The sequence below is a fragment of the Salvelinus namaycush genome, unplaced genomic scaffold, assembly GCF_016432855.1.
Source record: "Salvelinus namaycush isolate Seneca unplaced genomic scaffold, SaNama_1.0 Scaffold110, whole genome shotgun sequence".
Classification (NCBI taxonomy): domain Eukaryota; kingdom Metazoa; phylum Chordata; class Actinopteri; order Salmoniformes; family Salmonidae; genus Salvelinus; species Salvelinus namaycush.
In genome coordinates, this window is record NW_024057787.1 from 46,560 (window position 1) to 118,648 (window position 72,089).

Genomic DNA, 72,089 nt, shown 5'->3' on the forward strand with positions numbered 1-72,089 from the left:
ATGATACAATATTCATAACAAACACAACATGCTACATCATACATAACAGAACATGCTACATCATTCATAAAACAACATGCTACATCATTCATAAAACAACATGCTATATCATTCATAACACAACACGGTACATCATTCATAACAAACAGAACATGGTACATCTATCAGAACAAACAAAACATGCTACATCATTCATAACACAACATGCTACATCATTCATAACAATCACAACATGATACAATATTCATAACAAACACAACATGCTACATCATACATAACACAACATGCTACATCATTTATAAAAAAACATGCTATGTCATTCATAACACAACACGCTATAACATTCATAACAAACACAACATGCTACATCATTCATTGACAAACACAACATGCTACATCATTCATTGACAAACACAACATGCTACATCATTCATAACAAACACAACATGCTACATCATTCATAACAAACACAACATGATACAATATTCATAACAAACACAACATGCTACAGCATACATAACACAACACGCTACATCATTCCTAACACATGCTACATCATTCATAACAAACACAACATGCTACATCATTCATAAAAAACACAACATGCTACATAATTCATAACAAACACAACATGCTACATCATTCATAACAAACAGAGCATACTACATCTATCAGAACAAACAAAAGATGCTTCATCATTCATAACACAACACGGTACATCATTCATAACAAACACAACATGCTACATCATTCATAACAAACACAACATGCTACATCATTCATAACAAACACAGCATGCTACATCATTCATAACATAACATGCTACATCATTCATAACACAAAATGCTACATCATTCATAACAGAACACGCTATAACACTCATAACAAACACAACATGCTATATTATTCATAACAAACACAACATGCTATATCATTCATAACACAACACGCTACATCATTCATAACACATGCTACATCATTCATAACAAACACAACATGCTACATTATTCATAACACAACACGCTACATCATTCATAACAAACACAACATGCTACATAATTCATAACAAACACAACATGCTACATCATTCATAACATGCTACATCACTCATAACAAACACAAAACGCTACATCATTCATAACAAACAGAACATACTACATCCATCAGAACAAACAAAAGATGCTACATCATTCATAACACAACATGCTACATCATTCATAACAAACACAACATGATACATAATTCATAACAAACACAACATGCAACATCATTCATAACATAACATGCTACATCATTCATAACAAACACAAAACGCTACATCATTCATAACAAACATGACATGCTACATCTATCAGAACAAACAAAACATGCTACATCATTCATAACACAACACAACATGCTACATCATTCATAACACAACACAACATGCTACATCATTCATAACACAACAAGCTACATCATTCATAACACAACATGCTACATCATTCATAACACAACAAGCTACATCATTCATAACACAACATGCTACATCATTCATAAAACAACATGCTACATCATTCATAAAACAACATGCTATATCATTCATAACACAACATGGTACATCATTCATAACAAACATAACATGCTACATCATTCATAACAAACACAACATGCTACATCATTCATAACACAACATGCTACATCATTCATAAAACAACATGCTACATCATTCATAAAACAACATGCTATATCATTCATAACACAACACGGTACATCATTCATAACAAACATAACATGCTACATCATTCATAACAAACACAACATGCTACATCATTCATAACACAACATGCTACATCATTCATAACAATCACAACATGATACAATATTCATAACAAACACAACATGCTACATCATACATAACACAACATGCTAAATCATTCATAAAACAACATGCTACATCATTCATAAAACAACATGCTATATCATTCATAACACAACACGGTACATCATTCATAACAAACACAACATGCTACATCATTCATTGACAAACACAACATGCTACATCATTCATTGACAAACACAACATGCTACATCATTCATAACAAACACAACATGCTACATCCTTCATAACAAACACGCTACATCATTCATAACATACACAACATGCTACATCATTCATAACAAACACGCTACATTATTCATAACAAACACAACATGCTACATTATTCATAACAAACACAACACACTATATCATTCATAACACAACACGCTACATCATTCATAACACATGCTACATCATTCATAACAAACACAACATGCTATATTATTCATAACACAACACGCTACATCATTCATAACAAACACAACATGCTACATCATTCATAACAAACACAACATGATACATAATTCATAACAAACACAACATGCAACATCATTCATAACATAACATGCTACATCATTCATAACAAACACAAAACGCTACATCATTCATAACAAACATGACATGCTACATCTATCAGAACAAACAAAACATGCTACATCATTCATAACACAACACAACATGCTACATCATTCATAACACAACACAACATGCTACATCATTCATAACACAACATGCTACATCATTCATAACACAACAAGCTACATCATTCATAACACAACATGCTACATAATTCATAACATAACATGCTACATCATTCATAACAAACACAAAACGCTACATCATTCATAACAAACATGACATGCTACATCTATCAGAACAAACAAAACATGCTACATCATTCATAACACAACACAACATGCTACATCATTCATAACAAACACAACATGCTACATCATTCATAACAAACACAACATGCTACATCATTCATAACACAACATACTACATCATTCACAACACAACACGGTACATCATTCATAACAAACACAACATGCTACATCATTCAGAACACAACACGCTACATCATTCATAATACAACATGCTCCATCATTCATAACAAACACAACATGATACAATATTCATTCATAACACAACGTGCTGCATCCTTCATAACAAACACAACATGCTACATCATTCATAACACAACATGCTCCATCATTCATAACAAACACAACATGATACAATATTCATTCATAACACAACATGCTACATCATTCATAACAAACACAACATGCTACATCATTCATAACAAACAAAACATGCTACATCATTCATAACACAAAATGCTACATCATTCATAACAGAACACGCTATAACACTCATAACAAACACAACATGCTACATCTATCAGAACAAACAAAACATGCTACATCATTCATAACACAACATGCTACATCATTCATAACAATCACAACATGATACAATATTCATAACAAACAAAACATGCTACATCATACATAACACAACATGCTACATCATTCATAAAACAACATGCTATATCATTCATAACACAACACGGTACATCATTCATAACAAACATAACATGCTACATCATTCATAACAAACACAACATGATACAATATTCATAACACAACATGCTACATCATTCATAACAAACACAACATGCTACATCATACATAACACGCTACATCATTTATAAAACAACATGCTATGTCATACATAACACAACACGCTAAATCATTCATAACAAACACAACATGCTACATCATTCATAACACAACATGCTACATCATTCATAACACAACAAGCTACATTATTCATAACACAACATGCTACATCATTTATAAAACAACATGCTATGTCATACATAACACAACACGCTATAACATTCATAACAAACACAACATGCTACATCATTCATAACACAACATGCTACATCATTCATAACAAACACAACATGCTACATCATACATAACACAACATGCTACATCATTCATAAAACAACATGCTACATCATTCATAAAACAACATGCTATATCATTCATAACACAACACGGTACATCATTCATAACAAACATAACATGCTACATCATTCATAACACAACATGCTACATCATTCATAACAAACACAACATGCTACATCATTCATAACACAACATGCTACATCATTCATAACACAACACGGTACATCATTCATAACAAACACAACATGCTACATCATTCATAACAAACACAACATGCTACATCATTCATAACACAACATGCTACATCATTCATAACAATCACAACATGATACAATATTCATAACAAACACAACATGCTACATCATACATAACACAACATGCTACATCATTCATAAAACAACATGCTACATCATTCATAAAACAACATGCTATATCATTCATAACACAACACGGTACATCATTCATAACAAACATAACATGCTACATCATTCATAACAAACACAACATGATACAATATTCATAACAAACACAACATGATACAATATTCATAACAAACACAACATGCTACATCATACATAACACAACATGCTACATCATTTATAAAACAACATGCTATGTCATTCATAACACAACACGCTATAACATTCATAACAAACACAACATGCTACATTATTCATAACACAACACGCTACATCATTCTTAACAAACACAACATGCTACATTATTCATAACACAACATGCTACATCATTCATAACACAACATGCTACATAATTCATAACAAACACAACATGCTACATCATTCATAACATAACATGCTACTTCACTCATAACAAACACAAAACGCTACATCATTCATAACAAACAGAACATACTACATCCATCAGAACAAACAAAAGATGCTACATCATTCATAACACAACATGCTACATCATTCATAACAAACACAACATGCTACATCATTCAGAACACAACACGCTACATCATTCATAATACAACATGCTCCATCATTCATAACAAACACAACATGATACAATATTCATTCATAACACAACATGCTACATCATTCATAACAAACACAACATGCTACATCATTCATAACAAACAAAACATGCTCCATCATTCATAACAAACACAACATGATACAATATTCATTCATAACACAACATGCTACATCATTCATAACAAACACAACATGCTACATCATTCATAACAAACAAAACATGCTACATCATTCATAACACAAAATGCTACATCATTCATAACAGAACACGCTATAACACTCATAACAAACACAACATGCTACATCTATCAGAACAAACAAAACATGCTACATCATTCATAACACAACATGCTACATCATTCATAACAATCACAACATGATACAATATTCATAACAAACAAAACATGCTACATCATACATAACACAACATGCTACATCATTCATAAAACAACATGCTATATCATTCATAACAAACATAACATGCTACATCATTCATAACAAACACAACATGATACAATATTCATAACACAACATGCTACATCATTCATAACAAACACAACATGCTACATCATACATAACACAACATGCTACATCATTTATAAAACAACATGCTATGTCATACATAACACAACACGCTAAATCATTCATAACAAACACAACATGCTACATCATTCATAACACAACATGCTACATCATTCATAACACAACAAGCTACATCATTCATAACACAACATGCTACATCATTTATAAAACAACATGCTATGTCATACATAACACAACACGCTATAACATTCATAACAAACACAACATGCTACATCATTCATAACACAACATGCTACATCATTCATAACACAACAAGCTACATCATTCATAACACAACATGCTACATCATTTATAAAACAACATGCTATGTCATACATAACACAACACGCTATAACATTCATAACAAACACAACATGCTACATCATTCATAACACAACATGCTACATCATTCATAACACAACAAGCTACATCACTCATAACAGAACATGCTACATCATTCATAACACAACATGCTACATCATTCATAACAAACACAACATGCTACATCATACATAACACAACATGCTACATCATTCATAAAACAACATGCTACATCATTCATAAAACAACATGCTATATCATTCATAACACAACACGGTACATCATTCATAACAAACATAACATGCTACATCATTCATAACACAACATGCTACATCATTCATAACAAACACAACATGCTACATCATTCATAACACAACATGCTACATCATTCATAACACAACACGGTACATCATTCATAACAAACACAACATGCTACATCATTCATAACAAACACAACATGCTACATCATTCATAACACAACATGCTACATCATTCATAACAATCACAACATGATACAATATTCATAACAAACACAACATGCTACATCATACATAACACAACATGCTACATCATTCATAAAACAACATGCTACATCATTCATAAAACAACATGCTATATCATTCATAACACAACACGGTACATCATTCATAACAAACATAACATGCTACATCATTCATAACAAACACAACATGATACAATATTCATAACAAACACAACATGATACAATATTCATAACAAACACAACATGCTACATCATACATAACACAACATGCTACATCATTTATAAAACAACATGCTATGTCATTCATAACACAACACGCTATAACATTCATAACAAACACAACATGCTACATTATTCATAACACAACACGCTACATCATTCTTAACAAACACAACATGCTACATTATTCATAACACAACATGCTACATCATTCATAACAAACACAACATGCTACATAATTCATAACAAACACAACATGCTACATCATTCATAACATAACATGCTACATCACTCATAACAAACACAAAACGCTACATCATTCATAACAATCAGAACATACTACATCCATCAGAACAAACAAAAGATGCTACATCATTCATAACACAACATGCTACATCATTCATAACAAACACAACATGATACATAATTCATAACAAACACAACATGCAACATCATTCATAACATAACATGCTACATCATTCATAACAAACACAAAACGCTACATCATTCATTTTTTTATATTTTTTATTTTATTTCACCTTTATTTAACCAGGTAGGCTAGTTGAGAACAAGTTCTCATTTGCAACTGCGACCTGGCCAAGATAAAGCATAGCAGTGTGAACAGACAACACAGAGTTACACATGGAGTAAACAATAAACAAGTCAATAACATGGTAGAAAAAAAAGAGAATCTATATACAATGTGTGCAAACGGCATGAGGTAGGCAATAAATCGAATAATTACAATTTAGCAGATTAACACTGGAGTGATAAATCATCAGATGATCATGTGCAAGAAGAGATACTGGTGTGCAAAAGAGCAGAAAAGTAAATAAATAAAAGCAGTATGGGGGGTGAGGTAGGTAAATTGGGTGGGTAGTTTACAGATGGACTATGTACAGCTGTAGCGATCGGTTAGCTGCTCGGATAGCAGATTTTTAAAGTTGTTGAGGGAGATAAAAGTCTCCAACTTCAGAGATTTTTGCAATTCGTTCCAGTCGCAGGCAGCAGAGAACTGGAAGGAAAGGCGTCCAAATGAGGTTTTGGCTTTAGGGATGATCAGTGAGATACACCTGCTGGAGCGCGTGCTGCGGGTGGGTGTAGCCATCGTGACCAGTGAACTGAGATAAGGCGGCACTTTACCTAGCATAGCCTTGTAGATGACCTGGAGCCAGTGGGTCTGACGACGAACATGTAGCGAGGGCCAGCCGACTAGGGCATACAGGTCGCAGTGGTGGGTCGTATAAGGTGCTTTAGTAACAAAACGAATGGCACTGTGATAAACTGCATCCAGTTTGCTGAGTAGAGTATTGGAAGCTATTTTGTAGATGACATCGCCGAAGTCGAGGATCGGTAGGATAGTCAGTTTTTCTAGGGTAAGTTTGGCGGCGTGAGTGAAGGAGGCTTTGTTGCGGAATAGAAAGCCGATTCTTGATTTGATTTTGGATTGGAGATGTTTGATATGAGTCTGGAAGGAGAGTTTGCAGTCTAGCCAGACACCTAGGTACTTATAGATGTCCACATATTCTAGGTCAGAACCGTCCAGGGTGGTGATGCTAGTCGGGCGTGCGGGTGCAGGCAGCGAACGGTTGAAAAGCATGCATTTGGTTTTACTAGCGTTTAAGAGCAGTTGGAGGCCACGGAAGGAGTGTTGTATGGCATTGAAGCTCGTTTGGAGGTTAGATAGCACAGTGTCCAAGGAAGGGCCGGAAGTATATAGAATGGTGTCGTCTGCGTAGAGGTGGATCAGGGAATCGCCCGCAGCAAGAGCAACATCATTGATGTATACAGAGAAAAGAGTCGGCCCGAGAATTGAACCCTGTGGTACCCCCATAGAGACTGCCAGAGGACCGGACAACATGCCCTCCGATTTGACACACTGAACTCTGTCTGCAAAGTAGTTGGTGAACCAGGCAAGGCAGTCATTAGAAAAACCGAGGCTACTGAGTCTGCCGATAAGAATATGGTGATTGACAGAGTCGAAAGCCTTGGCCAGGTCGATGAAGACGGCTGCACAGTAATGTCTTTTATCGATGGCGGTTATGATATCGTTTAGTACCTTGAGCGTGGCTGAGGTGCACCCGTGACCGGCTCGGAAACCGGATTGCACAGCGGAGAAGGTACGGTGGGATTCGAGATGGTCAGTGATCTGTTTGTCGACTTGGCTTTCGAAGACCTTGGATAGGCAGGGCAGGATGGATATAGGTCTGTAACAGTTTGGGTCCAGGGTGTCTCCCCCTTTGAAGAGGGGGATGACCGCGGCAGCTTTCCAATCCTTGGGGATCTCAGATGATACGAAGGAGAGGTTGAACAGGCTGGTAATAGGGGGTGCGACAATGGCGGCGGACAGTTTCAGAAATAGGGGGTCCAGATTGTCAAGCCCAGCTGATTTGTATGGGTCCAGGTTTTCCAGCTCTTTCAGAACATCTGCTATCTGGATATGGGTAAAGGAGAAGCTGGGGAGGCTTGGGCGAGTAGCAGCGGGGGGGGCGGGGCTGTTGGCCAAGGTTGGAGTCGCCAGGAGGAAGGCATGGCCAGCCATTGAGAAATGTTTGTTGAAGTTCTCGATTATCACGGACTTATCAGTGGTGACCGTGTTACCTAGCCTCAGTGCAGTGGACAGCTGGGAGGAGGTGCTCTTGTTTTCCATGGACTTTACAGTATCCCAGAACTTTTTGGAGTTAGAGCTACAGGATGCAAACAAACACAACATGATACAATATTCATTCATAACACAACATGCTACATCATTCATAACAAACATAGCATGCTACATCATTCATAACAAAAACAACATGCTACATCATCCTTAACAAACACAACATGATACAATATTCATAACAAACACAACATGCCACATCATACATAACACAACATGCTACATAATTTATAAAACAACATGCTATGTCATTCATAACACAACACGCTATATCTTTCATAACAAACACAACATGCTACATCATTCATAACAATCACAACATGCTACATCATTCATAACAAACACAACTTGCTACATCATTCATAACACAACATGCTACATCATTCATAACACAACGTGCTACATCATTCATAACACAACATGCTACATCATTCATAACAAACACAACATGATACAATATTCATAACAAACACAACAAACATCGAAGAAGAAAAATCCCCACCAAGATTTACAGCCACTGGACAACAAGTAGGCTGTAGTAAATATTTCATTTTACAACAACCTGGGATGTGCAGAACATTGATCATATAAAATAAATGTGACTTTCACTGGCAGTTGTTGACTAGATAGTTGTGAGCAGTATGGCAGAAATTACTGAGGGCTGTAGGGGAAACCTGGAATGGAGCATTTAGAAGATACTCAAGGACCTGGGGGCTGTAGGGGGAACATGGAATGGAGCATTTAGAAGATACTCAAGGCCCTGGGGGCTGTAAGGGAAACCTGGAATGGAGTATTTAGAAGATACTCAAGGCCCTGGGGGCTGTAGGGGGAACCTGGAATGGAGCATTTAGAAGATACTCAAGGCCCTGGGGGCTGTAAGGGAAACCTGGAATGGAGTATTTAGAAGATACTCAAGGCCCTGGGGGCTGTAGGGGGAACCTGGAATGGAGCATTTAGAAGATACTCAAGGCCCTGGGGGCTGTAGGGGAATCCTGGAATGGAGTATTTAGAAGATACTCAAGGACCTTGGGGCTGTAGGGGGAACCTGGAATGGAGTATTTAGAAGATACTCAAGGCTCTGGGAGCTGTAGGGGGAACCTGGAATGGAGCATTTAGAAGATACTCAAGGCCCTGGGGGCTGTAAGGGGATTAAAAACAAACTGGTTGTGATGTCATTCAGAACAGATAAAAAAACAGGCTACATGATTGAGGAAAATCATTTATTTAATTCTATATGCTACAAAGACAAAAGCAATATCTTAGCAAGATGATTAATAGAATAATTATCATTTTTCACAAAACAACCAAAATTAAACAATAGGCCTACATAAGTTTCATGTTTAAATAGAATAATGATGAACTACTATAGAGACCAAAATGGGAAAATATAGAAAATATTTAGAATAATTGAATTCTCCTCTACTGTATGTTTTCTAACTCTGTAACATGTAACGGTATAACATTATACTGAACCTGAACCTCAACACCTATCAGTTGATCTGTATTGACATAAAAAGTGAAGGCATTTACAATGTATCAACCATAATGCTCTACAGTATATGACCAGTATATGACTGATGTTAAAGCTGATGAATGAATATACAACACACATTATATTAAAACACATTCCAATCAGAATAATACATGTATCAGTTAATAGATCACATTTGATCAAATGCCACTATTGTTCCAGCAGGTGGAGCTACAATGTAACAACATACAGCATTGTGACTCACAGTTCTATATTAGAATTCCATGAGTTCCATTCTGATGGTTGTTATGGTGATCAGGTGATCTCAGCCTCACTCTTCTTCAACATGATCACCTGTTCAACACAGAAGTAGTTCATCAGTGTGGCCATGTATTTACTTATCCAATACAGAACCACTTAGAAATGTTAATCAGATCAGATGATTTACTAGTCAATACTGTGCTACTTAGAATCCTATCAAATTACTTCCAATGAGGCTCCTGCTTATGTCCAGTTCTCCCTTATCAATACCAGGGCAATTTACTAATTATCAATACCAGGGCTTTTTACCATTTATTAAAACCAGGACTATTTATCAAAACCTGGGCTATTTCCTCATTATCAATACCTGGGCTATTTACTACTTATCAATACTTGGGCTATTTACTACTTATCAATACCTGGTCTTTTTACTACTTAACAATACCTGGGCTATTTACTCCTTATAAATACCCAGGTTATTTACTCCTTATAAATACATGGGATAATTACTCCTTATGAATCCCTTGGCTATTTAGTCCTCATCAATACCTGTGATATTTACTCCTTGTCAATACCCAGGCTATTTACTTCTAAATGCAGGTAGCCTATCGGTTAGAGTGTTGGACTAGTAACTGCAAGGTTGCAATATCAAATCCCCGAGCTGACAAGGTAAAAATCTGTCGTTCTGCCCCTGAACAAGGCAGTTAACTTCACTAGGGTAGGGGGCAGCATTTGGAATTTTGGATGAAATGCATGCCCAAATTAAACTGCCTGCTTCTGGGGCCCAGAAGATATGATATGCAAAACACTCTAAAGTTTCCAAAACTGTTAAAATAGTGTCTGTGAGTATAACAGAACTGATTTGGCAGGCGAAAACCTGAGGAAAATCCATTCAGGAAGTAGTTTTACGGGGGGGTTTGTAGTTTTCTATTCAATGTCATTACAGTATCCATTGACTTAGGACTCAAATTGCAGTTTCTATGCCTTCCACTAGATGTCAACAGTCTTTAGAAATTGTTTCAGGCTTGTATTCTGAAAAATGAGGGAATAAGAGCAGTCGGAATGACTGGACCCTAAAGTGTCACAGAGCTTTTTCATGCGCACGACAGAGATAGCCTTTCTTGTTAACCTTTTAAATTGACGACGTTATTGTCCGGTTGAAATATTATCGATTATTTAGTCTAAAAACAACCTGAGGACCTGAGGATTGAATATAAACATAATTTGACATGTTTCTATGAACTTTACTGATACAATTTGGATTTCTTTGTCTTCCTGTTTTGACTGCGTTTGAGCATGTGGATTACTGAAGAAAACGCCCGAACAAAACGGAGGTTTTTCGATATAAAGAGACTTTATCGAACAAAAGGAACATTTATTGAGTAAATGAATTTCTGCTGAGTGCAACCATATGAAGATCATCAAAGGTAAGGGATTAATTGTATCTCTATTTCTGGCTTGTGTAACTGTTCTACTTGGCTGGTTACTGTTTGTAATGAATTGTCTAGTGGACTATGTTCTCAAATAATCGTAAGGTATGCTTTCGCCGTAAAGCATTTTTTAAATCTGACACCGTGTTTGGATTCACAAGAAGTTAATCTGTAAACCTATTTAAAATATGTTTTGTTTTCAGAATTGTTATAATATTTCTGTATTTGAATTTGGCGCCCTGCAGTTTCACTGGCTGTTGACGAGGTGGGACGCTACCGTGCCAAATACCCTAGTAAAGTTAACCCACAGTTCCTAGGCCATCATTGAAAATAAGAATTTGTTCTTAACTGACTTGTTAAATAAAGGTACATTTTTGTATTCATATCAGTGACATATTTTGTTAGTTGACTAATTCATCCTACTTTCTACTTCTACTAAGAGGTAACATACTATAGTACACACTGTGTTCAGAATACCATATTGTGGTAGTTGACTCAAACCGTCCTACTTTCTACTTCTACTAAGAGGTAACATACTATAGTACACACTGTGTTCAGAATACCATATTGTGCCCCTGTAGCTGTTGTGTTGTAAGGTAGAAACTCACCTAATTGGTCTTGGTGGGTCTTCCTGGGTATCCTGGTTTCACCTAAACAGACAGTTATCATTACAACATGGTTCAATCAGAGCTACAGTTATCAACACTTTACAACATGGTTCAATCAGAGATACAGTTATCAACACTTTACAACATGGTTCAATCAGAGATACAGTTATCAACACTTTACAACATGGTTCAATCAGAGATACAGTTATCAACACTTTACAACATGGTTCAATCAGAGCTACAGTTATCAACACTTTACAACATGGTTCAATCAGAGATACAGTTATCAACACTTTACAACATGGTTCAATCAGAGCTACTGTTTGTTATGCTGGTGAATGAGGACCCAAAAGCGACTTAATAGAAACAGAGTCTTTATTCCAGTCTTAAACAAAAAACGATACTCCTGGATATTATCTTAGGTAAATCCAAAACAGGAAAACTGAAATCCTCTCGTCAGTAGAGAGGAACGACTGGAGACGCGACCACAGACTGCAGGTCGCTTCGGGAAGGCACAGGCCGTAGCTGACATAGACACCTGCTCACACGCAGCATCTGAAGAAGGCAAAAACACGACAGGGCGGAACAAGGACACAGAACAGCAAACATCAAACAAGGATCCGACAAGGACAGAAGCGGAAAACAGAGGGAGAAATAGGGACTCTAATCAGAGGGCAAAATAGGGGACAGGTGTGAAAGAGTAAATGAGGTAGTTAGGAGAATGAGGAACAGCTGGGAGCAGGAACGGAACGATAGAGAGAGAGAGCGAGAGAGGGAGAGAGGGAGGGGGAGAGAGAGGGATAGAAAGAGGGAAAGAACCTAATAAGACCAGCAGAGGGAAACGAATAGAAGGGAAGCACAGGGACAAGACATGATAATCAATGACAAAACATGACAGTACCCCCCCACTCACCGAGCGCCTCCTGGCGCACTCGAGGAGGAACCCTGGCGGCAACGGAGGAAATCATCAATCAACGAACGGTCCAGCACGTCCCGAGATGGAACCCAACTCCTCTCCTCAGGACCGTAACCCTCCCAATCCACTAAGTACTGGTGACCACGTCCCCGAGAACGCATGTCCATGATCTTCCGTACCTTGTAAATAGGTGCGCCCTCGACAGGGGGGGGGGGGGGGGGGGGGGGGAAGACGAACGGGGGCGCGAAGAAAAGGCTTGACACAGGAGACATGGAAGACAGGGTGGACGCGACGAAGATGTCGCGGAAGAAGCAGTCGCACAGCGACAGGATTGACGACCTGAGAGACACGGAACGGACCAATGAACCGCGGAGTCAACTTGCGAGAAGCTGTCGTAAGGGGAAGGTTACGAGTGGAAAGCCACACTCTCTGACCGCGACAATACCTAGGACTCTTAATCCTACGTTTATTGGCGGCTCTCACAGTCTGCGCCCTGTAACGGCAAAGTGCAGACCTGACCCTCCTCCAGGTGCGCTCACAACGTTGGACAAAAGCCTGAGCGGAGGGAACGCTGGACTCGGCGAGCTGGGACGAGAACAGAGGAGGCTGGTACCCAAGACTACTCTGAAACGGAGATAGCCCGGTAGCAGACGAAGGAAGCGAGTTGTGAGCGTATTCTGCCCAGGGGAGCTGTTCTGCCCAAGACGCAGGGTTTCGAAAAGAAAGGCTGCGTAATATGCGACCAATCGACTGATTGGCCCTTTCTGCTTGACCGTTAGACTGGGGATGAAACCCGGAAGAGAGACTGACGGAAGCACCAATCAAACGACAGAACTCCCTCCAAAACTGTGACGTGAATTGCGGGCCTCTGTCTGAAACGGCGTCTAACGGGAGGCCATGAATTCTGAACACATTCTCAATGATGATTTGTGCCGTCTCCTTAGCGGAAGGAAGCTTAGCGAGGGGAATGAAATGTGCCGCCTTAGAGAACCTATCGACAACCGTAAGAATCACAGTCTTCCCCGCAGACGAAGGCAGACCGGTAATAAAGTCTAAGGCGATGTGAGACCATGGTCGAGAAGGAATGGGAAGCGGTCTGAGACGACCGGCAGGAGGAGAGTTACCTGACTTAGTCTGCGCGCAGTCCGAACAAGCAGCCACGAAACGGCGCGTGTCACGCTCCTGAGTAGGCCACCAAAACCGCTGGCGAATAGAAGCAAGCGTACCCCGAACGCCGGGGTGGCCAGCTAACTTGGCAGAGTGAGCCCACTGAAGAACAGCCAGACGAGTAGAGACAGGAACGAACAGAAGGTTACTAGGACAAGCGCGCGGCGACGCAGTGTGAGTGAGTGCTTGCTTTACCTGTCTCTCAATTCCCCAGACAGTCAACCCGACAACACGCCCTTCAGGGAGAATCCCCTCGGGGTCGGTAGAAGCCACAGAAGAACTAAAGAGACGGGATAAGGCATCAGGCTTGGTGTTCTTATTTCCCGGGCGATAAGAAATCACGAACTCGAAACGAGCGAAAAACAACGCCCAACGAGCTTGACGTGCATTAAGTCGTTTGGCAGAACGGATGTACTCAAGGTTCTTATGGTCAGTCCAAACGACAAAAGGGACGGTCGCCCCCTCCAACCACTGTCGCCATTCGCCTATGGCTAAGCGGATGGCGAGCAGTTCGCGGTTACCCACATCATAGTTGCGTTCCGATGGCGACAGGCGATGAGAAAAATAAGCGCAAGGATGGACCTTATCGTCAGAATGGAAGCGCTGGGACAGAATGGCTCCCACGCCCACCTCTGAAGCGTCAACCTCGACAATGAATTGTTTAGTGACGTCAGGAGTAACAAGGATAGGAGCGGATGTAAAACGCTTCTTGAGGAGATCAAAAGCTCCCTGGGCGGAACCGGACCACTTAAAGCACGTCTTGACAGAAGTCAGAGCTGTGAGAGGGGCAGCCACTTGACCGAAATTACGAATGAAACGCCGATAGAAATTAGCGAAACCGAGAAAGCGCTGCAACTCGACACGTGACTTAGGAACGGGCCAATCGCTGACAGCCTGGACCTTAGCGGGATCCATCTGAATGCCTTCAGCGGAAATAACAGAACCGAGAAATGTGACAGAGGAGACATGAAAGGCGCACTTCTCAGCCTTCACGTAGAGACAATTCTCTAAAAGGCGCTGGAGTACACGTCGAACGTGCTGAACATGAATCTCGAGTGACGGTGAAAAAATCAGGATATCGTCAAGGTAAACGAAAACAAAGATGTTCAGCATGTCTCTCAGTACATCATTAACTAATGCCTGAAAGACAGCTGGAGCATTAGCGAGACCGAACGGCAGAACCCGGTATTCAAAATGCCCTAACGGAGTGTTAAACGCCGTTTTCCACTCGTCCCCCTCTCTGATGCGCACGAGATGGTAAGCGTTACGAAGGTCCAACTTAGTAAAGAACCTGGCTCCCTGCAGAATCTCGAAGGCTGACGACATAAGGGGAAGCGGATAACGATTCTTAACCGTTATGTCATTCAGCCCTCGATAATCCACGCAGGGGCGCAGAGTACCGTCCTTCTTCTTAACAAAAAAAACCCCCGCTCCGGCGGGAGAGGAAGAAGGCACCACGGTACCGGCGTCGAGAGAAACAGACAGATAATCCTCGAGAGCCTTACGTTCGGGAGCCGACAGAGAGTATAGTCTACCCCGAGGGGGAGTGGTCCCCGGAAGGAGATCAATACAACAATCATACGACCGGTGAGGAGGAAGAGAGTTGGCTCTGGACCGACTGAAGACCGTGCGCAGATCATGATATTCCTCCGGCACTCCTGTCAAATCACCAGGTTCCTCCTGAGAAGAGGGGACAGAAGAAACAGGAGGGATAGCAGACATTAAACACTTCACATGACAAGAAACGTTCCAGGATAGGATAGAATTACTAGACCAATTAATAGAAGGATTATGACATACTAGCCAGGGATGACCCAAAACAACAGGTGTAAAAGGTGAACGAAAAATCAAAAAGGAAATGGTCTCACTGTGGTTACCAGATACTGTGAGGGTTAAAGGTAGTGTCTCACATCTCATACTGGGGAGAAGACTACCATCTAAGGCGAACATGGGCGTGGGCTTCCCTAACTGTCTGAGAGGAATGTCATGTTTCCGAGCCCATGCTTCGTCCATAAAACAACCCTCAGCCCCAGAGTCTATCAAGGCACTGCAGGAAGCAGCCGAACCGGTCCAGCGTAGATGGACCGACAAGGTAGTACAGGATCTTGATGGAGAGACCTGAGTAGTAGCGCTCACCAGTAGCCCTCCGCTTACTGATGAGCTCTGGCTTTTACTGGACATGACATGACAAAATGCCCAGCAGAACCGCAATAGAGGCAAAGGCGGTTGGTGATTCTCCGTTCCCTCTCCTTAGTCGAGATGCGAATACCTCCCAGCTGCATGGGCTCAGTCTCTGAGCCGGTGGGAGGAGATGGTTGAGATGCGGAGAGGGGGAACACCGTTAACGCGAGCTCTCTTCCACGAGCTCGGTGACGAAGATCTACCCGTCGTTCTATGCGGATGGCGAGTGCAATCAAAGAGTCCACGCTGGAAGGAACCTCCCGGGAGAGAATCTCATCCTTAACCTCAGCGTGGAGTCCCTCCAGAAAACGAGCGAGCAACGCCGGCTCGTTCCAGTCACTGGAGGCAGCAAGAGTGCGAAACTCTATAGAGTAATCCGTTATGGATCGATCACCTTGACATAGGGAAGCCAGGGCCCTGGAAGCCTCCTTCCCAAAAACTGAACGATCAAAAACCCGTATCATCTCCTCTTTAAAGTTCTGATAATCGTTAGAACACTCAGCCCTTGCCTCCCAGATAGCTGTGCCCCACTCCCGAGCCCGACCAGTAAGGAGTGATATGACGTAAGCGATCCGAGCTCTCTCTCTTGAGTATGTGTTGGGCTGGAGAGAGAACACAATATCACACTGGGTGAGAAAGGAGCGACACTCAGTGGGCTGCCCAGAGTAACATGGTGGGTTATTAACCCTAGGTTCCGGAGACTCGGAAGACCAGGAAGTAGCTGGTGGCACGAGACGAAGACTCTGAAACTGTCCTGAGAGGTCGGAGACCTGAGCGGCCAGGGTCTCAACGGCATGACGAGCAGCAGACAATTCCTGCTCGTGTCTGCCGAGCATTGCTCCCTGGAACTCGACGGCAGTGTTGCGAGAATCCGTAGTCGCTGGGTCCATTCTTGGTCGGATCCTTCTGTTATGCTGGTGAATGAGGACCCAAAAGCGACTTAATAGAAACAGAGTCTTTATTCCAGTCTTAAACAAAAAACGATACTCCTGGATATTATCTTAGGTAAATCCAAAACAGGAAAACTGAAATCCTCTCGTCAGTAGAGAGGAACGACTGGAGACGCGACCACAGACTGCAGGTCGCTTCGGGAAGGCACAGGCCGTAGCTGACATAGACACCTGCTCACACGCAGCATCTGAAGAAGGCAAAAACACGACAGGGCGGAACAAGGACACAGAACAGCAAACATCAAACAAGGATCCGACAAGGACAGAAGCGGAAAACAGAGGGAGAAATAGGGACTCTAATCAGAGGGCAAAATAGGGGACAGGTGTGAAAGAGTAAATGAGGTAGTTAGGAGAATGAGGAACAGCTGGGAGCAGGAACGGAACGATAGAGAGAGAGAGCGAGAGAGGGAGAGAGGGAGAGAGGGAGAGAGAGGGATAGAAAGAGGGAAAGAACCTAATAAGACCAGCAGAGGGAAACGAATAGAAGGGAAGCACAGGGACAAGACATGATAATCAATGACAAAACATGACACAGTTATCAACACTTTACAACATGGTTGAATCAGAGCTACAGTTATCAACACTTTACAACATGGTTCAATCAGAGCTACAGTTATCAACACTTTACAACATGGTTCAATCAGAGATACAGTTATCATTACAACATGGTTCAATAAGAGAAACAGGTATCAACACTTTACAACATGGTTCAATCAGAGCTACAGTTATCAACACTTTACAACATGGTTCAATCAGAGATACAGTTATCAACACTTTACAACATGGTTCAATCAGAGCTACAGTTATCAATACTTTACAACATGGTTCAATCAGAGATACAGTTATCAACACTTTACAACATGGTTCAATCAGAGCTACAGTTATCAACACTTTACAACATGGTTCAATCAGAGATACAGTTATCAACACTTTACAACATGGTTCAATCAGAGCTACAGTTATCAACACTTTACAACATGGTTCAATCAGAGATACAGTTATCAACACTTTACAACATGGTTCAGTCAGAGCTACTACAGTTTTGTCAGTCCTTGTGATATAATTATGATTTACAACAGGTATTTTGTTGGATTGAGGTGATCCTGTATATACTCAGGTTCTCACCTTGAGTCCTGCTCCTGCAGCATTTCACCAGCAGTATGATGGTCACCAGCAGGTAGGGAGACCCTACCAGTAGACTACACAACAGCCTGAGCAGAGACATGGACAAAACTAGAGATGGTGGTGGATAGAGATGGTAATGGCAAGGTATGGTTAGTTATTATGTTCATAATGTAAATGTTCAGTTTATTTTCATGTTATTCTGTTCATAATTGTAACGGCAGCCTTCCTCCTCTTCGTCTGAAGAGGAGGTGTAGCAGGGATCGGACCAAGACGCAGCGTATTCTGTGTTCAACATATTTTAATCAAATAACAAACGTGGCAAAACGAAACAGCCCTATCTGGTGCAGAGAAACACAAAGACAGGAAACAACCACCCACAAATCCCCACACAAAACAGGCTACCTTAATATGGTTCCCAATCAGAGACAATGACAAACACCTGCCTCTGATTGAGAACCATATTAGGCCAAACAACATACCCAACATAGAAACACAAAACATAGAATGCCCACCCAGCTCACGTCCTGACCAACACTAAAACAAGGAAAACACAAACGAACTATGGTCAGAACGTGACAGTACCCCCCCCCCCCCCCCCCCCCCCTCCCCCCAAGGTGCGGACTCCGACCGCACAACCTAAACCTATAGGGGAGGGTCTGGGTGGGCATCTCTCCGCGGTGGTGGCTCTGGCGCTGGACGAGGGACCCACTCCACCATTGTCTTTGTCCACCTCCTTAGCGTCCTTTGAGTGGCGACCCTCGCCGCCGTCCTTGACCTAGGAACCCTAACAAAAGTCCCCACTGGACTGAGGAGCGCCTCTGGACTGAGGAAACTCCTCCTGACTGAAGGGCAGCTCATGACTGAGAGGTAGCTCAGGACCGAGAGGTAGCTCAGGACTGAGAGGTAGCTCCGGACTGAGAGGTAGCTCCGGACTGAGAGGTAGCTCTGGACTGAGAGGTAGCTCCGGACTAATGGCAACTCATGACTGGAGGCCAGCTCATGACTGGAGGCCAGCTCATGACTGGAGGCCAGCTCATGACTAGAGGCTAGCTCATGACTAGAGGCTAGCTCATGACTGGAGGGCGGCTCATGACTGGAGGGCGGCTCATGACTGGAGGGCGGCTCATGACTGGAGGGCGGCTCATGACTGGAGGGCGGCTCATGACTGGAGGGCGGCTCATGACTGGAGGGCGGCTCTGGCAGCTCCTGACTGGCGGGCGGCTCTGGCAGCTCCTGACTGGCGGGCGGCTCTGGCAGCTCCTGACCGGCGGCGGCTCTGGCAGCTCCTGACTGGCGGGCGGCTCTGGCAGCTCCTGACTGGCGGCGGCTCTGGCAGCTCCTGACTGGCGGCGGCTCTGGCAGCTCCTGACTGGCGGCGGCTCTGGCAGCTCCTGACTGGCGGGCGGCTCTGGCAGCTCCTGACTGGCGGACGGCTCAGATGGCGCTGGACAGACGGGCGGCTCAGATGGCGCTGGGCAGACGGGCGGCTCAGATGGCGCTGGGCAGACGGGCGGCTCAGATGGCGCTGGGCAGACGGGCGGCTCAGATGGCGCTGGGCAGTCGGGCAGCTCAGATGGCGCTGGGCAGATGGGCAGCTCAGATGGCGCTGGGCAGACGGGCAGCTCAGATGGCGCTGGGCAGACGGGCAGACTCTCACCTGCTGAGGCGCACAGTAGGCCTGGTGCGTGGTGCCGGAACTGGTGGTACTGGGCTGAGGACACGCACCTCAAGGCTAGTGCGGGGAGCAGGAACAGGGAACACTGGACTCTCGAGGCGCACTATAAGCCTGGTGCGTGGTACCGGCACTGGTGGTACTGGGCTGAGGGCTCGCACCTCAGGGCGAGTGCGGGGAGAAGGAACAGTGCGTACAGGGCTCTGGAGACGCACAGTAAGCCTGGTGCGTGGTGTTGGCACTGGTGGTACTGGGCTGGGGCGAGGAGGTGGCACCGGATATACCGGACCGTGAAGGCGTACTGGAGCTCTTGAACACCGAGCCTGCCCAACACTTACAGGAGACACCGTGCGCTCTTCCGCATAACATGGTGTCTGCCCGTACTCTCGCTCTCCATGGTAAGCCCGGGAAGTTGGCGCAGGTCTCCTACCTGACTTCAAGACATTTTTGGGGCTGCCTCTCTGGCTTCCAGCCACGCTTCCGTGCTGCCTCCTCATACATCCGCCTCTCAGCTTTAGCTGCCTCCAGCTCTTCACGAGAGCGGCAATATTCTCCAGCTTTAGCCCAGTGTTGGCTGGATTCACAAGATGTTTATCTTTCATTTGCTGTATTGGACTTGTTAATGTGTGGAAGTTAAATATTTCAAAAAAATATTTTTTGAATTTTGCGCTCTGCGAAGGCAGCGGAATGTTGTGGGTGTTCCGCTAGCGGAACCCCTGGGCGAGAAAGATTAAAACTGACCCTCTCTGCCCATTCATTGCCATTTACCCGTTGTTGTTGTCTTAGCTGTTGACCCGTTGTTGTTGTCCTAGCTGTTTACCCGTTGTTGTTGTCCTAGCTGTTGACCCGTTGTTGTTGTCTTAGCTGTTGACCCGTTGTTGTTGTCTTAGCTGATTACCCGTTGTTGTTGTCCTAGCTGTTGACCCGTTGTTGTTGTCCTAGCTGTTTACCCGTTGTTATTGTCCTAGCTGTTTACCCGTTGTTGTTGTCCTAGCTGTTGACCCGTTGTTGTTGTCCTAGCTGTTGACCCGTTGTTGTTGTCCTAGCTGTTTACCCGTTGTTGTTGTCCTAGCTGTTGACCCGTTGTTGTTGTCTTAGCTGTTAACCCGTTGTTGTTGTCTTAGGTGTTGACCCGTTGCTGTTGTCCTAGCTGTTGACCCGTTGTTGTTGTCTTAGCTGTTTACCCGTTGTTGTTGTCCTAGCTGTTTACCCGTTGTTGTTGTCTTAGCTGTTTACCCGTTGTTGTTGTCTTAGCTGTTTACCCGTTGTTGTTGTCTTAGCTGTTTACCCGTTGTTGTTGTCTTAGCTGTTTACCTGTTGTTGTTGTCTTAGCTGTTTACCCGTTGTTGTCTCACCCGTTGTTGTCTTAGCTCTCCCAATCAACACCTGTGATTGCTTTATGCTTCTCTCTAATGTCAATATGCCTTGTCTACTACTGTCATGGCCTCTAAACCTTCAAGCTGCATACTGGACCCTATTCCAACTAAACTACTGAAAGAGCTGCTTCCTGTGCTTGGCCCTCCTATGTTGAACATAATAAATGGCTCTCTATCCACCGGACGTGTACCAAACTCACTAAAAGGGGCAGTAATAAAGCCTCTCTTGAAAAAGCCAAACCTTGACCCAGAAAATATAAAAAACTATCGGACTATATCGAATCTTCCATTCCTCTCAAAAAAAATTGAAAAAGCAAAAAAAACAACATCTAAACATATCTTTTAGACAGTTGGTTTTCAACAGCAGGGATTTATATAAACCTTTCTGTCTGTCTCTCCAGTCACGACTATAGATGACTGGTAGAGAGATGGTAATAATACCAGACTATAGATGACTGGTAGAGAGATGGTAATAATACCAGACTATAGATGACTGGTAGAGAGATGGTATTAATACCAGACTATAGATGACTGGTAGAGAGATGGTATTAATACCAGACTATAGATGACTGGTAGAGAGATGGTATTAATACCAGACTATAGATGACTGGTAGAGAGATGTTATTAATACCAGACTATAGATGACTGGTAGAGAGATGGTATTAATACCAGACTATAGATGACTGGTAGAGAGATGGTATTAATACCAGACTATAGATGACTGGTAGAGAGATGGTAATAGTACCAGACTATAGATGACTGGTAGAGAGATGGTAATAGTACCAGACTATAGATGACTGGTAGAGAGATGTTATTAATACCAGACTATAGATGACTGGTAGAGAGATGTTATTAATACCAGACTATAGATGACTGGTAGAGAGATGGTATTAATACCAGACTATAGATGACTGGTAGAGAGATGTTATTAATACCAGACTATAGATGACTGGTAGAGAGATGGTAATAGCACCAGACTATAGATGACTGGTAGAGAGATGGTAATAGCACCAGACTATAAATGACTGGTAGAGAGATGTTATTAATACCAGACTATAGATGACTGGTAGAGAGATGGTAATAGCACCAGACTATAGATGACTGGTAGAGAGATGGTAATAGCACCAGACTATAGATGACTGGTAGAGAGATGGTAATAGTACCAGACTATAGATGACTGGTAGAGAGATGCTAATAATACCAGACTATAGATGACTGGTAGAGAGATGGTAATAGTACCAGACTATAGATGACTGGTGGAGAGATGGTAATAATGCCAGACATATTGATTACTGCATTGAATGACCTAGAGAAAAGCAGCATCAACAGAAACTAAGTTCAGAAAACAAACTGGCTTTTGCTTCGAGGGCTGGCTAGCACAGAAGAAAAAAGATGTTGACTTCAAAACTATAAATAAGGAAGAGTTTAACATCCTTCTCCGACGGTTTATGGAAATGTAGGACATGGGAAGGGGGAGCAGTACAGTTTAAGTAGCTATCTGGGACTCTGTAGTGGGCTCAACCAGTTTCTAAATGAACCGCCCTTCTGTCACAGCTGGTGTCTTATGAAGGACTCTCCGTAGTGGGCTCAACCAGTTTCTAAATGAACCGCCCTTCTGTCACAGCTGGTGCAGTATGAAGGACTCTGAATTCACCCCCTCCAATCATGTATTTCTGGGCAACATCAAAAAGCTAAGAAGGCAAAATGTATCACAAACAGCCACCATCAGCTCCAAACTCTCAGGCTCTGAATCCCGGTACACCAAGGTGTCTGGTGGTTCGACCTCTTTTTATTTTATTTGTGTCGCGACTATATCTTGTGGAAGGATGAAATAGTAAGAATAAATTCATGAAAATAACGTTTTTTATGAAAATATGTCAAACATTATTTGAATATGTTGTTAACCTTTTGTATAAAAGTGGTAATGCCCTCGTCTCGGGCCTAACAACACCCATGCTGATATATCCTCCAAACACTTTGAGGGCATTTTCACTGAAATATACCACGGCTAAGGGCTGTTCTTGGCATGACGCAATGCGGAGTGCCTGGATACTGACCTTAGCCATGGTATATTGACAATATACCACAACCCTCATAGGTGCCTTATTGAAAAAACTGGTTTCCAACGTAATTAGAGCAGTAAACATAAATATGTTGTCATGCTGGTAGCTTCCAGCCAGTCAGCATTCAGGGCTCGAACCACCCCAGTTTATAATGCAGGTTTTAGCACCAATTAACAGTGTAAAGAAAGACCAAATAATCTGAAAGTCAGGGATTCTCATATTCTCACCTGTCACTGTCATCCAGCTCTCTGGTGATTCTCCTTTAGAGTTGGTACACTTGTAGAGTCCTTCATCTGACTTGGATACTGCAGGGATGGTCATCTCTCCTGTAGTCTCATTCCTGATGAGGGATCCATCTTTGTAAAAATCAGCTGTGAGGTCAGAGGGAGTTCCCTGATATCTGCAGTGCAGGGTCACAGAATCTCCCTCAGTCACAGGAAGGGCAGGGCTCTCCAGGATCACAGCTCCATCTGTATATAATATATAAACATCATATATAAACAGGTCTCTCCAGGATCACAGCACCAGCTGTATATAATATATAAACATCATATATAAACAGGTCTCTCCAGGATCACAGGTCCAGCTGTATATAATATATAAACAGGTCTCTCCAGGATCACAGCTCCATCTGTATATAATATATAAACATCATATATAAACAGGTCTCTCCAGGATCACAGCACCAGCTGTATATAATATATAAACAGGTCTCTCAAGGGTCACAGATCTCATGAGACATTTTATCTAAAGAGTTAGATGCACTATTGTAAAGTGGTTGTTCCACTGGATATCATAAGGTGAATGCACCAATTTGTAAGTCGCTCTGGATAAGAGCGTCTGCTAAATGACTTAAATGTAAATGTAAATGTTATTCTGAAATAAATGTATATAATGGATGAAAAGGTGGAGGGGTCACGAGGAATTAGAATAGGTGTTACAAAACCTAAAATTAACTTAAAACTTCTTAGGGATAGGGGGCGACATTTTCACTTTTGGATGAATTGGTGCCCAAATTAAACGGCCTCGTACTCTGTCCTAGATCATATGATATGCATATATCCAATTACTATTGGATAGAAAACACTCTGAAGTTTTTAAAACTGTTTGAATTATATCTGTGAGTAAAACAGAACTCTTATGGCAGGCAAACTTCCAAACAGGAAGTGAAAATTCTGAAATGGGTCGCTGTGAAAGGCATCGCCTATTCAATTGCCTTATATTTATGGATCTGTATGCACTTCATACGCCTTCCACTAGATGTCAACAGGCAGTAGAACGTGGAATGAAGCGTCTAGCCTGATGTGGGACCGAATGAAAGCCTTTGGAGTGACAGGTCAGGCCTATTGCCAGTTCTTGGCCACGCACACTACGCATGTGATGTCCTTCCTTGCTATCGGTTATATAGATATGAAGAAATGCTCCGTCTGGGACGTTATTGGATATATATGAGAAAAACATCCTGAAGATTGATTCTCAACTGAGTTTGACCTGTTTATTCGATTTGTAATATCACTTTTTGAAGTTTTTGTTCATTAGCGTAAAGTTCTATGGACACGTGAACTACACATGCTAGCCAAAGTTGCTAATTCGACAGAAGTAATGGACATTATAAAACAAAAAAACGATTTATTGTGGAACTAGGATTCCTGGCACTGCATTCTGATGAAAGATCATCAAAGGTAAGGGAATATTTTGATGTCATTTCGTATTTCTGTTGACTCCAACATGGCGGAGAATGGCTGAGCGCTGTCTCAGATTATTGCATGCTGTGCTTTTTATTAAAGTTATTTTTTAAATCTAACACAGCCGTTGCATTAAGAACCAGTGTATCTTTAATTATATGTTAAACAAGTATCTTTCATCAAAGTTTATGATGAGTATTTTTGTATTTCACGTGGCTATCTGTAATTACTTTCGTTATTTTGGAGCCATTTCTGAACATGGCGCCAATGTAAAACCACGATTTGTGGCTATAAATATGCACATAATCGAACAAAACATAAGTGTATTGTATAACATGATGTCATATGACTGTCATCTGATGAAGTTGTTCAAAGGTTAGTGATGAATTTTATCTCTATTTGTGGGTTTTGTGAAAGCTATCGTTGCTGTGAGAAAATGGCAGTGTTTTTTGGATATTGTGGTGAGCTAGCATAAATATATGTTGTGTTTTCGCTGTAAAACATTTTAAGAATCGGACATGTTGGCTGGATTCACAAGATGTTTATCTTTCATTTGCTGTATTGGACTTGTGATTTCATGAAATTATATTATATTATATCCCTGTGGCGCTAGGCTATGCTATGCTAGTCAGCGTTTCTGATGACAATGATCCCGGATCTGGGATGGGTAGTCCAGAAAGGTAATTTTTTTTTTAGTTAGTTCATGAACATTGTGGTGTGGTGGTTATGGAGAATGGTAAATAAAAGATACATAAAGGCGGATTGAAACAAACATTTAATGATTGGAGTAAGGACAGTGGATTAATAGTTATCATGTTTGGTTTATAATTAATACTTTTGGATTGCTGATTAAAATGTAGCATAGTGAATGCTAATTATTTCTCGTTGGAATGTCCCCGGAGACTGTGGGCTTGGTGGGGGGCAGTTTTAACTTCTTTGGGCTGCAAGCCCGAAGTCGGGCACAATATGACAACAGCCACTTCAAGTGCAGGGCGCGAAATTCAATTTTTTTTATTTTTTTATATTTAACTTTCACACATTAACAAGTCCAATACAGCTAATGAAAGATAAACATCTTGTGAATCCAGCCAACATGTCCGATTTTTTAAATGTTTTACAGGGAAAACACCACGTATATTTATGTTAGCTCACCAACAAATAGAAAAAAGCACAGACATTTTTCACTACACAGGTAGCATGCACAAAACCAACCAAAGTAACCTAGAACCAACCAAACTAACCAAGAAACAACTTCATCAGATGACAGTCTTATAACATGTTATTCAATAAATCTACGTTTTGTTCGAAAAATGTGCATATCTGAGGTATAAATCAGTTTTACATTGCAGCTACCATCACAGCTACCGTCACAAAAAGCACCGAAGCAGCCAGAGTAATTACAGACACCAACGTGAAATACCTAAATACTCATCATAAAACATTTCTGAAAAATAAATGGTGTACAGCAAATGAAAGACAAGCATCTTGTGAATCCAGCCAATATTTCCGATTTTTTAAGTGTTTTACAGCGAAAACACAATATAGCATAATATTAGCTTACCACAATAGCCAGAAACACAAGCCATTTACCAGCAGCAAAAGTTAGCGATCGTAACAAACCAGCAAAAGATATATAATTTTTGACTAACCTTGATAAGCTTCATCAGATGACAGTCCTATAACATCAGGTTATACATACACTTATGTTTATTTCGAAAATGTGCATATTTAGAGCTGCATTTAGAGATGCACATTTGTGGACTGCTGGAGGTCATTTTGCAGGGCTCTGGCAGTGCTCCTCTTTCACAAAGGCGGAGGTAGCGGTCCTGCTGATGGGTTGTTGCCCTCCTACGGCCTCCTCCACGTCTCCTGATGTACTGGCCTGTCTCCTGGTAGCGCCTCCATGCTCTGGACACTACGCTGACAGACACAGCAAACCTTCTTGCCACTGCTCGCATTGATGTGCCATCCTGGATGAGCTGCACTACCTGAGCCACTTGTGTGGGTTGTAGACTCCGTCTCATGCTACCACTAGAGTGAGAGCACCGCCAGCATTCAAAAGTGACCAAAACATCAGCCAGGAAGCATAGGAACTGAGAAGTGGTCTGTGGTCACCACCTGCAGAATCACTCCTTTTTTGGGGGTGTCTTGCTAATTGCCTATAATTTCCACCTTTTGTCTATTCCATTTGCACAACAGCATGTGAAATGTATTGTCAATCAGTGTTGCTTCCTAAGTGGACAGTTTGATTTCACAGAAGTGTGATTGACTTGGAGTTACATTGTGTTGTTTAAGTTTTCCCTTTATTTTTTTGAGCAGTGTATATCACTTGTACTGGAACAAACTTTAAGGTTTGGGACTTAATAAGCCCCAGAGGAGGAAAGAACATGTGTGGCCATTATACATTTCATAGTAGTATTCCATGTAATCCTTTACACTCTGTATCTATATTGAAATGGAAAAGGTTTCGGTAACATTGGTAACAAAATTACATAAAAAAGTAAATCTCTCTTCACCTGTCACAGTCATCCAGCTCTCTGGTGATTCTCCTTCAGAGTTGGTACACTTGTAGAGTCCTTCATCTGACTTGGATACTGCAGGGATGGTCATCTCTCCTGTAGTCTCAGTCCTGATGAGGGATCCATCTTTGTAGAAAACAGCTGTGAGGTCAGAGGGAGTTCCCTGATATCTGCAGCGCAGAGTCACAGAATCTCCCTCAGTCACAGGAAGGGCAGGGCTCACCAGGATCACAGCACCAACTGTATATAATATATAAACATCACATATAAACAGGTCTCTCCAGGATCACAGCTCCAGCTGTATATAATATATAAACATCATATATAAACAGGTCTCTCCAGGATCACAGCTCCAGCTGTATATAATATATAAACATCATATATAAACAGGCCTCTCCAGGATCACAGCACCAGCTGTATATAGTATATAATCATCATATATAAACATAACATCAGCTATCTGAAACCAGATGAACCACTAAACACTATAATGTTAGTAGATGGTGTTTGTGGACATACCAGGTACTGTGATGTTGACAGCATTGCTGTGTTCTCCAGACCCAGACTCACACCAGTACACTCCACTGTGTGATGGTATTAGATACACGATGCATGAAGACCCTTCTGGTTTTCCCCATTTTCTTCCACAATCTGAACGCTCCCCATAGGCTGTGTATCTCTTCAGTCTCCATCCAGCAGAGTTCCCCTGAACCTCACAGCTCAGAGAGACAGACTCATATTTAAGGAACTGAGAACTGTCAGGACTGACGCTCAGAGACGCTGGATTAAAGAGAACTGAGCGAGAGCGAGAGAGCGAGAGGACGGAAGAGAGAGAGAGAGAGAGAGAGAGAGAGACAGAGATACAGACAGAGAGAGACATAGAAAGAGAGAGACATAGAGAGAGAGAGCCATAGAAAGAGAGAGAGAGAGAAAGCGAGAGAGACATAGACAGAGAGACATAGACCGAGAGACAGAGAGAGACAGAGATACGTTGAGTGTCAGTCGGATTTCTGTACTGTTGTAATATATTCCAGAGCTGAGTCTGTATCACATCTGAGTTTAACTTTGATTTGTTCTACCAGTCTACACCAGATTCAGTTTCTGACTCCCCAGGATCACAGCTTCAACTATATATAATATATAAACATCGTATATATAAACAGGTCTCTCCAGGATCACAGCACCAGCTGTATATAATATATAAACATCCTATATAAACAGGTCTCTCCAGGATCACAGCTCCAGCTGTATATAATATATAAACATCCTATATAAACAGGTCTCTCCAGGATCACAGCTCCAGCTGTATATAATATATAAACAGGTCTCTCCAGGATCACAGCACCAGCTGTATATAATATATAAACATCATATATAAACAGGTCTCTCCAGGATCACAGCTCCAGCTGTATATAATATATAAACATTATATATAAACAGGTCTCTCCAGGATCACAGCTCCATCTGTCTATAATATATAAACATCATATATAAACAGGTCTCTCCAGGATCACAGCTCCAGCTGTATATAATATATAAACAGGTCTCTCCAGGATCACAGCTCCAGCTGTATATAATATATAAACATCATATATAAACAGGTCTCTCCAGGATCACAGCTCCAGCGGTATATAATATATAAACAGGTGTTACGGATACAAGTGTTCTGTGTGTATCCTGTGTGTATTTCTTTTCTCTCCTTCTCCCCTACTCACAGGTGACCATCATCATTCCCCAATCAGTCATCAATCAGTCGCTAATCAGAAGACACCTGCTCCTTTTCCCTTACCCAATCACAGTCCCTTTCCCTTGGTTTAAAACCCCTGTCAGTTGTTTTCTCCCCAGCTCAATCTCTTTGTAACATGCCTTCTGTTACTTCTGTTAGATCGCTTGTATGGTTTGCAGCTACATGTCACTTTGTCCCCACCTCTGAGTATTGTTTTGGTTATGTTGTTTGAGTGTTTGTTTGATGGTGGGAAAAGGGGGTAACCAGACAAGTTGCCCTTGGGCTACACTACCCGTAGTTAAAGATTGTTAAAAACACTAGTTAGAACTGGGCGGACCACCCCATGTATTTTTGGTTAGTTAGCTATTTGTGAAGTAGGCTAGTCTAGCTTAGGGGTGTTTTGAATTATTATTCTTTCATTCCTTGGGTCCCGCTCAGCCCCTTTTCCTGCTCCCCCCATTTACCGTGTGTTTATCAATAAACATTTAGTGTTTGACGGTAATTAAGTTGTCTGTGTTATTTGTTCTCACTGTTACGTTTTCACTACTATAATTTGCATGAGTTGTGTTACGGGTCCCACTACCATCGCCCCTAGACTGTCGGGCCAAAAGGGATTCGTAACATAAGTGGGGGCTCATCCGGGATCTGTCATTGCTGACACCCATACCACTTGTGCAGATTGTTTTAGTGGTCTAGTTCAGTGTTGAACGTTATAGCTGAAGTAGCATTAGTGTTTGCTATTTTGGTTGGCTCTTGTGTGGTAGTTCAAGATGGCTACTTTTGATTTGAAGTCCTTTTTGGATAACCCTTCGTGGGAGGTTTTTGATAGATGTCGTAGGGTAGATTTAATGACCTTGGCTGACCATTATTCGGTATCGATTCCGCCGGGTTTAGTTAAAGCGGAGGTTCAACAACTAGTGTTAAATGTTTTGTTGGAAGAGCAGGTGCTTGTATTACCGCTGCCTGAGCCTACTACCCCTGTAGGGGATGTTGCTGCTCCTCTAAGCCCAGTGGTGTCTGAGGGCGAGGCTAAAGCACCTGCCACATTGCCCCGTTTTGATCCACTCTCCCCACTTTCAACCGGTGATGCCAGGAGGGATGTCCGTTCCGTACAGTTCCAACTGGAGGCGGAAGAGAGAACCCAAATTAGGCGAGAGACTCTCCAGTTGGAGATGTGTAAACTTGAGGCAGAACGAGAACAGCGGCAGTGTAAAATTGAGGCAGAACAGCGGCAGATGGAGTTAAAAATGGAGATGTGTAAAATTGAGGCAGAAAAAGAGTTAAAAATGCGCCAGATGGAACTGGAGGCAGAGACAGCGAGGCTAGCCTTCAGGCCTGCAGCGACTGTTAGTGAGGAGTCCTCACCAGCTGTAGCTTCCAACACTTTTGACATTAGTAGGCAGATTGCCTTAGTACCTGTGTTCAGAGAGTCAGAGGTTGACTCCTATTTTTGTGTATTTGAACGTATAGCCGTAGCCTTGAAATGGCCTGAAGAGGTATGGTGCCTATTACTTCAGTGTAAATTAACTGGTAAAGCCCAAGAGGTTTTGTCAGCGCTACCTCTTGAAGACAGTTTAAATTATGAAGTGGTCAAAGCTACTGTTCTTCGCGCCTATGAGCTTGTGCCTGAGGCATACCGACAGAGATTTAGGTCTCATAAAAAGTCTTCTAGTAAGACTTATGTGGAATTTGCTAGAGAGAAGGGAAATCTGTTTGATAAATGGCATGCTGCTTGCAAGGTAACTGATTTTAACTCTCTCCGGGAGTTAATCTTGTTGGAAGAGTTTAAAAATTGCTTACCGGAACGCATTGTAGTGTACCTAAACGAACAGAAAGTATCCTCCCTGTCAGAAGCGTCTGTGTTGGCAGACGAGTTTGTGTTGACGCACAAGAGTGTGTTTTCGGCTCATACTGAGAGTAGAGTTACAGAATTGCCTACTTATAGCCCTAGTCGGCCAGCAGTATATCAAGCACGCCAGAAAAATGAGCGCCCCTGTTTCTATTGTCATAAGGTGGGACATATGATTAATGATTGCTTCCTGCTAAAACGTAAACAAGGGATGCCTCTTCGTGCCAAGCCACCAACAGGTGTTGGTCTAATTCGTACGGTTGTGAGGTCTGAAACGAAACAGGTGCCTAAGGGTAAATGTATTTTGAAAGACCCAGTTCCCGACCGTAGTTATGAACCGTTCATTCGAGGGGTTTGTGTCCCTAGCGAATGACGAAGCGTCTCAGCGTCCGGTTAAAATCCTTAGATACTGGTGCGGCGCAGTCGTTTATATTGTCTGATGTGTTGCCCTTATCCGACGATACATACTGTGGTTCCAGTGTGTTAGTTCAGGGTATTGAAATGGGTTTTGTTCCAGTGCCATTGCACTTTGTGAAAGTACACTCTGAGTTAATCAGTGGAATATTCAGAGTGGGGGTACGTCCTAGGTTGCCAGTAAAAGGTGTGACCTTTATAATGGGTAACGATATTGCCGGAGGAAAGGTAGTACCCGTTTTGGAGGTAATGGATAAAAGTGACCACTCTCTCTCCGATGAGCTGGCACAGAGTTATCCACATGTGTTCCCTGCTTGTGCTGTCACTCGTGCTCAGGCACGACAAGAGAGTGACGTGATAGATTTGTCGAACACTGTTCTGTTCAAAGAGGATGATCAAGAGGATGGGTTGTGCGCTACCTCTGGGAAGCTGATCACCTCTGACAAACAGCCCAGGAAAGAAGCGAAGAATGTTGAACTTATTGCTGATGCAATACAGTTACCAGTCACTCGTGAGCAGCTGGTTGCTAACCAAAAGGTTGACACCAAGCTTGCTAAATGTTTTTCTAGTGTTGTCTCATTGGAAGCGGTAAAGAAGAAAAACGTGGCTTACTTCATTGATGGTAATCTCCTCATGCGTAAATGGACATCCCATGATGACGCGGGCGGAGATTGGAATGCTGTTTACCAAATAGTGATTCCTACAGCCTTTCGACAAAATGTGTTATCCCTTGCTCATGATCACCCATGGTCTGGTCATTTAGGAATCACAAAAACATATGATCGGATCCTTCGCCATTTCTTTTGGCCAGGTTTAAAACAAGATGTGGCTCAGTACTGTCGTACCTGCCACACATGTCAGACAACAGGAAAACCAAATCAGGTTATTCCTCCCGCTCCTCTTTGTCCAATACCTGTCATAGGTGAACCATTCGAACATGTGGTGGTTGATTGTGTTGGACCGTTACCGAAGACAAAATCGGGTAACCAGTTTCTGTTGACAATTATGTGTATGGCAACAAGATACCCCGAGGCCATTCCTCTGCGTAGGATTACAGCCCCGGTAGTGAGTAAAGCCTTAATAAAATTCTTCACGACATTCGGATTACCTATGGTTGTACAAAGTGATCAAGGTACCAATTTCCTATCCAAACTCTTCAAACAGGTGTTAAAATCCTTATCAATTACGCACCGTGTGTCAAGCGCCTATCACCCAGAGTGTTTGTTTGATGGTGGGAAAAGGGGGTAACCAGACAAGTTGCCCTTGGGCTACACTACCCGTAGGTAAACTTTGTTATAAAAACACTAGTTAGAACTGGGCGGACCACCCCCTGTATTTTTGGTTAGTTAGCTATTTGTGACGTAGGCTAGTCTAGCTTAGGGGTGTTTTGAATTATTATTATTTCATTTCTTGGGTCCCGCTCAGCCCCTTTTCCTGCTCCCCCCATTACCGTGTGTTTTTAAATAAACATTTAGTGTTTGACGGTAATTAAGTTGTCTGTGTTATTTGTTCTCACTGTTACGTTTTCACTACTATAATTTGCATGAGTTGTGTTACGGGTCCCACTACCATCCCCCCCTAGACAGTCGGGCCAAAAGGGATTCGTAACATAAGTGGGGGCTCATCCGGGATATGAACCCGGGACCTCTCGCAGGATCACAGATCCAGCTGTATATAAAATATAAACATCATATATAAACATATCATCAGCTATCTGAAACCAGATGAACCACTAAACACTATAATGTTAGTAGATGGTGTTCGTGGACATACCAGGTACTGTGATGTTGACAGCATTGCTGTGTTCTCCAGACCCAGACTCACACCAGTACACTCCACTGTCTGATGGTATTAGTGACACGATGCATGAAGACCCTTGTTGTTTTCCCCATTTTCTTCCACAATCTGAACGCTCCCCAGAGACTGTGTTTCTCTTCAGTCTCCATCCAGCAGAGTTCCCCTGAACTTCACAGCTCAGAGAGACAGACTTATATTTAAAGAACTGAGAACTGTCCGGACTGATGCTCAGAGAGGCTGAAAGAGAGATTTGAGAGGGAGAGATTTGAGAGAGAGAGAGAGAGAGAGAGAGAGAGAGAGAGAGAGAGAGAGAGAGAGAGAGAGAGAGAGAGAGAGAGAGATACAATCAAAGAAAATGAACAACAATGACAAATGGTTTGAAGAACCGAAGAAAAATATTGAGAAACCTATCCAACCAAAAACATAGAAACCCAGAAAACCTGAGCCTTTGCCTTCACTATGGTGAATCACTAAAACAATACAGAAATGGACTACGGAAAAAGAAGGAACACCACATCAGAAATCAACTGAATGTCATTGAAGAATCCATAGACTCCAACCACTTCTGGGAAAATTGGAAAACACTAAACAAACAACAACATGAAGAATTATCTATCCAAAATGGAGATTTATGGATAAACAACTTCTACAATCTTTTTGGCTCTATAACAAAGAACAAACAGCAAAAACATACACATGATCAAATACAAATCCTAGAATCAACTATTAAAGACGACCAGAACTCACTGGATTCTCCAATTATCTTGAATGAACTACAGGACAAAATACAAACCCTCCAACCTAAAAGGCCTGTGGTGTTGATGGTATCCTAAGTGAAATGATAAAATCTACAGACAACTAATTCCAATTGGCTATACTTAAACTCTTTAACATCATCCTTAGCTCTGGCATCTTCCCCAATATTTGGAACCAAGGACTGATCACCCCAATCCACAAAAGTTGTTGAGTTAATAAACTATGTAACCTTCCTGTATTCTGACTAGATGGTGTTAAACTATATAACCTTCCTGTATTCTGACTAGATTAGATGGTGTTAAACTATATAACCTTCCGGTATTCTGACTAGATCAGATGGTGTTAAACTATATAACCTTCCTGTATTCTGACTAGATCAGATGGAGTTAAACTATATAACCTTCCTGTATTCTGACTAGATCAGATGTTAAACTATATAACCTTCCTGTATTCTGACTAGATCAGATGATGTTAAACTATATAACCTTCCTGTATTCTGACTAGATCAGATGATGTTAAACTATATAACCTTCCTGTATTCTGACTAGATGGTGTTATTAAACTATATAACCTTCCTGTATTCTGACTAGATGGTGTTAAACTATATAACCTTCCTATATTCTGACTAGATGGTGTTAAACTATATAACCTTCCTGTATTCTGACTAGATCAGATGTTAAACTATATAACCTTCCTGTATTCTGACTAGATCAGATGTTAAACTATATAACCTTCCTGTATTCTGACTAGATCAGATGTTAAACTATATAACCTTCCTGTATTCTGACTAGATCAGATGGTGGTAAACGATATAACCTTCCTGTTTTCTGACTCGATCAGATGGTGGTAAACTATATAATATTCTCTAGTTGCGCCGTGAAAAAGGTAATTATATATTTTTATATACATTTGCTAGAATAAGTAAAAACCTTTTTTTCACTTTGTCATTATGGGATATTGTATATATATATATATATATCCTGGTGTATATATATATACAATACCCCATAATGACAAAGTGAAAAAAAGGTTTTATCTTATTCTAGCAAATGTATATTAAAAAATATATATATACGTATATATAATGTACAGATTGATGAGAACCTTTTTTTTAAAATCCATTTCAGAATAACGTAACAACATGTGGAAAATCTTCATTAAATCCAAAAATAAATGTAGCAACTGCAGATTGCCCCTTTAAAACCTGTTTGGGATAGAGGGCGCTATTTTCACGTTGGGAAAAAATCGTGCCCAATTTAAACGGCCTCGTACTCTATTCTAGATCGTACAATATGCATATTATTATTACTATTGGATAGAAAACACTCTCACGTTTCTAAAACCGTTTGAATTATATCTGTGAGTAAAACAGAACTCATTTTGCAGCAAACTTCCTGTCAGGAAGTGAAAAATCTGAAATCGAGGCTCTGTTCCAGGGCCTCCCTATTCATTTGCTTGAAATCTATGGATATACATGCACTTCATACGCCTTCCACTAGATGTCAACAGGCAGTGAGAGATGAAATGGGGTGTATAGCTTGATCTGAGGTCAAAAGAGAGCTCTTGGAATGACATGACCCCAATTTCCTTTGTTCAGCAAGGCGCGGGAAGGAACTCTGGATTGACTTCTGAAAAGCTTTCGTTATAGACGGCTAATATCTCCGGCTTTGATTTTATTTGATAAATGTGATAATATCATCGTAAAGTATGTTTTTTCAATATAGTTTTAGCAGATTATTGAAAGTTTATCGGGAGTTTTGGCGTGTTCCGTTCTCTGCGTTTCGTGGAGATGGACAGCTTCGCGCCACTTGGCTAGATTTTGGTTGCTAATTCGACAGGAAAAAAGGACATTATAAAACCAAACAACGATTGTTCTGGACAAAGGACCCCTTGTACAAGATTCTGATGGAAGCTCAGCAAAAGTAAGAACCATTTAGGATGTTATTTCGTATTTCTGTCGAAAATGTTGATTATTATTTTCCGCCCTGATTTTTGGCGCTGTCTCGCTATAATGTAAGCTGTATGTCGTACTAAAGTTATTTTTAGAATTCTAACACGGCGATTGCATTAAGAACTAGTGTATCATTAATTTGCTGTACAACATGTATTTTTTAGTAAAGTTTATGAATAGTTATTTGGTCAGAATGGGTGAGTGTCAGAAATATATCCGGAGATTCTGGGAAAAAGTTGCTACGTTTTCACAATGTATAACCACAGATTTCGGCTCTAAATATGCACATTTTTGAACAAAACAAAAGTGTATTGTACAACCTGATGTTATAGGACTGTCATCTGATGAAGCTTGTCAAGGTTAGTGAAAAATTATATATCTTTTGCAGTTTTTTTGCGATCGCTAACTTTTGCTGCTGATAAATGGGTTGTGTTTTTGGCTATTGTGGCTATTGTGGTAAGCTAATATAATGCTATATTGTGTTTTTTCGCTGTAAAACACTTAAAAAATCTGAAATATTGGCTGGATTCACAAGATGTTTATCTTTCATTTGCTGTACACCATGTATTTTTCATAAATGTTTTATGATGAGTATTTAGGTATTTCACGTTGGTCTCAGTAATTGTTCTAGCTGCTTCGGTGCTATTTGTGATTGTAGCTGCAATGTAAAACTATGATCTATACCTGAAATATGCAAATTTTTCGAACAAAACATAGATTTATTGTATAACATGTTATAAGACTGTCATCTGATGAAGTTGTTTCTTGGTTAGTGACTAATTCTATCTCTATTTGGTCGGTTTTGTGCAAGCTACCTGTGCTGTGAAAGAAATGTCTGTGCTTTTTTGTATTTGGTGGTGAGCTAACATAAATGTACGTGGTGTTTTCGCTGTAAAACATTTTAAAAATCGGACATGTTGGCTGGATTCACAAGATGTTTATCTTTCATTTGCTGTATTGGACTTGTTAATGTGTGAAAGTTCAATATTTCGAAAAAATATTTTTTGAATTTCGCGCTGCCTTTTCAGTGGAATGTGGGCGGGCTAGCGGAACCCCGGGGCTACACAGGTTAATGCACGGCAGGTTCTCTATGAATAATCAAGGTGCTGGTAAAACACTTCATATAACACCTGTTGTATTACAACACTTCATATAACACATGTTGTATTACAACACTTCATATAACACCTGTTGTATTACAACACTTCATATAACACCTGTTGTATTACAACACTTCATATAACACCTGTTGTATTACAACACTTCATATAACACCTGTTGAATCAGCTGGTACAACACTTCATATAACACCTGTTGTATTACAACACTTCATATAACACCTGTTGTATTACAACACTTCATATAACACCTGTTGTATCAGCTGGTACAACACTTCATATAACACCTGTTGTATTACAACACTTCATATAACACATGTTGTATTACAACACTTCATATAACACCTGTTGTATTACAACACTTCATAATACACCTGTTGTATCAGCAGGTACAACACTTCATAATACACCTGTTGTATCAGCAGGTACAACACTTCATATAACACCTGTTGTATTACAACACTTCATAATACACCTGTTGTATCAGCAGGTACAACACTTCATAATACACCTGTTGTATCAGCAGGTACAACACTTCATATAACACCTGTTGTATTACAACACTTCATAAAACACCTGTTGTATCAGCAGGTACAACACTTCATATAACACCTGTTGTATTACAACACTTCATATAACACCTGTTGTATCAGCAGGTACAACACTTCATAATACACCTGTTGTATTACAACACTTCATATAACACCTGTTGTATCAGCAGGTACAACACTTCATATAACACCTGTTGTATTACAACACTTCATATAACACCTGTTGTATCAGCAGGTACAACACTTCATATAACACCTGTTGTATCAGCAGGTACAACACTTCATAATACACCTGTTGTATTACAACACTTCATATAACACCTGTTGTATTACAACACTTCATAATACACCTGTTGTATCAGCAGGTACAACACTTCATATAACACCTGTTGTATTACAACACTTCATAATACACCTGTTGTATTACAACACTTCATATAACACCTGTTGTATCAGCAGGTACAACACTTCATATAACACCTGTTGTATTACAACACTTCATAATACACCTGTTGTATTACAACACTTCATATAACACCTGTTGTATTACAACACTTCATAATAAACCTGTTGTATCAGCAGGTACAACACTTCATATAACACCTGTTGTATTACAACACTTCATATAACACCTGTTGTATTACAACACTTCATAATAAACCTGTTGTATCAGCAGGTACAACACTTCATATAACACCTGTTGTATTACAACACTTCATATAGCACCTGTTGTATCAGCAGGAACAACACTTCATATAACACCTGTTGTATTACAACACTTCATAATACACCTGTTGTATCAGCAGGTACAACACTTCATATAACACCTGTTGTATTACAACACTTCATATAACACCTGTTGTATTACAACACTTCATATAACACCTGTTGTATTACAACACTTCATATAACACCTGTTGTATTACAACACTTCATATAACACCTGTTGTATTACAACACTTCATAATACACCTGTTGTATCAGCAGGTACAACACTTCATAGAACACCTGTTGAATTACAACACTTCATATAACACCTGTTGTATCAGCAGGTACAACACTTCATATAACACCTGTTGAATTACAACACTTCATATAACACCTGTTGTATTACAACACTTCATATAACACCTGTTGTATTACAACACTTCATATAACACCTGTTGTATCAGCAGGTACAACACTTCATAATACACCTGTTGTATCAGCAGGTACAACACTTCATAATACACCTGTTGTATCAGCAGGTACAACACTTCATATAACACCTGTTGTATTACAACACTTCATATAACACCTGTTGTATTACAACACTTCATATAACACCTGTTGTATTACAACACTTCATATAACACCTGTTGAATCAGCTGGTACAACACTTCATATAACACCTGTTGTATTACAACACTTCATATAACACCTGTTGTATTACAACACTTCATATAACACCTGTTGTATTACAACACTTCATATAACACATGTTGTATTACAACACTTCATATAACACCTGTTGTATTACAACACTTCATAATACACCTGTTGTATCAGCAGGTACAACACTTCATATAACACCTGTTGTATCAGCTGGTACAACACTTCATATAACACCTGTTGTATTACAACACTTCATATAACACATGTTGTATTACAACACTTCATATAACACCTGTTGTATTACAACACTTCATATAACACCTGTTGTATCAGCAGGTACAACACTTCATATAACACCTGTTGTATTACAACACTTCATATAACACATGTTGTATTACAACACTTCATATAACACCTGTTGTATTACAACACTTCATATAACACCTGTTGTATTACAACACTTCATATAACACCTGTTGTATTACAACACTTCATAATACACCTGTTGTATTACAACACTTCATATAACACCTGTTGTATTACAACACTTCATATAACACCTGTTGTATTACAACACTTCATAATACACCTGTTGTATTACAACACTTCATAATACACCTGTTGTATTACAACACTTCATATAACACATGTTGTATTACAACACTTCATATAACACCTGTTGTATTACAACACTTCATAATACACCTGTTGTATCAGCAGGTACAACACTTCATATAACACCTGTTGTATCAGCTGGTACAACACTTCATATAACACCTGTTGTATTACAACACTTCATATAACACCTGTTGTATTACAACACTTCATATAACACCTGTTGTATTACAACACTTCATATAACACCTGTTGTATTACAACACTTCATAATACACCTGTTGTATCAGCAGGTACAACACTTCATATAACACATGTTGTATTACAACACTTCATATAACACCTGTTGTATTACAACACTTCATATAACACCTGTTGTATTACAACACTTCATATAACACCTGTTGTATTACAACACTTCATATAACACCTGTTGTATTACAACACTTCATATAACACCTGTTGTATTACAACACTTCATATAACACCTGTTGTATTACAACACTTCATAATACACCTGTTGTATTACAACACTTCATATAACACATGTTGTATTACAACACTTCATATAACACCTGTTGTATTACAACACTTCATAATACACCTGTTGTATCAGCAGGTACAACACTTCATATAACACCTGTTGTATCAGCTGGTACAACACTTCATATAACACCTGTTGTATTACAACACTTCATATAACACCTGTTGTATTACAACACTTCATATAACACCTGTTGTATTACAACACTTCATATAACACCTGTTGTATTACAACACTTCATAATACACCTGTTGTATCAGCTGGTACAACACTTCATATAACACCTGTTGTATTACAACACTTCATATAACACCTGTTGTATTTCAACACTTCATATAACACCTGTTGTATTTCAACACTTCATATAACACCTGTTGTATTACAACACTTCATATAACACCTGTTGTATTACAACACTTCATATAACACCTGTTGTATCAGCAGGTACAACACTTCATAATACACCTGTTGTATTACAACACTTCATATAACACCTGTTGTATTACAACACTTCATATAACACCTGTTGTATTACAACACTTCATATAACACCTGTTGTATCAGCAGGTACAACACTTCATAATACACCTGTTGTATTACAACACTTCATATAACACCTGTTGTATCAGCAGGTACAACACTTCATATAACACCTGTTGTATTACAACACTTCATAATACACCTGTTGTATTACAACACTTCATAATACACCTGTTGTATCAGCAGGTACAACACTTCATATAACACCTGTTGTATTACAACACTTCATATAGCACCTGTTGTATTACAACACTTCATAAAACACCTGTTGTATCAGCAGGTACAACACTTCATATAACACCTGTTGTATCAGCAGGTACAACACTTCATATAACACCTGTTGTATTACAACACTTCATAATACACCTGTTGTATCAGCAGGTACAACACTTCATATAACACCTGTTGTATCAGCAGGTACAACACTTCATATAACACCTGTTGTATTACAACACTTCATAATACACCTGTTGTATCAGCAGGTACAACACTTCATATAACACCTGTTGTATCAGCAGGTACAACACTTCATATAACACCTGTTGAATTTCAACACTTCATAATACACCTGTTGTATCAGCAGGAACAACACTTCATATAACACCTGTTGTATTACAACACTTCATAATACACCTGTTGTGTCAGCAGGTACAACACTTCATATAACACCTGTTGTATTACAACACTTCATATAACACCTGTTGTATTACAACACTTCATATAACACCTGTTGTATTACAACACTTCATATAACACCTGTTGTATCAGCAGGTACAACACTTCATATAACACCTGTTGTATTACAACACTTCATAATACACCTGTTGTATCAGCAGGTACAACACTTCATATAACACCTGTTGTATCAGCAGGTACAACACTTCATATAACACCTGTTGTATCAGCAGGTACAACACTTCATATAACACCTGTTGTATCAGCAGGTACAACACTTCATAATACACCTGTTGTATCAGCAGGTACAACACTTCATAATACACCTGTTGTATCAGCAGGTACAACACTTCATAATACACCTGTTGTATCAGCAGGTACAACACTTCATAATACACCTGTTGTATCAGCAGGTACAACACTTCATAATACACCTGTTGTATTACAACACTTCATAATACACCTGTTGTATCAGCAGGTACAACACTTCATAATACACCTGTTGTATCAGCAGGTACAACACTTCATAATACACCTGTTGTATCAGCAGGTACAACACTTCATAATACACCTGTTGTATCAGCAGGTACAACACTTCATATAACACCTGTTGTATTACAACACTTCATATAACACATGTTGTATCAGCAGGTACAACACTTCATATAACACCTGTTGTATTACAACACTTCATATAACACATGTTGTATTACAACACTTCATATAACACCTGTTGTATTACAACACTTCATATAACACATGTTGTATCAGCAGGTACAACACTTCATATAACACCTGTTGTATTACAACACTTCATATAACACCTGTTGTATTACAACACTTCATAATACACCTGTTGTATCAGCAGGTACAACACTTCATATAACACCTGTTGTATTACAACACTTCATATAACACCTGTTGTATTACAACACTTCATATAACACCTGTTGTATTACAACACTTCATAATACACCTGTTGTATCAGCTGGTACAACACTTCATATAACATAACAGATAAACCTGCTGGAGCTGAGATAAGGCGGGGCTTTACCTAGCAGAGACTTGTAGATAACCTGTAGCCAGTGGGTTTGGCGACGAGTATGAGGCGAGGGCCAGCCAACGAGAGCGTACAGGTCGCAGTGGTGGGTAGTATATGGATCTTTGGTGACAAAATGGATGGCACTGTGATAGACTGCATCCAATTTGTTGAGTAGGGTTTTGGAGGCTATTTTATAAATGACATCGCTGAAGTCGAGGATCGGTTTGATGGTCAGTTTTACGAGGGTATGTTTGGCAGCATGAGTGAAGGATGCTTTGCGGCGAAATAGGAAGCCGATTCTAGATTTAATTTTGGATTGGAGATGCTTAATGTGAGTCTGGAAGCAGAGTTAACAGTCTAACCAGACGCCTAGGTATTTGTAGTTGTCCACGTATTCTTAGTCAGAGCCGTCCAGAGTAGTGATGCTGGATGGGCGGGCAGGTGCGGGCAGCAATCGGTTGAAGAGCAGACCTTAGAAAGGCAGGGTAGAATAGATATAGGTCTGTAACAGTTTGGGTCTAGCGTGTCTCCCCCTTTGAAGAGTGGGATGACTGCGTCAGCTTTCCAATCTATGGGAATCTCAGACGATACGAAAGAGAGGTTGAACAGGCAAGTAATAGGGGTTGCAACAGTTTCGGCAGATCATTTTAGAAAAGAGTGGCCAGATTGTCAAGATTGTCTGATTTGTAGCCCAGCTGATTTGTAGTGGTCCAGATTTTGCAGCTCTTTCAGAACATCAGCTATCTGGGTTTGGGTGAAGGAGAAATGGGGGAGGTTTGGGCGAGTTGCTTCGGGGAGCGCAGGGCTGTTGACCGGGGTAGGGGTAGCCAGGTGAAAGCATGGCCAGCCGTATCAAAATGCTTATTGAAATGTTCAATTATAGTGGATTTATCGGTGGTAACAATATTTCCTAGCCTCAGTGCAGTGGGCAGCTGGGAGGAGGTGCTGTTATTCTCCATGGACTTTACAGTGTCCCAGAACCTTTTGGTGAGGAAGGCACTTTTAAAGAATAGCCAGGCATCCTCTACTGACGGGATGAGGTCAATATCGTTCCAGGATACCCGGGGCAGGTCGATTAGAAAGGCCTGCTCGCTGAAGTGTTTTAGGGAGCGTTTGACAGTGATGAGGGGTGGTCGTTTGACCGCAGACCCATTACGGATGCAGGCAATGAGGCAGTGATTGCTGAGATCTTGATTGAAAACAGCAGAGGTGTATTTGGAGGGCAAGTTGGTTAGGATGATATCTATGAAATCATCAACATCTATTGATCACATCTTTACTAACGCTGCAGAAATGTGTTTCTGTAAAACAGTTTACAGATCCACAGGATGTAGTGATCACAATATAGTAGCCATATCTAGGAAATCCAAACTTCCAAAGGCTGGGCCTAATATAGTGTATAAGAGGTCATACAATAAGTTTGGTAGAGATTCATATGTTGACGATATAAAGAATATTTGCTGGTCCGTGGTGTCTAATGAGGAGCAACCAGATGGTGAACTTGACACATTTATAAAATTGCTTATTCCAGTTACTAATAACCAAGCACCCATTAAGAAAATGACTGTAAAAACAGTTATCCCTGTGGATTGATGAGGAATTCAAAAGTTGTATGGTTGAGAGAGATGAGGCAAAAGATATGGAAAATAAGTCTGGCAGCCCAACTGATTGGCACTACTTTACTTTTTATCAGGTACAGTTATCAACACTTTACAACATGGTTCAATCAGAGCTACAGTTATCAACACTTTACAACATGGTTCAATCAGAGACACAGTTATCAACACTTTACAACATGGTTCAATCAGAGATACAGTTATCAACACTTTACAACATGGTTCAATCAGAGATACAGTTATCAACACTTTACAACATGGTTCAATCAGAGATACAGTTATCAACACTTTACAACATGGTTCAATCAGAGATACAGTTATCAACACTTTAAACATGGTTCAATCAGAGCTACAGTTATCAACACTTTACAACAGGGTTGAATCAGAGAAATTCATTGGCAAGATAAGCAAACTTAGTTATGACATGCCAGCAACAAATGCTGACAATACACATCCAATTATCTGACCAAATTATGAAAGAACAAGAATTGTACTTTTGATTTCTGTAAAGTCAGTGTGAAATTATTGGATGGATGGAAAATTACTGAGGATAATAGCGGACGATATTGCCACTCCTATTTGCCATATCTTCAATTTGAACCTAGTAGAGAATGTTTGCCCTCAGGCCTGGAGGGAAGCTAAACTCATTCCGCTACCTAAGAATAGTGCCCTTTACTGGCTCCAATAGCCAACCAATCAGCCTGTTACCAAACCTTAGTAAACTTCTGGAAAAAATTGTGTTCAACCAGATACAATGCTATTTCACAGTAAACAAATTGACAACAGACTTTTAGCAGGGAAGGACATTCATCAAGCACAGGACTTACACAAACGACTGATGATTGGCTGAGAGAGAGCAAGGGAAATGTTACTACTATGGAATAGGTGATGAATATAGAGAAATGTTACTATTATAGAACAGGTGATGGATATTGATAAATGTTACTATTATAGAACAGGTGATGAATATAGAGAAATGTTACTATTATAGAACAGGTGATGAATATAGAGAAATGTTACTATTATAGAACAGGTGATGAATATAGAGAAATGTTACTATTATAGAACAGGTGATGGATATAGAGAAATGTTACTATTATAGAACAGGTGATGGATATAGAGAAATGTTACTATTATAGAACAGGTGATAAATATAGAGAAATGTACTATTATAGAACAGGTGATGAATATAGAGAAATGTTACTATTATAGAACAGGTGATAAATATAGAGAAATGTACTATTATAGAACAGGTGATGAATATAGAGAAATGTACTCACCTCCACCTTGTCCGAGGGTAGAGTATACCAGTGTACTCAACAGCACTGAAACACACGGAGAGAACTATCACTATTTCTACATGATGTAAAGACTGAGCAGCACCACAGATATTAATTTCCTTAAGAGAGTGTGAACGATGCTGAATGGGTGTAGACAAAGAGCTCTTCACTAGATACCAAATCATAGATACCAAATTTTCTCAAAAGTGAGTTTACAAGTTGATCAGCTTACAAAGAAGAATCACTTTCCCATTGTTCCTCAACTGTAGTGTATGATCCACCATTTTGTAGCTCTACTTTTATCCAATGTAAAAAAACAACATTTCAAAACCGAATCCAGGTGGTGAGTCACATATCTCATTGATATAGGACAGAAACTTCAAAACATTATTCCTTATTTTACATTTTTTGACAGTTTTTTTTGCCATTTATGAATGTGGTATTCAATGTGTTTCTATGGGTTATAGTAGTAAAGGCCAAATGTAATACTTCATCAAATAATTGTTACTGTTATTCGTTACAGTCATTGACAGCAGAGAACTGGAAGGAAAGGCGACCAAAGGAGGAATAGGCTTTGGGAGTGAGCGGTGAAATATACCTGCAGGAGCGCGTACTACGGGTGGGTGCTGCTATGGTGACCAGTGAGCTGAGAAAAGGCAGGACTTTACCTAGCAAAGATTATAGATGACTTGGAGCCAGTGGGTTTGGGGACAAATATAAAGCGAGGGCCAGCCAACGAGAGCATACAGATCGCGGTGGTGGGTATTATATGGGGCTTTGGTGACAAAACAGATGGTACTGTGAAATACTGCATGCAATTTGCTGAGTAGAGTGTTGGAGGCTATTTTATGAATGACATCGCCAAAGTCAAGGATCGGTAGGATATTCAGTTTTACGAGGGTATGGATGCTTTGTTGCGAAATAGAAAGCCAATTCTAGGTTTAATTTTGGATTGGAGATGCTTATTGTGAGTCTGGAAGGAGAGTTTACAGTCTAACCAGACACCTAGGTGTTTGTAATTGTCCACATATTCTAAGCAAGAACAATACAGAGTAGATGCTGGATGGGCGGCAAGGTGCTGGCAGCAATCGGTTGAAGAGCATGCATTTAGTTTTACTTCCAGTGAAGAGCAGTTGGAGGCCACGGAAGGAGAAATGTATGGCATTGAAGCTCGTCTGGAGGTTAGTTAACACAGTGTCCAAAGAAGGGCCAGAAGTTTACAGAATGGTGTCGTCTGACTAGAGGTGGATCAGAGAATCACCAGCAGCAAGAGCAACATCATTGATGTATACAGAGAAAAGAGTCGGCCCTAGATTTGAACCCTGTGGCACCCCATAGATACTGCCAGAGGTCCGGACAACAGGCACTCCGATTTGACACACTGAACTCTGTCTGAGAAGTAGTTGGTGATCCAGACGAGGCAGTCATTTGAGAAAGCAAGGCTGTTGAGTCTGCCGATAAAAATGCAATGATTGACAGAGTCGAATGCCTTGTCCAGGTCGATGAATACGGCTGAAACAGTATTGTCTTTTATCGATGGCGGTTATGATAACGTTTACGACCTTGAGCGTGGCTGAGGTGCACCCATGACCAGCTCGGAAACCAGATTGCATAGTGGAGAATGTACAGTGGGATTCGAAATGGTCGGTGATCTGTCAGTTAACTTGGCTTTCGAAGACCTTAGAAAGGCAGGGTAGGATAGTTATTGGTCTGTAGCAGTTTGGGTCTAGAGTGTCTCCCCCTTTGAAGAGAGGGATGACCGTGGCAGCTTTCCAATCTTTGGGGATCTCAGACGATACGAAAGAAGTTGAACAGGATAGTAAAAGGGGTTGCATCAATTTAATCGAAAATTTTTAGAAAGAGAGGGTCCAGATTGTCTGACCTGTCTGAGACAAGACTACAGTCCCATTAACCCCCCGCTGACCTGGCTGAGACAAGGCTAGAGTCCAATTACCCCATGCATCTATGTATATTATAATTAATCTATGTATATAATCTATGTATATTATATTTCGATTATAATCACAACCGCATATATTCCCCCCCAAGCAGACAGATCGATGGCCCAGAACGAACTTCATTTGACTCTGTGTAAACCGGAAATCACATATCCCAAGGCTAATCTGAAAACAAGACTCCCTAAATTCTATCAACATATCGTGCTACCCGGGCTGGTAAAACCCTGGAACATTGTTATTCTAACTTCCGTGACGCATATAAGTCCCTCCCCCGCTCTCCTTTCGGAAAAGCTGACCACGACTCCATTTTGTTGCTTCCAGCCAATAGACAAAATCTAAAACAGGAAGCTCCCGCCCTCAGGTCTGTTCAACGCTGGTCCGACCAATCTGATTCCACGCTTCAAGATTGCTTCGATGACGTGGACTCGGATATCTTCAGCATTGCGTCAAACAACAACATTAACTTCTCACGAGTCACCAACCCTGATCCGGTAGCACCCCCCCCCCCCCCACCCCCCACTGATTAGCATAGCTAGCATAGCGTCACAAGTAACTTGTAGCATCTAAATATCATTAAATCACAAGTCCAAGACACCAGATGAAAGATACAGGTCTTGTGAATAAAGCCACCATTTCAGATTTTTAAAATGTTTTACAGGGAAGACACCATATGTAAATCTATTAGCTAACCACGTTAGCAAAGGAGAGGATTTTTTCACTCCCAACAGTTTTTCCCTGCGTCAGTAGCTATCACTAATTCGACTAAATAAAAATATATATAGCCACTAACCAAGAAACAAATTCATAAGATGACAGTCTGATAACATATTTATGGTATACCATAGTTTTTTTTTTTAAATGTGCATTTTTCAGGTATAAATCACAGTTCTACATTGCAGCTGCAATCTGAAAAGGTGCCGACCAAGCCAGAACAATTACAGAGACCAACGTCATATAACTAATTACTCATTTTAAAACATTTCAGAAAAATACACAGCGTACAGATATTGAAAGCCCAACATCTGGTGAATCCAAACAATATTTCAGATTTCTTAAATGTTTTATAACGAAAACAAAATGTAGCGCTAAATTAGCATAGCTATACCAGGCAGATTCGGCTGGGCGCCCACGGCAAGATCACATGCACAACAGATATGATATAACATCGTAAATTGGGTCTTACTATGGCTGATCTTTCATCAGAATGTTGATCAAAGTGTCCTTTGTCAAGATGAGTTGTTGGTTCCGTTCAGAGTCGTTCCTTTCCCACTCCATTTAGCACAGGTACCGGTCGAGTGGCACGGATTTCTCAAACGATACTAAAATCTAACAACGGAACACTGAAAAACTCCCTAAAAAATTCAAATAATCTGATTAAACTATATTGAAAAAACATACATTACGATGATCTGGTCACATGTATCAAACAAACTTCGACACGGAGATAATAATGGCCGCACAACAGAAGACAAACGTAGCTCCAATTTCCATGCAACAGAGAACCGGAAGTTGTCGGTCATGCCAAAGATTTTGCTCTCATTTCACGTCAGTCCCAGATAGACAAGAAATTTTTCCTCTGACGTCCTCTAGACACCCAGAGGAAGGCCAGTGAGTTGTGTTTCGGGTCATAGGAGGCACGACCATATATAGGCAGAGCTTTGAAGCCAGCATAAACATCTTGATTTTATGTTCTTGGTCATGGAAAGTGCTGTTGAATGACTTCTGTATCACTCAGAGACAAAATTGAAACGGATTTAGAAACTAGGGATTGTTTTCTTTCCAATGGTATGATTCATATGCATATAGTAAGAGCAATAATTGAATAAGAGGCAGTTTAATCTGTAGAGCAAATTATGCTAATGCGAAAATAGCACCCCCTGTATTCTCAAGAGGTTAACGAATACGCTGATTCTGTGAGCGGATTTATTAGCAAGTGCATCGGCGACGTCGTACCCACAGCAACTATTAAAACATTCCCAAATCAGAAACCGTGGGTTGATGGCAGCATTCGCGCAAAACTGAAAGCGCGAACAACTGCTTTTAATTAGGGCAAGGTGACCGGAAACATGACCAAATACAAACAGTGTAGCTATTCCCTCCGCAAGGCAATCAAACAAGCTAAGCATCAGAATAGAGACAAAGTAGAGTCGCAATTCAAAGGCTCAGACACAAGAGGTATGTCGCAGGGTCTGCAGTCAATCACAGATTACAAAAAGAAACAGAAGGAAAACCAGACCAGTCGCGGACCAGGATGTCTTGCTCCCAGACAGACTAAACAACTTCTTCGCTCACTTTGAGAACAATACAAGAAAGCTAAGGTAACTGAGCTAAACGACTACCGCCCCGTAGCACTCACTTCCGTCATCATTAAGTGCTTTGAGAGACTAGTCAAGGACCATATCACTTCCACCCTACCTGAAAACCCTAGACACACTCCAATTTGCTTATCGCCCAATAGGTCCACAGACGACGCGATCGCAACCACACTGCACACTGCCCTAATGCATCTGGACAAGAGGAATACCTATGTGAGAATGCTGTTCATCGACGACAGCTCAGCATTTAGCACCATAGTACCCTCCAAACTTGTCATCAAGCCCGAGACCCTGGGTCTTGACCCCGCCCTGTGCAACTGGGTCCTGGACTTCCTGACGGGCCACCCCCAGGTGGTGAGGGTAGGTAACAACATCTCCACCCCGCTGATCCTCAACACTGGGGCCCCACAGGGGTGTGTTCTGAGCCCTCTCCTGTACTCCCTGTTCACCCACGACTGTGTGGCCATGCACGCCTCCAACTCAATCATCAAGTTTGCAGACGACACTACAGTGGTAGGCTTGATTACCAACAACGACGAGACGGCCTACAGGGAGGAGGTGAGGGCCCTCGGAGTGTGGTGTCAGGAAAATAACCTCACACTCAACATCAACAAAACAAAGGAGATGATCGTGGACTTCAGGAAACAGCAGAGGGAGCACCCCCCTATCCACATCGATGGGACAGTAGTGGAGAGCATAGAAAGTTTTAAGTTCCTCGGCGTACACATCACGGACAAACTGAATTGGTCCACCCGCACAGACAGCGTGGTGAAGAAGGCGCAGCAGCGCCTCTTCAACCTCAGGAGGCTGAAGAAATTTGGCTTGTCATCAAAAACACTCACAAACTTTTACAGATGCACAATCGAGAGCATCCTGTCGGGCTGTATCACCTCCTGGTACGGCAACTGCTCCACCCACAACTGTAAGGCTCTCCAGAGGGTAGTGAGGTTTGCACAACGCATCACCGGGGGCAAACTACCTGCCCTCCAGGACATCTACACCACCCGATGTCACAGGAAGGCCATAAAGATCATCAAGGACAACAACCACCCGAGCCACTGCCTGTTCATCCCGCTATCATCCAGAAGGCGAGGTCAGTACAGGTGCATCAAAACAGGGACCGAGAGACTGAAAAACGGCTTCTATCTCAAGGCCATCAGACTGTTTAACAGCCACCACGTGGCTGCTGACTCAACTCCAGCCACTTTAATAATGTAAAAATGTATGTAAAAAATGAATCACTAGCCACTTTAAACTATGCCACTTGTATGTGTTTACATACCCTACATTACTCATCTCATATGTATATACTGTACTCTTACCATCTACTGCATCTTGCCTATGCCAATCTGTACCATCACTCATTCATATATCTTTATGTACATATTCTTTCATTCCTTTACGCTTGTGTGTATAAGGCAGTTGTTGTGAAATTGTTAGGTTAGATTACTTGTTGGTTATTACTGCATTGTCGGAACTAGAAGCACAAGCATTTTGCTACACTCGCATTACCATCTACTGAACATGTGTATGTGACAAATAAAATTTGATTTGATTTGATTTGATTATATATATATAGATATTAAACTATATAGATATTAAACCATACAGATATTACTTCTTGTCAATAGGGGGGGGGGGGGCGCTGTTTTCACTTTGGAAAAAATTGTGCCCAAATGAAACGGCCTCGTACTCTTTTCTAGATCATACAATATGCATATTATTATTACTATTGGATAGAAAACACTCTCAAGTTTCTAAAACTGTTTGAATTATATCTGTGAGTAAAACAGAACAGCAAACTTCCATACAGGAAGTGAAAAATCTGAAAACGAGGCTCTGTTTCAGGGCCTGCCTATTCAATTGCCTTATATTTATCGATATGCATGCACTTCATAGGCCTTCCACTAGATGTCAACAGGCAGTGGAAGGTGGAATGGGGTGTCTAGCTTGATCTGAAGAGCTTTTGGAGTGACAGGTCTGGAAATTTCATTGTCTTCGACGGCGCGCGGCGGAGCTCGACATTGCCTTCTGAAAAGTGTTCGGTTTACACGGCTAATATCTCCGGCTCTGATTTTATTTGATACATGTGATAATAACATCATAAAGTAGGTTTTTTCAACCGAGTTTTATCAGTTTATTCAACGTTTATTGGGACTTTTGGAGTTTTCCGTTCTTTGCGCCAAGAGAGGGTGGGAATGTTAGTAACCTTGGCTAGCATTGTGGCCAAATAGCCAAACACACAACCGCATATTTTCACCATGTTTCCACCGCATAGGTAGCTTTCACAAAACCGACAAAATAGAGATAAAATTAGTCACTAACCAAGAAACAACTTCATCAGATGACAGTTATAACATGTTATACAATACATTTATGTTTTGTTCTAAAAATTTGCATATTTGAGGCATAAATCATAGTTTTACATTGCACAATTTTGGGCACAATTTTTTCCATCCAAAAATAGCACCGAAGCAGCCAGAGTAATTATAGAGACCAACATGGAATACCTAAATACTCATCATAAAACATTTCTGAAAAATGAATGGTGTACAGCAAATGAAAGACAAGCATCTTGTGAATCCAGCCAATATTTCAGATTTTTTAAGTGTTTTACAGCGAAAACACAATATAGCATTATATTAGCTTACCACAATAGCCAGAAACACAAGCCATTTACCAGCAGCAAAAGTTAGCGATCGTAACAAACCAGCAAAAGATATATAATTTTTGATTAACTTTCATAAGCTTCATCAGATGACAGTCCTAGAACATCAGGTTATACATACACATATATTTTGTTCGAAAATGTGCATATTTAGAGCTGAAATCAGTGGTTATACATTGTGCTAACGTAGCATCTTTTCCCAGAATGTGCGGATATTTTTCTAAAACTCACCTATTCTGACCAAATAACTATTCATAAACGTTACTAAAAAATACATGTTGTATAGGAAACGATAGATACATTAGTTCTTAATGCAATCGCCGTGTTAGAATTCTAAAAATAACTTCATTACGACATAAGGCTTACGTTATGGCGAGAGAAACCAAAACCTGGGCGCAAAACTAATAGTACACAAGGTCAACAGATATATGAAATAGCATCATAAAATGGGTCCTACTTTTGAAGATCTTCCATCAGAATGTTGTACAAGAGGTCCTTTGTCGTGAACAATCGTTGTTTGGTTTTAGAATGTCCTTTTTCCCTCTTGAATTAGCAAGCACACTAGCCAAGTGGCTCAAAGCTCTCCTTCCTGAACAAAGGCACACAACGCAACACGCCTAACGTCCCGAATAAATTTCAATAACCTAATAAAACTATATTGAAAAAACATACTTTACGATGATATTGTCACATTTATCAAATAAAATCAAAGCCGGAGATATTAGCAGTCTATAACAACAGCTTTCCAGAAGGCAATCCCAGGCTCCTTCTCGCGCTTTCCAGAAAACAGGAAATGGGTGTCACGTCATGCCAAGAGCTTTTATTCCACCTCAGACCAAGAGAAACACTCCATTTCTTCTCTCACTGCCTATTGACATCTAGTGGAAGGTGTATGACGTGCATGTATACTAATACGTATCAAGCCCATTTATAGGCAGGCCCTAGAACAGAGCATCGTTTTCAGATTTTCCACTTCCTGATCAGGAAGTTTGCTGCAAAATGAGTTCTGTTTTACTCACAGATATAATTCAAACGGTTTTAGAAACTAGAGAGTGTTTTCCATCCAATAGTAATAATAATATGCATATTGTACGAGCAAGAATTGAGTACGAGGCCGTTTAAATTGGGCACGATTTTCCCCCAAAGTGAAAATAGCGCCCTCTGTCCTCAACAGGTTAAACCATATAGATATTAAACCATACAGATATTAAACTATATAGATATTAAACTATATAGATATTGAACCATATAGATATTAAACCATGCAGATATTAAATTATATAGATATTAAACCATACAGATATTGAACTATATAGATATTAAACTATATAGATATTAAACCATACAGATATTAAAATATATAGATATTTAAATATATAGATATTAAACCATATAGATATTATACCATATAGATATTAAACTATATGCAGTTGAAGTTGGACGTTTACATACACCTTAGCCAAATACATTTAACTTCTTGGAACTATAGGGGGTGCTGTTCCGCATTAGCATATTTGGGTCTCCAAATTAAACTGCCTCGTGCTAAATTCTTGATCGTACAATATGCATATTATTGTTATTATTGGATAGAAAACACTTTCTAGTTTCTATAGCCGTTGGAATTTTGTCTCTGAGTGGTACAGAACTATATCTACAGCACTTTTCATGACAGGGGTCAGATTTCAGAAATGTTTACCCCTGATCTGGAGTCTGTTTTTAAGGCGACAGTCAATGCTATGAAGAAACCGACACTGCCTACGTCTTCCTCTGGGTGTCTGTACGTCATCACGTTTTGAATGGAGTCGATTGCACAATCACAGCCACCATAACAGAACAAAACGTGGGGGTACCTCCCTTTCTCGTCGCGCGCCTGAAGCGTGAAGGACATCGGACTTGCCTCATTCCAAATCGTTGTTTAACCAGTAATATTTGTCTGGTCATGTTTTTACTCGTTATAGTTGTTAAAAACATCATAATGTAGATAATTTGAACCGTTTTATAGCAATTTATATCCGTTTAGTGCGATTCTGAGGAATTTCTTTGTCGTGCACTTTTAAGCTTTGGGAACGTCTCGGGGTCTCGGTCGTTGTTAGTGGACATTTCGAAGGACAGAGGACATCTATCGACCAAAATAAGTTTATAACATAGAAATTATACATTGCCCAAGAATCTGATGGAAGAACAGCTCAAAGTAAGCAATATTTAATATGATAAATCGTTGTTCTGTCGAAATATTTTAAACGCATATTTCGCCATTTTGTTTGGTATAGCTTCACTTGGCGAACCCTGTATTGAAAAGTAAGGATAATTTTAAAAATGTAAGTCAGCGGTTGCATTAAGAACTAATTTGTCTTTCGATTCCTGTCAACCCTGTATTTTTTAGTCAAGTATATGATTAGCTTTCGATTAAACTAGATCACTCTGAAAGCTGACGTCCCTCATTTTGAGGCTTGAGTTGTGACTATTTCCATTGTATAACCACGGTTTTGTATGGCTAAATATGCACATTTTCGAACAAACTGTATATGTATGTTGTAAAATGATGTTACAGGAGTGTCATCGGAAGAATTCTGAGAAGGTTAGTGAAAAAATTAATATATTTTGGCGATGATTACGTTATAGTTCTCTTTGACTTGAATCGATGCTCTACTAACGTTTGCACATGTGGTATGCTAACTTATCGATTTATTGTGTTTTCGCTGAAAAACGCTTAGAAAATCTGAAATATGGTCTGAAATCACAAGAACTGTGTCTTTCCATTGCTATGCTTTGTCTATTTTTATGAAATGTTTTATGATGAGTAAATTGGTCATACACGTTGCTCTATCTAGTAATTCTAGTCGATTTGTGATGGTCGGTGCAATTGTAAACTGTGATTTCTACCTGAAATATGCACTTTTTTCTAACAACACCTATCCTATACCATAAATATGTTATCAGACTGTCATCTGATGAGTTTTTTTCTTGGTTTGTGGCTATCAATATCTTAGTTTAGCCGAATTGGTGATAGCTAGTGGTGGAGAGAAAAAATGGTGGACAAACAAAGATGGTGTATTTTGCTAACGTGGTTAGCTAATAGATTTACATATTGTGTCTTCCCTGTAAAACATTTTAAAAAACAGAAATGATGGGTTTATTCACAAGATCTGTATCTTTCATCTGGTGTCTTGGACTTGTGATTTAATGATATTCAGATGCTACTATCTACTTGTGAAGCTATGCTAGCTATGCTAATCAGTGTGGGGGGGGGTGGGGGGTGATCCCGGACCCGGGGTAGAGGGCCGTTAGAGGTTTTAAACTCTGTTTTTCACAATTCCTGACATTTAATCCAAGTAAAAATGCCCTGTCTTAGGTCAGTTAGGATCACCACTTTATTTTAAGAATGTGAAATGTCAGAAAAATAGTAGAGAGAATTATGTTTGTCAGCATCACATTCCAAGTGGGTCAGATGTTTACATACACTCATTTTGTATTTGGAAGCATTGCCTTTAAATTGTTTAACTTTGGTCAAATATTTCGGGTAGCTTTCCACAAGCTTCCAACAACAAGTTGGGTGAATTTTGGCCCATTCCTCCTGACAGAGCTGGTGTAACCGAGTCATGTGTGTAGGCCTCCTTGCTCACAAGCGCTTTTTCAGTTCTGCTAACAAATTTTCTGTAGGATTGAGGTCAGGGTTTTGTGATGGACACTCCAATATATTGACTTTGTTGTCCTTAAGCCATTTTGCCACAACTTTGGAAGTATGCTTGGGGTCATTGTCCATTTGGAAGACCCAATTGCAACCAAGCTTTAACTTCCTGACTGATGTCTTGAGATGTTGCTTCAATATATCCACATCGTTTTCCATCCTTATTAAGCCATCTATTTTGTGAAGTGCACCAGCCCCTCCTGCAGCAAAGCACCCCCACAACATGATGCTGCCACCCTCGTGCTTCACGGTTGGGATGGTGTCTTCAGCTTGCAAGCTTCCCCCTTTTTCCTCCAAACATAACAATGGTCATTATGGCCAAACAGTTCTATTTTTGTTTCATCAGACCAGAGGACATTTCTCCAAAAAGTACGATCTTTGTCTCCATGTGCATTTGCAAACCGCGTTTTTTTTTTCTTCTGAACGGCATTTCAGGTTATGTCGATATACAGTGAGGCAAAAAAGTATTTAGTCAGCCACCAATTGTGCAAGTTCTCCCACTTAAAAAGATGAGAGAGGCCTGTAATTTTCATCATATGTACACTTCAACTATGACAGACAAAATGAGAAAAGAAAATCCAGAAAATCACATTGTAGGATTTTTAATGAATTTATTTGCAAATTATGGTGGAAAATAAGTATTTGGTCAATAACAAAAGTTTATCTCAATACTTTGTTATATACCCTTTGTTGGCAATGACAGAGGTCAAACGTTTTCTGTAAGTCTTCACAAGGTTTTCACACACTGTTGCTGGTATTTTGGCCCATTCCTCCATGCAGATCTCCTCTAGAGCAGTGATGTTTTGGGGCTGTTGCTGGGCAACACAGACTTTCAACTCCCTCCAAAGATTTTCTATGGGGTTGAGATCTGGAGACTGGCTAGGCCACTCCAGGACCTTGAAATGCTTCTTACGAAGCCACTCCTTCATTGCCCGGGCGGTGTGTTTGGGATCATTGTCATGCTGAAAGTGTGGTACCTTCAGGGGTTTGGAAATTGCTCCCAAGGATGAACCAGACTTGTGGAGGTCTACAATTTTTTTTCTGAGTTCTTGGCTGATTTCTTTTGATTTTCCCATGATGTCAAGCAAAGAGACACTGAGTTTGAAGGTAGGCCTTGAAATACATCCACAGGTACACCTCCAATTGACTCAAATTATGTCAATTAGCCTATCTGAAGCCTCTAAAGCCATGACATTGTTTTCTGGAATTTTCCAAGCTGTTTAAAGGCACAGTCAACTTAGTGTACGTAAACTTCTGACCCACTGGAAATGTGATACAGTGAATTATAAGTGAAATTATCTGTCTGTAAACAATTGTTGGAAAAATTACTTTTGTCATGCACAAAGTAGATGTCCTAACCAACTTGCCAAAACTATAGTTTCTTGACAAGAAATGTGTGGAGTAGTTGAAAAACAAGTTTTAATGACTCCAACCTAACTGCATGTAAACTTCCGACTTCAACTGTAAATATTAAACAATACAGATTTTAGCTCAACCTTCCCGCTGTATTAAACCGTACAGATAATCATAAGATAGATGTGTTCCATCTTACCTGCCGAGACACACACGCACACACACACACACACACACACACACACACACACACACACACACACACACACACACACACACACACACACACACACACACACACACACACACACACACACACACACACACACACACACACACACACACACACACAGAGAGAGAGCGAGTGAGAACTTACAGAGCTGCCAGCAGAGTGGTGTGAGTTCCATCCTGTCTTGCTGCTGAGTGAGACTCTGTGATCTCCAGTTATAGACTAAAAACTGTACTCCTCCTCCTTCCTGTTTTGACCACACACAAGGCCCTGCTGACGACGTATGAAACAGAGGAAGAGAGAGTAGATTACTGTGTCTATACTTCCTCTACCACTGTATATTTCTTCATTGCCACTCCTCCCACCCCTGGACTAGGGTCATATCCGTTTATGCCAACCATTCCCATGTGCTCAACTGTGTTATTCTGAGAGGATTGACCTCTAACCCCTACTATCAGCCACTACTGTAGTTCTGAGAGGGTTGACCCCTGACCCCTAATATCATTCACTACTGTAGATCTAAGAGGACTGACCTCTAACCCCTACTATCCGTCACTACTGTAGATCTGAGAGGATTGACCTCTAACCCCTACTATCAGTCACTACTGTAGATCTGAGAGGATTGACCTCTAACCCCTACTATCATTCACTACTGAGATCTGAGAGGATTGACCTCTAACCCCTACTATCAGTCACTACTGTAGATCTGAGAGGATTGACCTCTAACCCCTACTATCAGTCACTGCTGAGATCTGAGAGGCTTGACCTCTAACCCCTGCTAATGTAGATCTGAGAGGATTGACCTCTAGTCTACTCTGTATGTGTGGTTCCCACCGTGAAGCATGGAGGAGGAGGTGTGATGGTGTTGGTGTGCTTTGCTGGTGACGGTGTTTGTGATTTATTTAGAATTCAAGGCACACTTAACAAACGTGGCTAGCACAGCATTCTGCAGCGATACTCCATTCCATCTGGTTTACGCTTAGTGGGACTATCATTTGTTTTTCAACAGGACAATGACCCAACACACCACCAGGTTGAGTAAGGGCTATTTGACCAAGAAGGAGAGTGATGGATTGCTGCATCAGATGACCTGGCCTCCACAATCACCCAACCTCAACCCAATTGAGATGGTTTGGGATGAGTTGGACCACAGAGTGAAAAGCATTCCAGGTGAATCTGGTTAAGAGAATGCCAAGTGTGTGCAAAGCTGACATCAAGGCAAAATCAAATCAAATGTTATTTGTCACATGCGCTGAATACAACAGTTGTAGACCTTACCATGAAATGTTTACTGACAGGCCCTTAACCAACAATGCAGTTCAAGAAATAGAGTTAAGAAAATATTTACTAAATAAAAAAATCGAATCAAAAAGTATCACAAGAAAATGACATAACAATAATGAGGCTATATACAAGGGGTACCAAGTCAATGTGCTGGGGTACAGGTTAGTCGAGGTAATTTGTAAAGTGATCATGCACAAATAATAAACAGCGAGTAGCAGCAGTGTAAAAACAAAGGGGGGGTAAATAGTCTTAGTCGGCAATTTGATTAATTGTTCAGCAGTCTTATGGCTTGGGGGTAAATAGTCTTAGTGGCCATTTGATTAACCTTTTCTCAATATAGGGGGTGCTGTTTCCACTTTGGAAAATATCGTCTCCAAATTAAACTGCCTCATACTCAATTCTTGCTCGTACAATATGCATATTATTATTACTATTGGATAGAAAACAATCTCTAGTTTCTAAAACCGTTTGAATTATGTCTGTGGGTGAACCAGAACTCTTTCTGCAGCGAAATTCATGACAGGAACGAGGCTCTGTTCTCAGATCAGTTTAAAGCATGTATGTATCCTATGGGTCGACATGAACTGCACCCGCCTTCCCCTGGATGTCAGTAACCAATGAGAATTGGAATGGAGTTTCTACGTAGATCTCAGACCTTATAAAAGGCCAAGGAACGAAGGGAGCTCTCTTTTCGACGTTCGTCATTACGCAAAGCAAGACCTCAGGATGGCATTTTGAAACGCTCAGTTATCGGCCTTAGATATTTCCATCTGTAATTTAATTCGATATAGGTGTTAGAAACATCATAACGAAGTTATTTTAAACCGAGTTATATCAGTTTATGCGAGTATATTGTTATTTTCGGAATTTCCGTAGTATTGCGTTTGAGGATTTGGACATGTGTGTGCCACGTAGCTATTGTTAGCTGCTAATTCTGAAGTTGAAGACGACGTTTTACAACCAAGCAACGATTATTTTGGACAAAGGACAACTTGCCCAAGATTCTGATGGAAGCTCGTCCAAAAGTAAGAGCTATTTATGATGTTATTCCGTATTTATGTGGAAAAATGTAAACGGATTTGTCCGCCATTATTGCGGCACTGGTCTGGCTGGAACGCACACTGTATGTCTAGTAACGTTAATTTTAAAAATCTAACTCAGCGGTTGCATTAATAACTAATGCATCTTTCAATTGCTGTCCAACCTGTATTTTTTAGTCAAGTTTACGATTATTTATTGATTAGATTAGGTGCCTTTCCAAGATGGCGCCGGCCAGAATGCATGAACTGTTGCCACTGATCACATTGTATAACCACGATTTGTGCTGCTAAATATGCACATTTTCGAACAAAACCTATATGCATTGTGTAATATGATGTTACAGGACTGTCATCTGATGAAGTATATCAAGGTTAGTCAAAAATTATATATCTTTTGCTGGATTGTTACGATCGCTAACCTGTGCTGCTGGTAAATTGCTTGTGTTTCTGGCTATTGTGCTAAGCTAATATAATGCTATATTGTGTTTTCGCTGTAAAACACTTACATATTGGCTGGATTCACAAGATGTTGGGCTTTCATTTGCTGTAAGCTGTGTATTTTTCAGAAATGTTTTAAGATGTGTAATTAGGTATTTGACGTTGGTCTCTGTAATTATTCTGGCAGCTTCGGCACTATTTCAGATTGCAGCTGCAATGTAGAACTGTGATTTATACCTGAAATATGCAAATTTTTCTAAAAAAACATATGCTATACAATAAATATGTTATCAGACTGTCATCTTATGAAGTTGTTTCTTGGTTAGTGGCTATATATATCTTTATTTGGTCGAAATTGTGATAGCTACCCATGCAGGAAAAAAATGGTGGGAAAAAAAAGTTGTGTCTTTTGCTATCGTGGTTAGCTAATCTATTTACATATTGTGTCTTCCCTGTAAAACATTTTAAAAATCAGAAATGATGGCTGGATTCACAAGATCTGTATCTTTCATCTGGTGTCTTGGACTTGTGATTTAATGATATTTAGATGCTAGTATTTACTTGTGACGCTATGCTAGGCTATGCTAGTCAGCTTTTTTACTGTGGGGGGTGCTCCCGGATCCGGGATGCGTAGCAAGTAGAAGTTAATTGTTCAGCAGTCTTATGGCTTGGGGGTAAATAGTCTGGTTGGCCATTTGATTAATTGTTCAGCAGTCTTATTGCTTGGGGGTAAATAGTCTTAGTGGCCATTTGATTAAACTTCTTGTCAATATGGGGGAGCTGTTTCCACTTTGTAAAAAATCGTGCCCAAATTAAACTGCCTCGTACTCTATTCTAGATCGTACAATATGCATATTATTATTGCTATTGGATAGAAAACACTCTCAAGTTTCTAAAACCGTTTGAATTATATCTGTGAGTAAAACAGAACTCATTTTGCAGCAAACTTCCTGACAGGAAGTGAAAAATCTGAAATCGAGGCTCTGTTCCAGGGCCTTCCTATTCAATTGCTTGAAATCTATGGATATACATGCACTTCGTACGCCTTCCACTAGATGTCAACAGGCAGTGGGAGGTAGAATGGGGTGTCTAGCTTGATCTGAGGTCGAACAAGAGCTCTTGGAATGACGTGACCACAATTTCCTTTGTCTACCAAGGCGCAGGAAGGACATCAGCATTGGCTTCTGAAAAGCGTTCGGTATAGACGGCTAATATCTCCGGCTTTGATTTTATTTGATACATGTGATAATATCATCGTAAAGAATGTTTTTTCATTATAGTTTTATCAGGTTATTCAACGTTTATCGGGAGTTTTGGAGTTGTCCGTTCTCTGCGCTAGGTGAAGATGGACATCTTCGCGCCACTTGGCTAGCTAAGGTTGCTAATTCGACAGGAGAAGAGGACATTTTAAAACCAAACAACGATTTATTCTGGACAAAGGACTCCTTGTACAAGATTCTGATGGAAGCTCAGCAAAAGTAAGAACCATTTATGATGTTATTTCGTATTTCTGTGGAAAATGTTTAGTCATATTTTGTAAGTCTTATGTCGTAATGAAGATATTTTTAGAATTCTAACACTGCGATTGCATTAAGAACTAATGGATCTATCGTTTCCTATACAACATGTATTTTTTTGTAATGTTTATGAATAGCTATTTGGTCAGAATAGGTGAGAGTCTAATAGAAATATCTACACATTCTGGGAAAAAGATGCTACGTTAGCACGTTATGCTACGTTATGCTACGTTGTATAACCACGGATTTCAGCTCTAAATATGCACATTTTCGAACAAAACACAAGTGTATGTATAACCTGATGTTATAGGACTGTCATCTGAGGAAGGTTTATGAAGGTTAGTGAAATTTAATATCTTTTGCTGGTTTATTCGCTAACGCTAACGTGCCTATTGCTATCGCTAACGTGCCTTGATGAATGAATGCGGTAGTGTGGTAGGCTATTGTAGTAAGCTATTATAATGCTATATTGTGTTTTTGCTGTAAAACACTTAAAAAATCAGAAATATTGGCTGGATTCACAGGATGTTTATCTTTCATTTGCTGTACACCATGTATTTTTCATAAATGTTTTATGATGAGTATTTAGGTATTTCACGTTGCTCTCTGTATTTATTGGCTGGCTGCTTTGGTGATATTTTTGATGGTAGCTGCAATGTAAAACTATGATTTATACCTCAAATATGCACATTTTCGAACAAAACATATTTATTGTATAACATGTTATAAGACTGTCATCTGATGAAGTTGTTTCTTCGTTAGTGACTAATTATATCTCTATTTGGTCGGTTTTGTGATAGCTACCTATGCGGTAAATTTTTTGGGAAAATATGCGGTTGATGGTGGTTAGCTAATAGAAATACATATTGTGTTTTCGCTGTAAAACATTTTTAAAATCGGAAATGATGGCTAGATTCACAAGATGTTTATCTTTCATTTGCTGTATTGGACTTGTGATTTCATGAAAATTATATTATATGATATCCCTGTCGCGTTAGGCTAGGCTATGCTAGTCAGCTTTTTTGATGATCCGGGATGGGTAGCAATGAAAGGTTAACTTTTGTTGGAGGTAGATGCTGTCAAGGAGCCTTTTCTTCCTAGACTTGGCGCTCCGGTACCGCTTGCCATACGGTAGCAGAGAGAACAGTCTATGACTTGGGTGACTGGAGTCTTTAACAATTTTTTGGGCCGTCCTCTGACACCGCCTATTATATAGGTCCTGGATGTCAGGACGTTTGGCCCCAGTGATGTACTGGGCCATACGCACTACCCTCTGTGGGCCTTACGGTCGGATGCCGAGCAGTTGGATTACCAGGCAGTGATGAAACCGGATAGGACGCTCTCGATGATGCAGCTGTAGAACTTGTTTGAGGATCTGGGGACCCATGACAAATCTTTTCAGTCTCCTGAGGGGGAAAAGGTGTTGTCGTGCCCTATTCACAACTGTCTTGGTGTGTTTGCACCATGATAGTTTGTAGATGATGTGGATACCATGGAACTTGAAACTCTCGACCCACTCCACTTCAGCCCCATCGATGTTAATGGGGGCCTGTTCGGTCCTCCTTTTCTCATAGTCCACGATCAGCTCATTTGTCTTGGTCACATTGAGGGAGAGGTTGTTGTCCTGGCACCACACTGCCAGGTCTCTGACCTCCTCCCTATAGGCTGTCTCATAGTTATCAGTGATCAGGCCTACCACCGTTGTGGTGTTGGGGTCGTGCTTGGCCACACAGTTGTGGGTGAACAGGGAGTACAGTAGGGGACTAAGCACCCAATCCTGAGGGGCCCCAGTGTTGAGGATCAGCATGGCAGATGTGTTGTTGCCTACCCTTACCACCTGGGGCGGCCCATCAGGAAGTCCAGGATCCAGGTGCAGAGGGAGGTATTTAGTCCCAGGATTCTTAGCTTAGTGATGAGCTTTGTGGGCACTATGGCATTGAATGCTGAGCTATAGTCAATTATTTAGTCCCAGGATCCTTAGCTTAGTGATGAGCTTTGTGGGCACCATGGTATTGAATGCTGAGCTGTAGTCAATGAAAAGTATTCTCAGATAGGTGTTACTTTTTTCCAGGTGGAACAAAAGGGTGGATACTTTGAAGAACCTCAAATTTAAAATATATTTTGATATGTTTAACACTTTTTTGGTTACTACATGATTCCATATGTGTTGTTTCATAGTTTTGATGTCTTCACTATTATTCTACAATGTAGAAAATAGTAAATATGAAAGTCCATAATGTATTATTCTAGCCATGGTGTAATTTAGATTTTGGCCACAAGATGGCATACGTGTATGTGCAAAGTTATAGACTGATCCAATGAACCATTGCATGTCTGTTCAACATTTTGTATCAAGACTGCCCAAATGTGCCTAATTTGCCTAACTTTTCATGTTCAAAATGGTGCACTCTCCTCAAACAATAGAATTTCACTGGAATAGCTACTGTAAATTGGACAGTGCAGTTAGTTTAACCTCTCTTGGGAACGTGAGATGGTAGCTTCCCACCTCTTCAACAGCCAGTGAAACTGCTGGGCGCCAAATTCAAATACAGAAATACTCATTATAAAAATTCAGAAAACAAAACTTATTTGACTGCGTTTGAGCCTGTGGATTACTGAAGAACAAAAAGTTTTTTGGGGGATATATAGAGACTTTATCAAACAAAATGAACATTTATTGAGTAAATTAATGTCTGCTGAGTGCAACCATATTAAGATCATCAAAGGTAAGGGATTCATTTTATCTCTACTTCTGACATGTGTAACTGTTCTACTTGGCTGGCTACTGTTTGTAATGTTTTGTCTAGTGGGCTTTGTTCTCAAATAATCCTAAAGTATGCTTTCGCTGTAAAGCATTTTTTTTAATCTGACACCGTGGTTCGATTCACAAGAAGTTCATCTTTAAACCTTTGTAAAAACAGGAAGACAAAAAAATCCAAATTGTATCCGTAAAGTTCATAGAAACATGTCAAACGATGTTTATATTCAAACCTCAGGTTGTTTTTAGCCTAAATAATCAATAATATTTCAACCGGACAATAACGTCGTCAATTTAAAAGGTAAACAAGAAACGCACTCTCGGTCGCGCACATGAAAAAGCTCTGTGACACTCATTCAGACTGCTCTTACTTTTTCATTTTTCAGGATACAAGACTGAAACAATTTCTAAAGACTGTTGACATCTAGTGGAAGGCATAGAAACTGCAATTTGAGTCTTAAGTCAATGGATACTGTAATGGCATTGAATAGAAAACTACAAAACCAAAAAATAATTACTTCCTGAATGGATTTTTCTCAGGTTTTCGCCTGCCAAATCAGTTCTGTTATACTCACAGACACTATTTTAACAGTTTTGGCAACTTTAGAGTGTTTTCTATCCAAATCTACCAGTTATATGCATATCATATCTTCTGGGCCCGAGAAGCAGGCAGTTTAATTTGTGCATGCATTTCATCCAAAATTCCGAATGCTGCCCCCTACCCTAGTGAAGTTAACAAGATTTTAACGAAGTCCGCCCAATGCTACAGAATCTCTATGGAACCAACAACAGCTCTCCCTGACCTTGCACAATCCCAAACACTGCCGGATCTGATCGCCGCCACAAAGCAGACCTCAGATGGGGTGGCTTCTATACCCACCTCCCTCGCGGCAGAGACACTACTCCTCCAGCATGCACAAGCAGTTAGCTTCCCTGAGGAGCTAAAAGCTCTGAAAGCTGGTAGGGAAGTTGCTAAGGAGAGCCGTCTTCTCTCTCTCGCCAGAATATGATCAAATCCTTGGAGTGATCAGAGTCGGACTGAGGACCCCGAGTTTTGGACCCCGATGCTATCCACCCAATTGTCCTTGACTACAGACACCCTATTACCAGGCTCCTCATCAAGAGTTATGATGAAAAGCTTCTTCACCCAGGGCCAGAGAGGGTCTATGGGGAGATGAGGCGGAAGTACTGGATACTTGGAGGACGAGGAGCCATTCGTAAGCACCAATACGCTTGCGTAGAATGTCAGAGATGGCTGGCCGGAGCCACTGTGCCCAAAATGGCAGATTTACCCCCTGCGCCTCCTCAAACCACCCTTCTGGTCAACAGGAGTAGATTGCTTTGGCCCCTTGACGATCAAGCTAGGTCATCGAGTGGAAAAGCGCTGGGGCATTCTATTCAAGTGTTTGACAACTAGGTGTGTCCACCTGGACCTACTGGAGAGTTTGGATACTGAAGCTTTCCTCATGGCCCTACGGCAGTTTATCTCCCGACAGGGGAAACCCTACGAGATCCTGGCTGATAGAGGCACAAACTTCAAGGCAGGAGAAGCCAGGTTGGAGGAAGCCTTCCAGGCCATGGAACCCAGCCTCCAGGATCAGCTAATGTTATTCAAATTCAACCCTCCAGGAGCTACTCATTTTGGAGGAACATGGGAGCGAGAGATCAAATCTGTAAAGATGGCCTTACGAGTCGTCCTGGGGGACCAAACTGTCACTGAAATTGTCTTGCGGACTGTCCTGAAAGAGGTGGAAGGGATATTGAACTCCAAGCCCTCTCTGCAGACATCGCTGATCCCGATCCGGTTACATCGAATATGCTCTTGATGGGACGCAGAGATGGGTCACTTCCTCAAGCCATGTATGCTGATACCAACCATCGTTGGCAGACGCCGGTGGCAACACAGCCAGATCTTGGCTGACCATTTCTGGGCCCGATTCATTCGGGATTACCTACCAAGCCTACAGCACAGAGGGAAATGGCGGAGAGAAATGGACAGCCTGGAAACTGGCCAAGTAGTAACGATGGTGGACCCTCAGCTGCCTCGAGCCTCCTGGCCGGTGGGACGTATCACTAAGACCATGCCTGGCACCGATGGTCGCGTTAGATCAGTGGAGATCTAGGTACAGAACCGGACATATATCCGGCCAGTTGCTCGACTAATTCCTCTCCCTGAGATGACGGAGGACGGGGAGCAATGAGCCTTTTTGAGGAGTGTGGAATTTAACAAATTTCCAGGGTGGCTGTAGGAAAGGCCCATGGAGTTGGTGGAATAATCCTTTAAATCATGGCCACCCACTCAGCTGGGCCAGGGGAGCTTTAATTAGGTCAGGTGGCAATGACCGACAGATCTCATCCCCATAAAAGGAGGAAAACGCCATCGCCTGATCTCGCTGCTTTCTCTTCCTTAACTCCGTCTGCTCCAGAAGTTCTGTGCGTCCATGAATCCACGTAAGTCCACCGACTCTGTTACCTTTCATCTGAACTATCTGTTGCGATTGGGAGAGTGGGCCATCAGTTATTGTTTATAGTTATTACCGTGGAGCGGGGCTTGGAGCGCACGCCTCAAACATATGGTGTAATGTGAATTGTCAATGATCGCGGCCATACGGTTCCTCATAGGCCAATTATGCAATCGATATGGTTAATATGTAATTAAATTCATTACATGCAAACATGAAGACAATTGAAATGGTGAAATGAGAAACAATGAGAAACGTCATTGTTTGCTAACTGATCGACTTTGATGTCAAACTAATGGGGATTATAGATTGAATTACCATTCACTGTCTGTTTCATGATTAATGATAAATAGTTATGAGCCTAAATGACTCATGGATGATTACTATTGACTTCTTAATGATATGGATTGTTGAATTCCCTAATTATGTTAATCATGAATGATTGTTATGATATGATCTTTTGTGATTATGAATTTGATCGGATACATGTTATTTTGTTTCCTTTGTTTTGCAGCACAGACTACTCAGTAAATATACCACTTTATGGTTAAAGGAATTCCTGCCTCAGTCTCATCCATTCCTCTGTCACCTGACACGTGACCACCTGTTCACCTTCACTGTCAGTCATCCTACCTGTCCAGCTACCCACACAGATTCCACTAATCTTTCAATCGCCAGCAGCATACCACCCTGCATACCACTGCTGGCTTGCTTCTGAAGCTAAGCAGGGTTGGTCCTGGTCAGTCCCTGGATGGGAGACCAGATGCTGCTGGAAGTGGTGTTGGAGGCCCAGTAGGAGGCACTCTTTCCTCTGGTCTAAACAAAGATCCCAATGCCCCAGGGCAGTGATTGGGGACACTGCTCTGTGTAGGGTGCCGTCTTTCGGATGGGATGTTAAACGGGTGTCCTGACTCTCTGAGGTCATTAAAGATCCCATGGCACTTATCGTAAGAGTAGGGGTGTTAACCCCGGTGTCCTGGCTAAATTCCCAATCTGGCCCTCAACCATCACGGTCACCTAATAATCCCCAGTTTACAATTGGCTCATTCATCCCCCTCCTCTCCCCTGTAACTATTCCCCAGGTCGTTGCTGCAAATGAGAACATGTTCTCAGTCAACTTACCTGGTAAAATAACAGATAAATAAAAATAAAAAAATAAAAAAATAGCCCTTGTTTCTCTCCAGACCTGACTGCCCTTATCCAACACAAAAACTTCCTGTGGTGTTCTGCATTAGCATCGAACAGCCCCCGTGATATGTAACTTTTCAGGGAAGTTAGAAACCAATATACACAGGCAGTTAGAAAAGCCAAGGCTAGCTTTTTCAAGCAGAAATTTGCTTCCTGCAACACAAACTCAAAACAGTTCTGGGACACTGTACATTTCTGCAGCATTAGTAAAGATGTGATCAATAGATGTTGATGATTTCATAGATATAATCCTAACGAACTTGCCCTCCAAATACACCTCTGCTGTTTTCAATCAAGATCTCAGCGATCACTGCCTCATTGCCTGCATCCGTAATGAGTCTGCGGTCAAACGAGCACCCCTCATCACTGTCAAACGCTCTGTATCCTGGAAGGATATTGACCTCATCCCGTCAGTAGAGGATGCCTGGCTATTCTTTAAAAGTGCCTTCCTCACCAAAAAGGAGGTAGATGGGGCGCGGCTCTGTTGCGACCTGCAGTGTGTGTGGCGTTATCTTATGTTTTTAATGTTATGTTTTTAATTTGTACACTTAGTGGCGTTATTTTATGTTTTTAATTTGTACACTTAGTTTACAAACATTCTGCCAACCATGGATTTCCAGTGGTGGGGTGTTGGACTGATCTTGTTGATCGTGTACATACCCGCTACGAACGGACTAAATAATGAAAACGCTGCTGGCAGCGGAATCCAATACAGCAGGGAGTTTTTACTACAATGCAACTCAAATACGAACGCGATGGATATCCCAATGGCCCATCTAATACCTGATTGTCTGCGAGTGGATTACAAACCCAAATGCAAACGTGGAAAACGCGGGGGAATCAGACAACGACTTAAAAAAATTAAGAACAAACCTCCCTTACCCACCACCTTGCTGATTAATGCCCAGTCACTGAGGGGGAAAGCGGATGAGTTGTCAGCGAATCTGCGCTTCCAACACGAATACCGGGAGGCCTGTTTGCTGGCATTTACTGAGACTTGGCTGGATGACAGAGTCCCGGACAGAGAAGTGGAGCCGGCCGGCTTCACCCTGGTCAGAGCGGACCGCGATCTGACAGTCACAGGGAAACTTCACGGCGGGGGCGTCTGCCCGCTTGTCAGGGACCAGTGGTGTAAATCGATCCTGGTAAGAGAGCGACTCTGTACCCCCGACATTGAACTGCTTTCTGTGTCACTGCGACCTTACTATCTGCCCTGTGAGTTCCCCCAATTGTTTGTTACCGTTGTGTACATTCAACCAAAAGCTAATATAACAAAGGCATCAGAGATTATTTATAATCTGTCACAGAAACTGGAATCCATCTCCCCCGACGCACCCAAATTTATTTTAGGGGATTTTAACAACTGTACCTTGCGCAAAGTCCTGCGCACATACCATCAGTATGTGAAATGTCACACTAGGAAAAATAGGACTCTTGATTTGTGCTATGGGACAATACCAAAGGCGTTCTCTGCCACCACCAGACCTCCTCTGGGGACATCAGACCACAATGTGGTCTACCTCAGGCCAACTTACTGTCGCCTCCTGGAGAGGGAGAAACCCACAGTTAAAACTGTCCAGATCTGGAATGACAACAGTATCACTTGTCTCCAGGGGTGTTTTGACTGTACAATGTGGGAGGTATTTGAGGACAGCAGCTCTGATCTGGATGAACTCACAGAGGTTATTTCAGACTATGTAAACTTCTGTGTTGAGTCAGTTGTGCCTACTAAGACCTGTAAAATCTTCCCTAACAATAAGCCTTGGGTATCAAAACATCTAAAATCACTACTTGATAGGAAGAAGGCAGTTTATGCTGGGGGTGATAGACAGGCTTTAAGAGATGTACAACGTGAGATAAAAAGACAGATACTGGTGGACAAGGAGGCATACAAGCAAAGGGTGGAGAGGACCCTCTCCTCAGGAAACGCAAGGGTGGCCTGGCAAGGGATTAAATCCATGGCTAGCGCCCCCCATATAGGCAGGGGAAAAACCAGTGCTGACCTTGGGGGATATGAGGGCCAGAACATGGCTAATGAACTGAATGTTTTCTTCTCAAGATTTGAATCAGACAACTTCGTGTCGGAGGTAAAACAAATGGAAGCATCATTACAAATGTTTGAGAGAGTTGTTGTTCAACAGTCTGATGTTCTAAAGTTGTTCAGGGGATGTAACACATACAAAAGCCCAGGCCCAGACAAAATAAGTGGGCATGTGTTAAAGCACTGTGCTGAACAACTGGCTGGTGTTTTTACAGACATTTTCCAATCCTCACTCAACCAGCAACACGTTCCAGTATTGTGGAAAAAATCAATAATTATACCAATTCCTAAAGTATCGAATCCCTCTGTGCTGAATGACTATCACCCTGTCGCTTTGACATTCTTAGTTATGAAATGCCTTGAGAAAATTGTGAAAAGTCATATTCTCAGTGTCACCCAGAAGCTCCTCGACCCATTTCAGTTTGCCTATCAGACCAGCAGAGGAGTTGATGATGCCATTCTTACCCTCCTTAACATGGTCTATAGACATCTAGAAGGTACCAAATCCCATGTCAGGGTTCTGTTTGTTGACTTTTCTTCTGCCTTCAACACAATCCAGCCCTACATTCTGGCACAGAGAATCATTCGGGACTTTTCCTTAGATGGGGGGCTGCTTTTGTGGCTGTTGGACTTCCTGAGCCAACGCTCACAGCGAGTCAAAATAGGTCCCCATGTGTCGGATATACGCAATACCAATACAGGCTCTCCCCAGGGATGTGTTTTGTCCCCACTTCTGTACATCTTGTACACT

The 72,089-nt window shown here is 40.9% G+C and overlaps 2 protein-coding genes across 2 annotated transcripts in view; one reads left to right on the forward strand and one right to left on the reverse strand.

The window, feature by feature from the left end:
- Positions 1-19,236: 19,236 nt before the first annotated feature.
- LOC120035738 (Fc receptor-like protein 5) lies at positions 19,237-58,862 on the reverse strand (the record flags this gene model as incomplete). Its single annotated transcript, XM_038982299.1, has 7 exons — positions 58,758-58,862; positions 46,400-46,444; positions 34,314-34,574; positions 29,071-29,346; positions 28,549-28,791; positions 24,575-24,817; positions 19,237-19,344 (listed from the first exon to the last, which is right to left on the reverse strand). Coding segments are annotated over exons 1-7 (1,207 nt in total), but the record flags the coding sequence as incomplete, so codon positions are not given.
- Positions 58,863-70,052: 11,190 nt separating this feature from the next.
- The window catches only part of LOC120035736, a 106,010-nt gene continuing 103,973 nt past the window's right edge, over positions 70,053-72,089 (forward strand). Inside the window, exon 1 of the mRNA XM_038982297.1 lies at positions 70,053-70,442. Within this exon, the coding sequence (XP_038838225.1) occupies positions 70,053-70,442 (390 nt within the window). The remainder of the gene's footprint in view (positions 70,443-72,089) is intronic.